Source organism: Triticum aestivum, chromosome 1A (genome assembly GCF_018294505.1).
Source record: "Triticum aestivum cultivar Chinese Spring chromosome 1A, IWGSC CS RefSeq v2.1, whole genome shotgun sequence".
Classification (NCBI taxonomy): Eukaryota; Viridiplantae; Streptophyta; class Magnoliopsida; order Poales; family Poaceae; genus Triticum; species Triticum aestivum.
This window is the reverse complement of record NC_057794.1, coordinates 467,692,206-467,764,294: the sequence shown is the minus strand read 5'-3', so window position 1 is coordinate 467,764,294 and position 72,089 is coordinate 467,692,206. Positions and strand designations below refer to the sequence as shown.

The 72,089-nt window shown below is 45.9% G+C and overlaps 1 protein-coding gene and 1 long non-coding RNA gene across 2 annotated transcripts; one reads left to right on the top strand and one right to left on the bottom strand.

Moving 5' to 3' along the window:
* Positions 1-38,405: 38,405 nt before the first annotated feature.
* Positions 38,406-40,738, top strand: LOC123149696 (uncharacterized). Its single transcript, XR_006474827.1, has 3 exons — positions 38,406-38,829; positions 39,362-39,439; positions 40,091-40,738. It is a non-coding gene; the product is annotated as an uncharacterized lncRNA (long non-coding RNA).
* A 1,633-nt stretch (positions 40,739-42,371) lies between these two features.
* On the bottom strand, positions 42,372-43,832 carry LOC123188659 (uncharacterized). Its single transcript, XM_044600889.1, has 4 exons — positions 43,784-43,832; positions 43,609-43,698; positions 43,171-43,479; positions 42,372-43,061 (listed from the first exon to the last, which is right to left on the bottom strand). The coding sequence occupies exons 3-4, from the start codon at positions 43,459-43,461 to the stop codon at positions 42,372-42,374; spliced, it is 981 nt and encodes a 326-aa protein (XP_044456824.1). The 5' UTR covers positions 43,462-43,479; positions 43,609-43,698; positions 43,784-43,832.
* Between the last annotated feature and the right edge of the window lie 28,257 nt (positions 43,833-72,089).

The window sequence follows — 72,089 nt, the reverse complement described above, 5'->3', positions numbered from 1 at the left end:
TATTGCTATTATACTATCTATCTTGTGTGATCATTCACTATTCTTGGTGATGAGTGCATGTATTTCATTCTTATCATTTTGAGCGCTCCACCAAGATGTATGTGACATGGAAGAGTAACCCATGACTCTAACTCTTTGTGCATTTGCATTCCAAAGCAAATTTTAAAATATGCACAAATTTAGGGGGAGCTCTTACTTATCACATACTTCTCAAAGCGACGATATATTTCATGCTTATTATCATTTGTCGAAGCTTTGATCTATATGTTGTCATCAATTACCAAAAAGGGGGAGATTGAAAGTGCAACTATCCCTAGGTGGTTTTGGTAATTCATAACAACATATAGCTCATTGAGCTAATGCTATTCCAAGATGATTATTTCAGGAAAGCTCAATGATTGGCATGGCATGGATGTGAAAGTGGAACCCTCAAAATACTAAGGACAAAGGATTGGCTCAAGCTCAAAAGTTCAAGACTCTTCATTTTATATTTTAGTGATCCAAGATCACATTGAGTCTTTAGGAAAAGCCAATACTATCAAGGAGGGATGAGGTGTTGCTTAATGAGCCTCTTGCTTCATGTGCTTAGTGATATGCTCCAAAACCCTCAACTACTTTCCCATATCCACATATGCCTAAACCCTAAGCCAAACTCGGTCCTACCGATTCTTCCTATCCGGCGCCACCGAGTTTCACTTGTCATTAGCCACTGCCAAACCCTAGCAATTCGGTCCTACCGATAAGGATCTCGGTCTCACTGAGATGGGATTGCAAACTCTCTCTTTCCCTTTCGTAACTTTTCGGTCTCATCGAAAGAGCGAATCAGTCCCACTGAGATTGCAATGTAAACTCAGTGTTTCCCCTTTGTAACTTTTCGGTCTCACCGAGTTCCACTCAGTCTCACCGAAAGAGCAAATCGGTCCCACCGAGTTTGCCTGACCAACTCTCTGGTTAGCTAAGTACCAAATTCGGTCTCACCGAGTTTGTGTAATCGGTCTCACCGAGATTACGTTATGCCCAAACCCTAACCACATCGGTCCTACCGAGTTGCATGTCAGTCCCACCGAAAATCTCTAACGGTCACTAGGTTTACATTTTCGGTCCGACCGAGTTTATTGATTCGGTCCCACCGAGATTGGAAAACTATGTAACGGTTGGATTTTGTGTGGAGGCTATATATACCCCTCCACCTTCTTCTCATTCGAGGAGAGAGCCATCAGAACACACACACCATTCCAACTCATATGTTCTGAGAGAGAACCACCTACTCATGTGTTGAGACCAAGATATTCCATTCCTACCATATGAATCTTGATCTCTAGCCTTCCCAAGTTGCTTTCCACTCAAATCTTCTTTCCACCAAATCCAAATCCTATGAGAGAGAGTTGAGTGTTGGGGAGACTATCATTTGAAGCACAAGAGCAAGGAGTTCATTACCTACACACCATTTGTTACTTCTTGGAGAGTGGTGTCTCCTAGATTAGCTAGGTGTCACTTGGGAGCCTCCGACAAGATTGTGTAGTTGAACCAAGGAGTTTGTAAGGGCAAGGAGATCGCCTACTTCGTGAAGATCTATCGCTAGTGAGGCAAGTCCTGTGTGGGCGATGGCCATGGTGGGATAGACAAGGTTGCTACTTTGTGGACCCTTTGTGGGTGGTTGCTTCTTCGTGGACCCTTTGTGGGTGGAGCCCTGTGTGGACTCGCGCAACCGTTACCCTTGGGTGGAGCCCTGTGTGGACTCGCGCAACCGTTACCCTTCGGGGGTTGCAGTCTCCATCAACGTGGATGTAGGATAGCACCACCTATCCGAACCACAGGAAAAACATCCGTGTCTCCAATTGCGTTTGAATTCTCCAAACCCTTCCCTTTACATTCTTGCAAGTTGTGTGCTTTACTTTCCGCTGCCTATATACTCTTTGCATGCTTGCTTGAATTATGTGATGATTGCTTGACTTGTCCTAAATTATCTAAAATCTGCCAAGAACTAAAATTGGGAAAAGGTTAAGTTTTTATTTGGTCAAGTAGTCTTATCACCCCCCTCTAGACATACTTTCGATCCTACAGGGAGGAAAGTAGAACTTGATGAGGTAACTATACCTGCTCCCTTATTGGAAAGTAGTTCCTCACAGAAATCGGTTCATGTGACACCTACACCAATTAGTGAGGACGTTAATGATGATGATCATGAAACGTCAGATCAACTTGTTACTGAACCTCGTAGATCAACCAGAGTAAGATACACACCAAAGTGGTATGCTAATCCTGTTCTGGAGGTTATGTTACTAGACCATGACGAACCTACGAACTATCAAGAAGCGATGGTGAGCCCAGATTCTGCAAAATGGATTGAGGCCATGAAATCTGGGATGGGATCCATGTATGAGAATAAAGTGTGGACTTTGGTTGACTTGCCCGATGATCGACAAGCCTTTGAGAATAAATGGATCTTCAAGAAGAAGACTGACGCTGACGGTAATGTTACTGTCTATAAAGCTTGGCTTGTTGCAAAAGGTTTTCGACAAGTTCAAAGGATTGACTACGATGAGAATTTCTCACCCATAGCGATGCTTAAGTCTGTCCGAATCAAGTTAGAAATTACCGCATTTTATGATTGTGAAATTTGGCAAATGGATGTCAAAACTGCATTCCTGAATGGATTTCTGGAAGAAGAGTTGTATATGATGCAACCAGAAGGTTTTGTCGATCCAAAGGGAGGTAACAAAGTGTGCAAGCTCCAGCGATCCATTTATGGACTGGTGCAATCCTCTCGGAGTTGGAATAAACGCTTTGATAGTGTAATCAAAGCATATGGTTTTATACAGACTTTTGGAGAAGCCTGTATTTACAAGAAAGTGAGTGGGAGCTCTGTAGCATTTCTGATATTATATGTGGATGACATATTGCTGATTGGAAATGATATAGAATTTCTGGATAGCATAAAAGGATACATGAATAAGAGTTTTTCAATGAAAAACCTCGGTGAAGGTGCTTATATATTGGGAATCAAGATCTATAGAGATAGATCAAGACGCTTAATTGGACTTTCACAAAGCTCATACCTTGACAAAGTTTTGAAGAAGTTCAAAATGGATCAAGCAAAGAAAGGGTTCTTTCCTCTATTATAAGGTGTGAAGTTGAGTAAGACTCAATGCCCGACCACTGCAGAAGATAGAGAGAAGATGAAAGATGTTCCCAATGCTTTAGACATAGGCTCTATCATGTATGCAATGTTGTGTACCAGACATGATGTGTGCCTTGCTATAAGTCTAGCAGGGAGGTACCAAAGTAATCCAGGAGTGGATCACTGGACAGCGGTCAAGAACATCCTGAAATACCTGAAAAGGACTAAGGGTATGTTTCTCGTTTATGGAGGTGACAAAGAGCTAGTCGTAAATGGTTACGTCGATGCAAGCTTTGACACTGATCCGGACGATTCTAAATCGCAAACCGGATACATGTTTATATTGAGAGCAGTTTAGCATGGTCCCTCTTACCCAATCTTTTCACATGAGAGGTAAGAGTATAAAATAGATCTTAGCCGTTGATATCATCAATGAATGGCTTGATTGACTCTTACCTTCTTACCTCACATGTAAAAAAGGAGGTAAGAGGGACCATGTTAAAATTTGCCTTAATGAACGGTGGAGCTGTCGGTTGGTGCAGTTCTAAACAAAGCGTTGTGGCGGGATCTACGTGTGAAGCGGAGTACATAGCTGCTTCGGAAGCAGCAAATTAAGGAGTCTGGATGAGGAGTTCATATCCGATCTACGTGTCATACCTAGTGCATCGGGTCCAATGAAAATCTTTTGTGACAATACTGGTGCAATTGCCTTGGCAAAGGAATCCAGATTTCACAAGAGAACCAAGCACATCAAGAGACGCTTCAACTCCATCCGGGATCAATTCCAGGTGGGAGACATAGAAATTTGCAAGATACACACAGATCTGAATGTTGCAGACCCGTTGACTAAGCCTCTTCCATGAGCAAAATATGATCAACACCAAGGCTCCATGGGTGTTAGAATCATTACTGTGTAATCTAGATTATTGGCTCTAGTGCAAGTGGGAGACTTAAGGAAATATGCCCTAGAGGCAATAATAAAGTAATTATTTATTTCCTTATATCATGATAAATGTTTATTATTCATGCTAGAATTGTATTAACCGGAAACATAATACTTGTGTGAATACATAGACAAATAGAGTGTCACTAGTATGCCTCTACTTGACTAGCTCGTTGATCAAAGATGGTTATGTTTCCTAGCCATAGACATGAGTTGTCATTTGATTAATGGGATCACATCATTAGGAGAATGATGTGATTGACTTGACCCATTCCATTAGCTTAGCACTTGATCGTTTAGTATTCTGCTATTGCTTTCTTCATGACTTATACATGTTCCTATGACTATGACATTATGCAACTCCCGTTTACTAGAGGAACACTTTGTGTGCTACCAAACGTCACAATGTAACTGGGTGATTATAAAGGTGCTCTACAGGTGTCTCCGAAGGTACTTGTTGGGTTAGCGTATTTTGAGATTAGGATTTGTCACTCCGATTGTCGGAGAGGTATCTCTGGGCCCACTCGGTAATGCACAGCACTATGAGCCTTGCAAGCATTGCAACTAATGAGTTAGTTGGGGGGTGATGTATTACAAAACGAGTAAAGAGTCTTGACGGTAACGAGATTGAACTAGGTATTGAGATACCGACAATCGAATCTCGGGCAAGTAACATACCGATGACAAAGGGAACAACGTATGTTTTTATGCGGTTTGACCGATAAAGATCTTCGTAGAATATGTGGGAGCCAATATGAGCATCCAGGTTCCGCTATTGGTTATTGACCGAAGACGTGTCTCGGTCATGTCTACATAGTTCTCGAACCCGTAGGGTCCGCACGCTTAAAGTTCGATGATGGTTATATTAAGAGTTTATGTGTTTTGATGTACTGTAGGTAGTTCAGAGTCCTAGATGTGATCACGGACATGACGAGGAGTCTCGAAATGGTCGAGACATAAAGATTGATATATTGGAATGTTATATTCAGACACTGGATGAGTTCCTGGGGTTATCGGATATAAACCGGAGAAACCAGGGGGTTACCGGAACCCCCGGGGGGTTATTGGGCCTCATGGGCCCAAGTGGTGGAAGAGGAGAGGCGGCAGGAGGTGGCGCGCGGCCCCCCTTGCCCCAATCCGAATTGGGAAAGGGAAGGGGGTGGCGGCCCCCCTTCTACACCTCCTCCTTCCCCCTTCTCCTAGTTGGAATAGGAAAGGGGGGCAAAACCTACTTGGAGTAGGATTGCCCCCCTTGGGCACGCCTCCTCCCCTTGGCCGACCCCCTCCTCCTCCCCCCTTTATCTATGGAGGAGGGGGGCACCCCATAGACACAATAATTGATCTCTTTGATCTCTTAGCCGTGTGGGGTGCCCCCCTCCACCATAATCCACCTCGATAATATCGTAGCGGAGCTTAGACGAAGCCCTGCATCGGTAGAACATCATCATTGTCACCACACCGTCGTGCTGGCGGAACTCTCCCTCAAAGCTCGGCTGGATTGGAGTTCGAGGGACGTCATCGAGTTGAACGTGTGTAGAACTCGGAGGTGTCGTGCATTCGGTACTTGATCGGTCGGATCGTGAAGACGTACGATTACATCAACCGCGTTGTGCTAACGCTTCCGCTTTCGGTCTACGAGGGTACATGGACACACTCTCCCCTCTCGTAGCTATGCATCACTATGATCTTGCATGTGCGTAGGATTTTTTTGAAATTACTATGTTCCCAAAAAATAAGATAAATATTTTTGGTATTTTTATGATATAGATTGAAAGTAAAGATTGCAAAGTAAAATAGATTGGAAACTTATATGATGGAAAATAGACCCGGGGGCCATAGGTTTCACTAGTGGCTTCTCTCAAAATAGCATAAGTATTATGGTGGGTAAACAAATTACTGTCGAGCAATTGATATAAAATTGCATAATTATGAGAATATCTAGGCATGATCATGTATATAGGCATCACGTCCACGACAAGTAGACCGAAATGATTCTGCATCTACTACTATCACTACAAAAAAAAGACACATCCGTGACATTTTGGGCCGGACGAAAAAAATTTCTGTCATACATATGATACTTCTATGACGATAATTGTGACAAAAGTCGGTATCATCATAGATGTGGTGGGCTCCTACTTCTATGACAAAAAATCATGACAGAAAATGGGCTTTTCGTCCTGGGCGGGCCGGAGATGCAGCTGCATGACATTCTTTGGGCCATCCATGACAGAAAAAACCGTGGTAGAAGCGAGGGCGAGGAAAACTTCGGGGAGTTCCTGGTTACGGTGGGAGGTCGGGGGCCGAGCGATGCGCGTTTCTCTCGTACCCATACACGCGTGTGTGCGAGGCGTTGGCTCTAACTGAACCCGAGCGAGCCGTTGGGCTCTAACTGAACCGAGTGATTGCACTGCAGGCTACGCGTTACTGAACCCGAGCAATCGATTGATGGCTATTAAGTGAACCCGATCGAGCGATTCCTTCGCTACTGCTGCTAACTGAAGCTGATCGATGCTGCCTCTGGATGAACATTGAGCATTGGGGGGGGGATTTGGATGAACAGTTCCCGGTGGGTGTGGATGAACAGGACCCCGTGGTATTGCCTCTGGATGAATAGGACCCCGATCGATCGAGCCGGTTGGGGCTGGATGAACAGGACCCGGTGGAGGGCTGGATGAACAGGACCACCCCATGGAGGGCTAGATGAACAGGACCACCCCGTGGAGGGCAGGATGAATAGTAGACGGTGGAGGGCAGGATGAACAGTAGCCCGTGGAGGGGTGGTTGAACAGGAGCCCGTGGAGAGGGCTGGTTGAATAGTAGCCGGTGGAGTAGCACGCGGTGGAGGCTGGATGAACAGCAGCCCGTGGATGAATAGTTGCAGGTGGAGGCTGGAGGAGGTCAACGGTGGATGAACAGTAGCTCGTGGAGGCTGGAGGGGGTCGGCGATGGAGATGAAAAGTATCCCGTGGAGTCCTGTTTTGCGGTACGCCACACCCCTCCCGATGAACAGGACCCCTATTTCGACCGTAAGCGCTCAACACAATCCGTTTTCATCCGTTTTGCGGTACGCCACACCCCTCCGATGAACAGGACCCGCGTTTCGACGTAGGCGGTCCGTTTCCTCCGTTTGGGCAGGTATCGCCATACCCTCCCGATGAACAGGACCCGCATTTTCGAACGTGGACTCGGTCCCATGAACACAAGGCTTTCCTCTGTTTGAACACGACGTCGCTGTTTTCCTCCCCCTTCACGAGCCCTGGGTAGCCATAGGCGTCGGACCGCCTCTGTACACAACGCCAGTAATCGTACTCATTACACGTACGGCGCCCTACTACGAACATGGGCAACACTACGTACATCGATAGTTGTACAACACGGCACTAGAATGGTCCCGACTAGGAGGCACTTCCTTGTGTGCAAAGATGTAGCTGTGGGTCCCAGCTGTCTAGGGGAAACGTTTTTTCACGGAAATACAGTGGCCCGTCCGGCTGGTCCTAGCTGTCAGGGAAGAATCATTATTTTTCGCATAATAAGGAGGCACTTTCCTTGCTGCGGTCGGTGGACCCAGCTGTCAGCCTCTCCACGTACAGTCCATGTCCGATGGAAGTCGTTCCTTGACCACGTTGACCACACCGCGCCAAGAGCACCAGGGCGGTGGACGACAGCGAGGCCTAGAAAGGGGATGACACGGAGGCAGGGAAGACTCGGCAGTTGTTTCCCATGCGGAGGGGAGTACGACTATACGAGGGTTTACTGGTTCGTCTGTCGTCGCCGGAGAATAACAGCAGGTGTGGGTGAGTACAGGGATGGCTAGGCCAGCGATGGGAGTACGGTCGGGCTGTGAGGCCTGCGCGGCAGCACAGCCGGCCGCGAGGAGGAGGGAGCAAGCAGTCTCGCTGGCGCTTGTTTGAGCGGCTGGAGCAGGAAGAGCAGAGATTGAAGAAGCACGATGGCCGTTGGATGGACATCCAACAGTCGGTGCTTGTGTGTCAACCTTTTTTTAGGAAATCCTCAAATCTGTGGAAAATAGCATACAGCCCATCTACCATTATTTCTAATAATTTACAGCCCATTTGCTAATTCTTAAGTTTTTTTTTGGAGCCCATATTATTTTTGTTAGCATTACAGCCCATATTGTGGCAACGGTTAAAAAATTATACGAAATTTTGCATATTTCGGTGCGGTCCGAACTGTTTTTAATCCCGAAATTTCGATTCACATTCAAACTGATTTTAAAAAGAAATGTATATCAATATAAAATCCAACAAATTCTCCATGCATAAAAATTCATGTAATTTAAAATCTTGAAATGAAAAAAAGATATTTGAAACTAATTGCCGGTTTGATGTGTTTTAAAAATGTACAACCCATTTCTCATTACTGATGGGCCATTTTCTCGGCCAGCCGAATGAAAGCTCTCCTTGTCTTGAAAGATTTGCAGCCCAATAGGCCTGACAAAGCGACTTACTTGGAAAATCACAAAAAAACTGGGCTGTGGCCGTGGACCCAGCTGTCAGCCTCTCCACGTACAGTACTCTTCCGATGGAAGTCGTTCCCTGACCATGTTGACCACGCCGCGCGGAGAGCACCACGGCGGTAGACGACGGCGAGGCCTAGGAAGGGGACGACGCGGTAGTGGAAGCCCGCGCAGAGAGGACTACGAGGGTTCACTAGTTCGGCTATGGTGTGAGGCTGCCGTCGCCGCACGGCCTGGCCAGCGATGGGAATAGTAGGGGGCGGTGAGGCCTCTGCGGCAGCACAACCGGCCACGGGAGGCAGGAGCATGCGGCATGACCGGCGCTGCTTTGGGCGGCTGGAGCAAGAAGACCAGAGGTTGAAGAAGCCCTACGGCCATTGGAGGGACATCGTATGGTCACTGGAGCTAGAATCATTCATATTGACTAAGTTGACAAAGCCCTTCGTCCCCGTCAACTTAGTAGGCCCACAAGTCAGCCCCCCAGCAAGGTGGGTCCCAGCTAGCCAGGGGAGTATTCATTTTTTTGTGCGTAATAAGGAGGCACTTCCGGTGGGTCCGAGCTAACAGCGAGGGGAACATTTTTTTCGCGAAATACGGTGGCCCATCCGGTGGGTCTCAGCAGTCAGGGGGAAACAATTTTTTTGCAAAATACTGGTGGCCCGTCCGGTGGGTCCCTACTGTTAGGTGGAGAAATCATTATTTTTCACATAATAAGAGGCACTTCCTTGTTGCCGCCATGGACCCAGCTGTTAGCCTCTCCATGTACAGTCCACGTTCGATGGAAGTCGTTCCTTGACCACGTTGACCATGCCACGCCAAGAGCACCAGGGCGGTGGACGACGGCGAGTCCTAGGAAGGGGACGACGCGGAGCCCGTGAAGACGCGGTAGTGGATGCCCACACGAAGAGGAGTATGAGGGTTCACTCGTTCAGCTGTGGTGTGAGGCTGCCGTCGTCGCAGGGCCTGGCCAGCTATGGGAATAGTAGGGGCGGTGAGGCCTCCGCGGCAGCACAGCCGGCCACGGGAGGCAGGAGCAGGCGGCACGACCGGCGCTGCTTTGGGCTGCTAGAGCAAGAAGACCAGAGGTTGAAGAAGCACTACGACCGTTGGATGGACATCGTACGGTCACTGCAGCTAGAATCGTTTATATTGATTAAGTTGACAAAGCCCTTGGTACATCAACTTAGTAGGCCCACAGGTCAGCTTTTGAAATGGTGCACCCCAGATGTCAGGGGGAGGAATCATTTTTTGGGCGGGTGAAGCTAGAATATCCAAGATTGAAGAAGAAGCACGGCATCCGTTGGATGGACATCCAACGGCCACTGCTGCTAGAACCGTGTGTTGACTATAAGTTGATAAAGCCTTGCATACGCGTCAACTCTGTTTTTTTAGGGGACGCGTCAACTTAGTAAGACCAGAAGTGTGTGGCAGAGAACTTATAGCCCATTTGAGATTTGTAAGAATGTGTAGCCCATTTTTGAATTCTAATGGAATTTACTACATCCCATTTACAGTTTGTTAAAAGTACATCCCATTTCAACCAACCGTTCAAAACAGAATTCAATAAAATTTCCCACATTTTGATGGGATCCGAAATATTTTTATCCCGAAATTTCTAGTCAGATTAAATACAATTTCAATATAAATTTATATTACGTAAAAATCCAACGAAACATTGCGCTCGCAATAATTAATGAAATTAAAATTTTCAATATCCAAAAATAATATTTTATAAAGTAATCACGTGTTTGGTGCATTTTTTTATAGTTATTGCCCAATTTTTATAATTACATCCCATTTATTATTTCTTAAAGCCCATTTTCTTGTTAAGCCTAATGCATCCCTCCTAGGAAAGATTTGCAGCCCAGCGGGGCGGAGAATAACAACTTGACCTTACCTGGGTATTCCTAAAAAAAAGTATAGCTGGGCTAGCCATTTTCAGCTTGAAAAAATTAATATCTGGGCAGGATATCTGGCCTGGGCTAGACGGGCCACAGCCTGCCCAGTTAATACCTGCAGCGATGTTTTCGTTGTTGTTCAGAGGTGAAAAATTGATATTTGGGCTAAACATCGAAAAACTCTCGGTGCTCACACCTCAAAAACACAAATACTGCTCAAGCTGCTTGGTCCCAGCTGTCGGCCGCTTCTTATGCAATTCTCTCGTTTATTGACTACTACATAGGTTGACAATGGTGTGGGACCGTGGTGTCAGGAAACCAGAGGGAAGCAAAATAAATTACTCCAGCAAGCACTTCCACCTCTGCCTCGTTGTCTCCCGTGGAAACCCCTTTCCTCCCTTTTTTTTGCTCGGGCAAGGACCAATGCATGCAGCACGTCCATGCGGTTATTAGGCAAGAAATAAAAGCGCTTTGCATGCTATGAATTATGATGGCCTGAGTGGGTAGCTAATAAGGCATCCTCTTAACAGCTGTGATTAAATGTTGTGTTTAGAAGAGAGAAATATTCTTCTTTTCCACCAATCTGCTTGCACCTAGGTCGTGATGCACCTTCTAATACGACTTATTGACCTAGATGGAGGGAGTATAGTTTTATACATATATATATATAATAAGGAGGCACTTGCATATGTGAGGCTATGGACCTGGTGGGTCCCCATTGTCATCCTCTCCAAGTAAAGTCATCTCCTCGCCCGCGTGTGCTTTCCGCCCGAAACAGTCAGCGCCGCCCGCCCCGCTTCCCGGTGCAGGCGATTGCTCCGCCTTCAAACAACACAAGTGTCGTCCATCCATCCATCTGCCGCCCACATTAATGATACACGGTTTGTGAGGCGACTACTCCGGCGCCACACGTCCGCCCCTCCGCCCGCCCACCATTGCTATATAAACTGCTGGGCCAGCCATAGCTGCAATCATCTGCATCCGTTCCCTTTCTCCTATCCACACCACTATTGCCCACCATGGCTTCCTCGCGCTCCAGCGCTCTTCAGGATGGGCGGACGACGGACCACAAGGAGATGGCAGCCATTGCGGCTGACCGGCTGGCCGGCAGGCAGCCGGAGGACGACGACGTCCCAATGGAGAACATGGTAGTCGATGATCCGGCGCCAACCCCCTCCTCCGCACCATCCTCGTTGGTGCATTGCACCATGACCATCGGCGAGGCCCGTGCCCGATATATGGACAGTGTGAGGCAGATGCATCAGGAGCAGTTCCGGGAGGCGCAGGCCAACGCCGCCTACAACCACCATCTCATCCAGGAGCACCTGCAGGAGGAGGAGCAGATCGCCGCGGAGCGGGCAGAGCAGGAGGCACTGCTCGACTCGTACCGCTCCGCCCGCAAGGGCCGCCTCGAGCGCTGGCGGTACCGCATGCGGGTGGCGGAGGCTGCGGCCGCCTACAAAGAGGCTAGCAAAGAGGGCGATGGAGCGGGCGAGGCGCTGTTTGGCGAGACCGAGGACGAGGCAGAGGACAATGTCGGCTCCAACGAGTCCTCGCTCCGCTGGCGTCGACGAGGCCCTGCTCCGCTGAGGCCCCACGGCACCAACAATGAGGCAGAGGACACCGCCGACTCCGCCGAGGCCCCGCCCTGCCAACAACTAGGCAGAGGACATCGCCGGCTCAGCCGGGGCCCCACCCTGCTGGCAACGCGGGGGAGGATTTCCACCGCTCCGCTGAGGCGCCGCCCGCCGGCAACGAGACAGAGGACATCGTCGGCCTCGCCAAGGCCCCGCCCCGCTGCCAACGAGGCCGCGCCACATAGAAAACGAGGAAGAGTAGAACACGGTAGGTTGCCGCCGCTCGGGTCCAAGTAAGGCCACCGCTGCTACCCTCCTGTTGAAGCCAAGCTAGGCGGGTTGACCATTGACGGTCGGTTAGCTTCTTGGCAGCGACGTGGAGTCGGGGAGTTCTGCTGGAACGCTGCTTCTACTTAACTGCTGGTGTAGTTGGCTGACTGACACGTGGGCCCAATAGGCCACATGTCAGTTACACAATTGCACCTGCAGTTAAGTCACTGAAGCTTCTGTTCGGCTCAGCGGGACACAGGTGGGTAGCTTCGGTTAATTAATTATACCTCCAGTGCACCCCTTTTTAGTTGAAGAATGTATGAAATGTAATGAAATCCGGCATGTTTATATGAAATCCGACCGTGTATGAATGAATTTATTTCGATTAGTTCGAATTCCTGTATCACTGGCATTGGATGAACATGCAAAACAATACATACTAGCATTATTCCCAGGGTGATCACCTCGTTTGCAGCAGTTTCACATGTACTCCCTCCGGTCCTTTCTAGTCTGCATACAAGTTTTGTCTGCGGTCAAAGTATCTCTACTTTGACCAATCTTATACAAAAAAATATGCACTTTCACAATGTGCGAAGTAAAAAGGAACAGAAGGAGTACAAAGAGTTTGAGCAGCTTTTTAGCGTTTCTGTACATTGCAATCAAACACACAGGCCTGGCAATTCATAGAGAACATTCAAAACAATCGATGATTATGCATCTCAGTGACTCACATGTCAGAGGCAATATTTACTTCACAACTAAAGAATAAGGAAAAAATTGATCGACGCTGCTGACAGCAAAGGGCGTCCCATTCGAAAATATCAAACGCATGTCTTGCTAAAATCAATGAGCAAAATTTGACAAGGTTGTCCCATTCCAAAATATCAAATGCCTACGATTGTGGAATGGGCAGGGTTTGCCATCAGTTCGGACATTTGTCACAGCAAAAAATGGAGATTTTGTCAGTCCTTCTGAGCTGAAGTTAGTTTGGTCTTGTGGGGAGTAATGTAACCATCCTTCAACTGCTCCTTCTGATGATAAGATAGACAGGGCTTCTTCATCCTGGCATAATCGGAACTAGTCACTTCACGTACTCCATATTCTTCTTCAGAGGAAGATGATCCTGTTGTGCAAACACAAGAGGACTACTAAATGCTAGCATTACTGTTTGCTCGAAAAAAGGAAAGGAAATATTTAAAACAGCACAGATGAAGCACTTCTCAAGGACAATACCACTTTTTCATGACAGTATCTAAACGGTAGCACAACACCAATAGAGATGACAAAGCTCAATCATATGGATGAAATCAGTGGGCGAGTACCAACCTTTGTCAGGAGGCTTATTGTGTAGAGCATACAGATGAAGCAATTCTCCGGAACCATCTGTTGCTATCTACGGTGGTGGCCATGCTTACTATATACTCCTCGATTAGTTTAATGTTTCCAACATCTTCTTGTGCAGTTCCACTAAAATATATGGTATCTTCAAAGAAGATCCCTGTTTGCACAAGTAGAGATAATTACATATTACATTAAGAGTGGCATCAAATCAGTGGCAAAACAATTGCTCGTTCCAGCCATAGCAATAAATTAAGATGCAAAACTATATCATTACTTGTGTCATCACAGTTCCAGTGCTTCATTACAGCACCGGGAGTTGATTTTTGTTTTTCTTCCCCTTGTTCTTCCCCTTCATCACTTGGTTCAATAACAAACAAGCTTCGCCTTCAATGTAAGATTTGGCATGTCAATTAGGGAGCACAAGTATAGTACTAAACTTAATTTTCTGATGAAAGTGGCAAAATACAGGCCAGCAGTTGTGAAATATCCTTATCTTACCTCAATGGGATATTACGGTGCACATACAGATTGGAAGTCTTGTCTCCATTTGTGCAGTTCACTAAAATCAAGCAACATTATCGTACAAGTAGCACAACATATGAATGCACACTGCAGAATCATGTGAAAGAAGGCTAGTACTGACCTCTCATGATGCGGAATTCAAACAACTCACAAGAAGAAGATCTGAACCAAATTCGCCTTAACGGATAGGAAGTAAGATCTCCTCTTGTGCAGTTCCACTAAGATCAAGCAATCAAGCAACGTTGTCGGTGTGACATTTTGGTTGAACTGCACAAAACACTCTTAAAACAAAAGTGTTTTGTGCAGTGCAACAAAAGGTCACAATGGCAACAAGGTGAAGCAGATAACCCTGTTTACACAGAGGTGCAAAGGAAACAATTAGTGGTCAATAACGGTGGATGACACAGAAGCCAACAAAAAGAAGCATCTACCTTATCTAAATGGGAAAGAAAGCAAGACAGTAGCATTTCTCAAACGGTGGCATTGATTAATATTAACATAGAGATTATATTAACAATAAAATTCGTTAAACATGTAATTTGCTTTTAACTGTGGCATTGCATCAATTTTCCAGTGGCATTATTAGAGGGTGTTTGTTTACAGGGACATTTTGGTGTAGGGACTAAAAAAACTCCGTGTCAGTCCCATCTAAACCAAAGAGGAGGGACTTTTAGGGACTAAAAGTGGGCATTTGGGACTAAAGAAAGAAGACCCCGAGGGAGTCTTTTTGGGACTTTTTCCAACAGTTGCCCCTGCCACGCATCGCACCTTGTCTCTATTAGTTCATTACTAGGGGTAACATGGTCTTTTAGCATGTCATTTAATAACCTCTAGTCCATGTTTAGTCCCTGGAACCCAACAGGTAGGGACTAGGGAGTTTTTTAACCAAATAGGGCCTTAGATTAACAACAGCTAATGAGTTGCACGGGACAGTGGACGCACCAGCACCATGTGCATCTACCGATGTACTATGGTCATGCACAGTCTGTTGCAACAAAGAACAAACAACCAAGGAGCATATTTGTGTTGGTCCCAGTTTTGTTATCTTTAGACGCCTTTCCCTATGTGAGCGCAGCAAATCTAGTCCTGCTCAAACTCTACAGCCTTGTCCCTTCCTTTCCTTTTTGAACTAGTACTTTCGCCCCTTCCTGTCCTCTTTGAACCACATCCTAGATTTATGCGATACAACTTTCCCCACTACTTTCCCCCATTCCTTTCCTCTTTGAACCACGTCCTAGATTAATGCTATACAACTTTCCCCCTTCATTTCCTCTTTGAACCACGTCCTAGATTCATGCTATATACAACTTTTCCCACTACTTTCCCCCACTCCTTTCCTCTTTGAACCACGTCCTAGATTCATGGTATACATGCAGCTAGAGCAATGCATGTGGAGTAAGTAAATTATACCTTAAGGTTCTTGGGGCGTGGTTCGATGGGCGACGGGACGGCGGCGAAGAAGAAGGGGTCAGAGACCCTCCCGCGCCGCCGCTGGGTGGAAAGTGAACAGCTGCGCCGGTAGTCCCTCGCCGACGGCGACAGCGTTAAGCCTCCTTCCCTTCCCGGCGGACGGATCCTGCCGGCTCTTTGAGCAGCAGTGAGGGGAGAGAGAGGCCAACGAAGTCTTGTTTAGATCTGGAGAGGGCGAGAGAGTGTGAAGAGAGAAACTACAAGCGCTGAGGCTCCAGCGGGAGAGGGCGGGAGAGTGTGAAGAGAGCAACTACAAGCGCTGAGGCTCTAGCGTGTGTATATATACTGGAGAGAGAGTGTGAAGCGTGCAAACCCTAGAAAACATTTTGACCAGTCAAAGAATCCTCCTGGCACAAATTATGCTCAAGTGTAGTTATCGAACCCGAGACCTCAAGTTTGATGAGCGAACAGGCTAACCAGCTACACAACCCTCCCGTTATGTTCAGCGAGAGGGAAATAACCTTTTATACATTCCTTCATTCGTGTGACAAGCATGCCGTGTTTTTTTTGTGTGGGAGTCATTGGGATTTCAATCATAATCGTGTCATGTGGCTTTGGTGGTAAGACTATCCACAGTGGTGCAGAAATAATTCGGCCTTAGTCACCTTACCTCTCTCCACGTAATACATTGGGTCCCACCAGTCAGAGGGTGAAACAAACAAATTAATAAGAAAAATTAAAAGCGCCAGCGGTGTATCTTACCTCACACATCTCGCTACTTCTCGGTAACACTGTCCAATTGATCCCTCTGTTCACTCACGTACTATTTGAAGTGAATCCTTATTATAACATGCACACAAATTTTGGGCACTTGTATTCGACTTAAGTCAGTGTGCCACCGTATCTCGTATTCTACTCCCTCCATCTAGGTGTAATAAGCCACGTTAGAAGGTACAACGGGACCAAGGTGCGTGCGTGTGCATGTGTGTGTGTGTGTGTGTGTTTAACACCATGTGTCTGTTAGAGAGAGCGACAGATCGACCTACTCCTACAGAGAGATGTTGTGTAGTGTACGATTTTAGCCGCAAGAGTCGGTGCATCCTCTCGTTTCCGGGCGTGTCCAGTAGGGACATGCGGACATCTGCCACGCCCGCTCCTGACCAGCCTGGCCCACCCAAAGCCCCTCCATCGCCCGCGCGCGCTTCCCGCCTGAAACGGTCAGCGCCGCTCCAAAGAATCGATGCCACATTCATGCCCGGGCAGAGCGGACGCGACCTCTCACTCGCGCAAGAGTGATGGTTGCTTTGTCCGTCCAACTTACTGCTGGGTCTATGTGATTTGACGGCTCATTGGTCTTTATTACTGAGGTGGTAGGACTGCTGGATGTCCCACACTTTCGGCGAAAGGAGGTATACTACTACTAGATTACAATTTTCTCCGTTCTTACAGCGGAGGCGTGCAAGAGCAGTGAAAACACGCAGGCTCAGTGATTACATGGCCCACCTCACACTATCACCGTGCGACACCTAACTCTTTACATAGTACTCCCTCCGTTCCTAAATATTACTAGATGAGTCCCCGCGCGTTGGCGAGGAACAGTAGTATATCTCTCTGCACAAAATTATCGATTTCATAGAACAAAAAAACTCTATAACCACATGAAAAATGTGGTAGCCAAACTAAATAAACTCCCATCATCATTTAGATCATGCCACGTAAGGAAAAAAGATCAGCCAACTCCTACTGCATAATGGGATTATATTTTTCTTTTTGACATGTTAATGGGACTTAAAAGCTCACTTAATTACATGCATGCTACCGGTGCATGCTTGCATGCAAACATGTTGATGTGATTTAAAACCCACTCACATGCATGTGGCATGGTATTTCTACATGCTTGCATGTGGCTTAGTGTGGAGCCTCTCAACGTCAAGATCAGACGGCTATTATGGACTGATTTACTTCATCTAACGGCTACATCAATTTTGATGACGTGGCTCAAGGAGAGGATAGAGAATTCCTAGTAGTGGGGGCTAGCTATTACTAGTAGATATAAGTCTTTGTAGAGATTCCACTACATACGGAAAAAAATGAATGAATCTACACTTAAAATGCATCTATATACATCCGCATGTGGTTCATGGTGAAATCTCTACAAAGACTTATATTTAGGAACGGATGAAGTACTAGTATAGTACGTACTGTAATTTATCAGCGAGATAAATTTGTACAATGCTATGAAGCTTCCAACTTCTGTTACATGTATCTTGCGTCCAAGGTTGCTCGTTGCAACATTTCATCAAATACAAAGGAGACTAACATGCATGCTATTGCATCTCAATAATTGACAGATCATAGCAAATATGTACTCCCTCCGTTCTAAAATAAGTTTCTCAACTTTGTGCGAACTTTAGTACAAAGTTGTACTACTACTAAAGTTGACACTTATTTTGGAACAGAGGCAGCTAAAAAAATGATCCATGCAGTCCCTAGCCCTTGAACCGTGAACCCTGACCAGGCTTCAATTTGCTGGCAACGTTCGAGCTTCCTAATAAATGAAGTTTGCAACCTTTTGACCATCGGATCATTTTGTGCAGTTTCACCAAAATCGAGATGAGCATCCCTATGGAAAAGAAATTGAACAAGCGTGATTAGAATAAGATTACTAGGACTAGTCGATGAGACATAAACTCATCACAAATACAGTACGTAGAAGCCAGTAGAGGTATGTGCGGGGCAAAGAAGTAGAGAAATATCCACAGGGAGTGATGTGGGCAGCTGGAGCAGTGGTGCAAGCCGGCTATAAAGGGAGTTGTACCTGAGGGACGTAGCTCAACCTTGAGGAGGGCGGCGGGAGACGGCAACTGCCCACGTCGCAGCAGTGAGCAAGGGACGAAGGCAACCTCACCGGCTTTGTGAGAGAGAACGACGGGGACCCCTGAACGGGACGTGCCGACAGTGGGTTTTCGCCGTCGGCGGCGGCCACCGCATCTACACTAAGCATCCACCCCTTCCCCAAGCGGACGTGATCCACCGGGATGTTAGAGATGTGGCCACAGTCGTTTTGTGCAAGAGAGTGTGAAGAGAGCAACCCCAGCAAGCAACCGTGTAGGCTGGCCCGTCCTAACTATGTATATAGTGGAGCGGTTTCCTTTTCTCTCCATATGAACCTATCATATTGCGTACGTGCCACTGAAGAAAAAAAACTTTATTTATAAATGACGCGGCACCTACTACTCGTTCTCCTATAACCTTGCGCTTGGCATCTCCAAAATATTAACCTTGCGATTGGCTCTTCGCCTCTTCGGGAAGTCGAGAAATAATGGTAGTGCAGTATATATCGTTCTGGCTATATGAGACCGAATGAATTGCTGCACGTCCACCACGTGGGCGAGGGTCGAGGGCGAGGGAGAGTGCTACATACGGAGCAAAATGAGTGAATCTACACTCTAAAATACGTCTATATACACCAGTGTTTGGAGTATGTACTAGTAGTTCATATTGAAATCTACTAAAGGACATATATATTCCAAACAATATGATATAATCTCTATAACCAAGGTAGTAGGGACGAGGAGTAAACGGAGGGAGTAGTAAATTTTTCTCCTTGTACTGCGAGCCACCGCGCGCATGGGCGAGGGAGCGGGCGTAAGGCGTAGTAAGCAAGCTTCACCTCATCCTGCGAGCCACCGCGCCCGTGGGCGGGGGAGATGGCGTACTAAGCAAGCTTCTCCCCGTTCTGCGAGTTGACGGGACACATCAAAAGTACTCCAGTGTATAGAGCCTTGCCTCTAAGGTAGGCCCCACATGGTGTGCCTCTTTTTTTAACATAACACGTCAAGTCGCAATTTGTTTGTTCACCCGTGGTAGACGATCCTCCCTCCACCAAGTGGACAACCAGTACATGTGCCAAATTACCACGTGGGCTGCCTTTTTCGTACAGAAATGAGCTCCGCCGTGTACCCGCGCGGGTGTGGTTGGGAAAGAGATGGGAGTACGTGCGCCGTGCATGCACCTCTTCTCTTCGTGCATGTCACCCACCTATGTGGGTGTGTGTGAGAGATACAAACCGCGTTCGTGAGTGTTTTTTGTTTTGGGGTGAGGTGGGGTGGGGGGTTGATTTCGTGAATTATTTGTGGGAAACACCTTCAGCCCACGTAATAATGGCCGTCATCGCCCCATGGACAGAACCATTCCTGGCCTACCTAACTAGGCAGGAACTTCCCAAGGACCAAAATGAGGCACGCTGCATAGTGCCGCGATCTAAAGCCTACAGGGTCCACGAGGGAGAGCTGTATAAGAAAAGCACTACCAGAGTCCTTCAAAGGTGCATCTCCAAAGAGGAAGGGCGGAAGCTTTTGGCAGAAATTCATGCCGGACTTGGCGGCCACCACGACGCAGCCCGGGCCCTTGTAAGCAAGGCCTTCCGTACAGGTTTTTATTGGCCGACGGCCCGGTCAGACGCGCAGGACTTGGTCCAACGCTGCGCCGATTGCCAGCTTTTTGCAAATCAAAGCCATATGCCACCCACCGCCCTCCAAACAATCCCCATTACCTGGCCTTTCGCGGTCTGGGGGCTTGACATGGTTGGACCCCTTAAAGGGGGAACCCATAACAAAAAATACTTATTGGTCATAGTAGATAAATTCACCAAACGGATAGAAGCCAAACCTGTTAAAATAGCTGAATCCGGACCGGTGATAGACTTCATATCCGGGGTTGTACACCGTTACGGCGTCCCCCACAGCATCATCACTGACAACGGCACGAACTTTACGGCCGACGAGGTAAAACTCTGGTGCAGCAACATGGGCATCAAGCTCGATTATGCTTCCCTCTATCACCCACAAACCAACGGCCAAGTTGAGCGAGCAAATGGTCTTATCATGAGCGGCATTAAACCCAGATTAGTGCGGTCCTTAAAGGAGTCTAACAAGCACTGGGTAGAGGAGCTCGACTCCGTACTCTGGGGGCTGCGGAGCATGCCAAATCGCACTACCGGATATACACCCTTCTTTATGGTGTACGGGCAGAGGCAGTTTTGCCCTACGACATAATTCATGACTCACCTTGAGTGCGCATGTGCGAAGAAAGAGAAACCGAGCTCGATCGGCAGGATAGTCTGGACACCCTGGAGGAGGAGCGCGACGTGGCAAAAGCCCGTTCCGCGTTTTATCAGCAACAAGCTCGCAGATACCAAAGTAGAGAAGTATGGGCCAAAACTTATAACGTTGGCGAGTTAGTTCTACGCCTGCCGGAGAAGAAAAAGTTCAAGCTCGAGCCCAAATGGGAAGGTCCCTTCATTATTGACCAAGTTCTGACCGGCGGAGCGTACCGTCTGCGGGATGCATCGAATAATCGACTTGAGTTGAACCCATGGAACGCAGCCAGGCTCCGAAGATTCTACGCCTAGCGTCGGACTCTATGTTCGTCTCCTTCCTCTGTCCATTTTTTGCATATACATTGTCTGTCTTTTTTCTCTTTCTTTCTTTTACTCTTTCTCTAGGCCTTCAAGGGCCACCTTGTGCCTCGCTTGCACATTATAGATGTGCTAACCGCGCTCATTATACCTGGGGGCTTCTTACACAAAAGCTTAATTATCTATCTGGGTTTCACGCCCCGCACATGTGTGATTCTTCCGCATGTACCTTTTCTCCGCCACTATATGCATCAATATGACTTAAGTTTTGGCCAAGCTGGGTTGCCTGGCTCTTGTATTTATGCCCTACGTTCCCGTTAATTCGGCTAGGGCATAAGGGGAGCACCTCTGCGATTGTTACTGCCGGGTCAGCCGGATGTGTACCTCAGACTGGGTGAAGCTGAAAGCTAGCGTTCTTAAGGGAATATTCGGTTGGCGAACAAAATATGATTTTATTTATTTATTTTCCATATGTGCCCCCAGATGTTTTTCCTGCGTTTCCTCTCGCAGTCCGGACATGCACTTTAGGGCATGCGTACCTAGGGAAAGGAACCCTTAACAGAACTATTCTCCCTGGAAGATGGTTCTTACTACCCATGTAATATAACATAACTAGTTGGGCACATGTCTGTTCAAGCACTAATGACCCCTACGCCTGGTCTCCACGCATACCCCGGTTCTTATATAATTGAGCGGGTATTCGGATACACTCCAGACTATCGGGTCCCGAGGTTGAAGCGAAAACGTCCGCCATGACAAATGATCTACAATCCGGGTAGAAGGCATTATACATGTCACTTTAATTACATAGTCATGTAGACTGACTAAATTCCTCTTCTATACCATCCAACAGGCGGTCTAGCCTACAATCCTATTGGGAATACTTTGCGGCTAATTCTACTTGCCCATAGACTAAGCTAACAGGGATCTCTTTCCCGTCAGGCCCCACAGGTCCGACCTCGGCCATGTGATTTGGGTCAGCCTTGGTATACCGCGTCTTCACCATGGCCCAGGCTTCCCTGGCACCTTGACGGAAGGCAGATATCTCCCTTGAGCTTCTCCACAAGCTCTCCAACGCCTTCTGCCAGGGAGGCGGATGGCCACAAGGCCTGGGCAATACCTTGCATCACCTGCCGAACTTGTTTGTGCAGTTGTGAGAGCTCAGATAGAAGATCACCCGCAAACCCGGGCATCTCCTCCGCGGGATGACCCGTCAGCATACCTGCAGACATAACTCTGTTAGTCGGCTTCTCCGCCGTCCCCTTTATTAAGGGTTCGTTCAAGCACTTACTAAATATTCCGCGTCGAAGCCGCTTATTCTCCTTCTCGGAGTCCGCAAGCTGGATCGAACATCTTTCAGTTCCACGCTCAGCTTGGTATTGGCGTCTTGGAGATTGTTTTTCTCCTGCCTGACCTCAGTCAGCACGCGTTCGCCAGCCTTTAGCTTTCGTACGGCGTGCTGCTCCTCCGGATTCTCTCCGGATTCATCTGCAACATCTATTATTAGATCTGCAGCCATTATTTGAAAGAAATGTTACCAGCTGGGGACTTTTTAGGATCCTTCAATGCGGCAACAGCGGCCCGAAGTTGGGTCTTGCATTCCTCCAGCTCCTGTGACAGTCGACTATTCTTCTCTGTAAGAACCTGCACAATAAGATGATCCTTAAATCACTTCTTCTAACTGTTTCAAGTCTCAGGGGCTACTGATACATATAATCGTCAGATTTTCTTACCCGTACATCCTTTACATACTAGTCCGTGGCTCTGGCTAGACCATTTTGAGCAGCACGGAGGTACGCCTCTCCAGAATTGAAGGCATCAAATGCCTCTGGTGAGAAGCAAGCGTCGCGGAGTACGGCCCGGCGATGCCTATGATTCATGGCACTCTCCACTTCTGAATGTGTAGCGGATAGCCTATCCGCATCCTCTATAGGGGGACTATCCGGTGTCCGCCCCATGTCAGCTTCCGCCTCTATGTCCGGTCCTGGAGCCCGACTGGTGGAAGCATGATCGGCAGCCTCACCGGACATATTCCGGCGAGCGTTTTTTTTGTTAAAGAAACATGGACGTCATTACATTTCAAGAAAGATGACAGCCACGGAGCAGGGTTTCTGTCATACCTCTGCGCCGGCGTCTCCGTCCTGATCTCCTTCCTTTTTGGCCTGCCCGGCCCCGGTGCCTCTTGTTGGCGAGTTGCTGCGGGTTCGGCATGGCGTCCCGAATGCCTTCCCTGTAAAAACACCATATGTATATGGTAGGTGAAGTGTCTAAAAGGGGATCCTAGTTTTTGGAGTTGGGATTTTTGGTTTTTCTTACGTGCGACGCAGGAAGTAGTCCAGGATAATCGGCCGTAATGGCCAACATGGCGTCATCACAACTTAATTGATAGAACTGCCGGTCTATCAGCTCCATGAATATGTCCGGATCTTCTTCGAGTCCGGCACCGAGGGCCCGGTCAGGGTCCTCTGGTTGTGGAGATGGGCTGTTGACCTCCCTTATGGCTTTTCGCAGTTCCTGCCGCAAAATGGCAAGGTGAGTACCTACGACAAAGAATGCGGGAAGAACGGGAGTATGGAGATATAACTCACCCAGCTTGGAGGGTTGTACATGGAGAATCCATCCCGTGGCTTGATGCGGATGAACTCCTCTTCCTCTCCCTTGAACAATTCGAATAGAATTTTTGCTAAAGCGACAGCGTTGTCCGGACCCTTACGCCCGCAACGGGTGGCGTCATCTTCCCCGTTAAAACACCACAAGGGGTGCTCTCAATATTGAAGTGGTTGCACTCCTCGCATTATGCATATTGACATAACCTCGATTACTGTCAATCCTGATTGAGCCAGCGCTTTAATCCGGTTCATCGGGTAAAGGACTTCTCCGTTGTCTTCCTCCTGGGGGCTCCGTGGGCGCCAACTTCGGCGTTTCTTCAGAGGAGCATTGCTGAACTCACGAAGACCCCACCGAACAGGGTCCGGAAGGGGGACGTCCTCCATATAAAACCATTCCAAAGGCCAGTCTTCGGACGTCTTCTTTGGAGTACCGGACAGGTATCCAGTTTCGGCGATGCGCCATATTTCGGCTCCGCCCACTTGATAAAGTGACCCCTTATGTGTGCGAGGGACGAGGCAAAATAACCTTTTCCACATCTCGAAATGAGCCTCGCAGCCCAGGAATAACTCGCAAAGGGCAACATAGCCAGCGATGTGTAAAATGGAAGCAGGGGTGAAATTATGCAGTTGGAGGCCGTAAAACTCCAGGAGCCCGCAGAGGAACGGATGAATCGGAAATCCGAGTCCCCTCAATAAATAAGGGACAAGGCATACCCGCTCCCCCGTAGAGGGGCTGGGGAAGCTCTCCGCTTGCTCCCCGCCATTGTAGGTGGCGAGCCCGACTCGGACGAGCACCATATACGCCGGAGGGAGAAATCCCTTAGTCTGCAGTTCGACTAATCGACTGTGTGGGACTGAACACCTCTCCCAATCACCGGACTTAGGGCTATGGGGTGGGAGGAGGAGTTGCGGAGATCGGCCATGCTGGAGTGGATCTTTCTGAAGCATGCTCCAATGGATTCTCACTGGGGGATGATGGTATAGATTGGATCTAAGAATCCCCATCCCTTTAATAGACAATTTATTTATCTGGCTAGGGGGCGAATGTAAAAATACCCTGGCGCCTCGCATTCATTCGACGCGTGGAAGATAGCCCTTATTGGGCGCAGAAGCCAAGAGTTTCAACATTTATGGGACCGGACACTGCTTAACAAACGTTCAAAATTTGGAGAAGAACCCGCCTTGCAATGCCGAAGACAACACTGCACGCCGGACTCATCATCATTGAAGCCTGGTTCGGGGGCTACTGAGGGAGCCCTGGATTAGGGGGTATCCGAACATCCGGATTATATCCTTTGGCCAGACTGTTGGACCATGAAGATACAACATTGAAGACTTCGTCCCATGTCCGGATGGGACTCTACTTGGCGTAGAAGGCAAGCTAGGCAATACAGATATGTATATCTCCTCCTTTGAAACCGACCTTGTGTAACCCTAGCCCCTCCGGTGTCTATATAAACCGGAGGGTTTTAGTTCGTAGGATAACATACAATCATACCATAGGCTAGCTTCTAGGGTTTAGCCTCTCCGATCTCGTGGTAGATCAACTCTTGTACTACTCATATTATCAAGAATAATCAAGCAGGACGTAGGGTTTTACCTCCATCAAGAGGGCCCGAACCTGGGTAAAACATTGTGTCCCCTGCCTCCTGTTACCATCCGCCTTAGACGCACAGTTCGGGACTCCCTACCCGAGATCTACCGGTTTTGACACCGACACTTGCCCTTTGACGCCACAGTATTTCCTCCCGGTGATATAACTCCACAAGATTTTCTGTGATTTTTAATTCCAAATGGTTGGGCCCCGATCTTCCTGGGAGGCCGCGTGACTCCTGTAGATGCTTCTGTATTGTGCGATCTGGAGTCTGACATTCCCGAAGTGCATGCGGTCCCACGTGGACAGATCACCTGCCACCTGCTGCAGCTTTTGTCGGACACGTTCCACTGGTCGGCTAGGGTCTAGATTCTGCTGTGAGGTCCACCCTTCACCAATCACATTTGCATGCATGGGGTCTCTCTCCCAGCACAATTCGTATCTAAATCGCCTCGGTCCGCATGCACATGCATGCAACATATTTAGCTGGAGGAAGATCGAAATGTGATCGTATGATGTTTCATGCTTGTGCTCCAGAGATGCCATTGGAAAAGCCAAGGACCAAGCTAGGTTCGCAACACATCTGTAAAAACGCACTCTGGTATAACTTCCCCCCGTAACCTTTTTTTCAAAAGTCTAACCGATGCCATTATTGTTGGGGAACGCAGTAATTTCAAAAAAATTCCTACGCACACGCAAGATCATGGTGATGCATAGCAACGAGAGGGGAGAGTGTCGTCCATGTACCCTCGTAGACCGTAAGCAGAAGCATTATGACAACGCGGTTGATGTAGTCATACGTCTTCACGATCGACCGATCCTAGTACCGAACGTACGACACCTCCGTGATCTTCACATGTTCAACTCGATGACGTCCCACGAACTCACGATCCAGTAGAGCTTTGAGAGAGGGTTCCGTCAGCACGATGGCGTGATGACGGTGTTGATGAAGCTACCGACGCAGGGCTTCTCCTAAGCACCTCTACGATATGACCGAGGTGGATTATGGTGGAGGGGGCACCGCACACGGCTAAAAGATCAATGATCAACTTGTGTGTCTTTGGGGTGCATCCCTGGCCACGTATATAAAGGAGTGGAGGAGGGGGAGGTCCGACCCTCTATGGCGCACCCTGGAGGAGTCCTACTCCCACCAGGAGTAGGATCCCCCCCTTCCCTAGTTGGACTAGGAGAGAATGAAGGGGGAGAGAGGGAGGAAGGAAAGGGGGCGCCCCCCTCCTAATCCAATTTGGACCAGAGGGAGAGGTGGGGCGCGGCGTGCCCTGGTCCCCTCTCTCTCTCCACTATGGCCCAATAAGGCCCATACACTTACCGGGGGTTCCGGTAACCTCCCAGTACTCCGGTAAAATCCTGATTTCACCCGGAACTATTCTAATGTCCAAATATAGGCTTCCAATATATCGATCTTTATGTCTCGACCATTTCGAGACTCCTCGTCATGTTCGTGATCATATCCGGGCTCTGAACTACCTTCGGTACATCAAAACACATAAACTCATAATACCGATTGTCACCGAACGTTAAGCGTGCGGAACCTACAGGTTAGAGAACTATGTAGACTTTACCGAGACACGTCTCCAGTCAATAACCAATAGCGGAACCTGGATGCTCATATTGGCTCCTACATATTCTACGAAGATCTTTATCGGTCAAACCGCATAACAACATACATTGTTCCCTTTGTCATCGGTATGTTACTTGCCCGAGATTCGATCGTCGGTATCTCAATACCTAGTTCAATCTCATTACCGGCAAGTCCCTTTACTCGTTTCATAATGCATCATCCCGCAACTAACTCATTAATTACATTGCTTGCAAGGCTTATAGTGATGTGCATTACCAAGAGGGCCCAGAGATACCTCTCTGACAATCGGAGTGACAAATCCTAATCTCGATCTATGCCAACTCAACAAGTACCATCAGGGACCTGTAGAGCACCTTTATAATCACCCGGTTACGTTGTGACGTTTGGTAGCAAACAAAGTGTTCCTCCGGTACTCGGGAGTTGCATAATCTCATAGTCATAGGAACATGTATAAGTCATGAAGAAAGCAATAGCAATATACTAAACGATCAAATGCTAAGCTAACGGAATGGGTCAAGTTAATCACATCATTATCTAATGATGTGATCCCGTTAATCAAATGACAACTCATGTCTATGGCTAGGAAACTTAACCATCTTTGATTCAACGAGCTAGTCAGGTAGAGGCATACTAGTGACACTTTGTTTGTCTATGTATTCACACATGTACTAAGTTTCCGGTTAATACAATTCTAGCATGAATAATAAACATTTATCATGATATAAGGAAATATAAATAACAACTTTATTATTGCCTCTAGGGCGTATTTTCTTCAATTATATTCTATATCTGATAATCCATATGTATCCAAAGCATCTCTGAATGCGTCCATCTGCGCCTGGCTATTGTTTGCCACTCCATCATGCTCGTGAGAATATAACACCTCATTGAAGTCTCCCATGACTACCCATGGAAGATTATTTGCACCAAGAATACCACGCAACATGTCCCAAGTTTTATACCTTTCAGACACCTGGGCCTCTCCATAGACGAAGGTGACCCTTGTTTTTGAAGGAAATATGCCCTAGAGGCAATAATAAAGTTATTATCTATTTCCTTATATCATGATGAACGTTTATTATTCATGCTAGAATTGTATTAACCGGAAACATAATACTTGTATGAATACATAGACAAACTAAACATCACTAGTATGCCTCTACTTGACTAGCTCGTTAATCGAAGATGGTTATGTTTCCTAACCATAGACATGTGTTGTCATTTGATTAACGGGATCACATCATTAGAAGAATGTTGTGATTGACATGACCCATTCCATTAGCTTAGCACCCGATCGTTTAGTATGTTGCTATTGCTTTCTTCATGACTTATACATGTTCCTATGACTATGAGATTATGCAACTCCCGTTTGCCGGAGGAACACTTTGTGTGCTACCAAACATCACAACGTAACTGGGTGATTATAAAGGTGCTCTACAGGTGTCTCCAAAGGTACATGTTGGGTTGGCGTATTTCGAGATTAGAATTTGTCATTCCAATTGTCAGAGAGGTATCTCTGGGCCCTCTCGGTAATGCACATCACCTGAGCCTTGCAAGCAATGCAACTAATGAGTTAGTTGCGAGATGATGTATTACAGAACGAGTAAAGAGACTTGCTGGCAACGAGATTGAACATGTGTGAATACATAGACAAACAGAGTATCACTAGTATGCCTCTACTTGACTAGCTCATTAATCAAAGATGGTTAAGTTTCCTAGCCATTGACATGGGTTGTAATTGGATTAACGGGATCACATCATTAGGAGAATGATGTGATTGACTTGACCCATTCCGTTAGCTTAGCACCCGATCGTTTAGTATGTTGCAAATGCTTTCTTGATGACTTATACATGTTCCTATGACTATGAGATTATGCAACTCCCGTTTACCGGAGGAACACTTTGTGTGCTACCAAACATCACAACGTAACTGGGTGATTATAAAGGTGCTCTACAGGTGTCTCCGAAGGTACTTGTTAGGTTGGCGTATTTCGAGATTAGGATTTGTCACTCCGATTGTCGGAGAGGTATCTCTGGGCCCTCTCGGTAATGCACATCACTTAAGCCTTGCAAGCATGGCAACTAATGAGTTAGTTGCGAGATGATGCATTACGGAACGAGTAAAGAGACTTGTAGGTAACGAGATTGAACTTGGTATTGAGAAACCAACGATCGATAATATTGTAGCGGTGCTTAGGCGAAGCCCTGCGACGGTAGAACATCAAGATCATCACCACGCTGTCATGCTGACGGAACTCTTCCCCGACATTTTGCTGGATCGGAGTACGGGGATCGTCATCGAGCTGAACGTGTGCTAGAACTCGGAGGTGCCGTAGTTTCGGTGCTTGGATCGGTCGGATCGTGAAGACGTACAACTACATCAACCGCGTTGATATAACGCTTCCGCTTTCGGTCTACGAGGGTACGTGGACAACACTCTCCCCTCTCGTTGCTATGCATCAACATGATCTTGCGTGTGCATGGGAATTTTTTTTGAAATTACTACGTTCCCCTTCAGTGGCATCCGAGCCTAGGTTTTATGTGTTGATGTTATATGCACGAGTAGAACACAAGTGAGTTGTGGGCGATATAAGTCATACTGCTTACCAGCATGTCATACTTTGGTTCGGCGGTATTGTTGGATGAAGCGGCCCGGACCGACATTACGTGTACGCTTACGCGAGATTGGTTCTACCAACGTGCTTTGCACACAGGTGGCTGGCGGGTGTCAGTTTCTCCAACTTTAGTTGAACCGAGTGTGGCTACGCCCGGTCCTTGTGAAGGTTAAAACAGCACCAACTTGACAAACTATCGTTGTGGTTTTGATGCGTAGGTAAGATTGGTTCTTGCTTAAGCCCGTAGCAGCCACATAAAACTTGCAACAAACAAAGTAGAGGACGTCTAACTTGTTTTTGCAGGGCATGTTGTGATGTGATATGGTCAAGACATGATGCTAAATTTTATTGTATGAGATGATCATGTTTTGTAACCGAGTTATCGGCAACTGGCAGGAGCCATATGGTTGTCGCTTTATTGTATGCAATGCAATCGCCCTGTAATGCTTTACTTTATCACTAAGCGGTAGCGATAGTCGTAGAAGCATAAGATTGGCGAGACGACAACGATGCTACGATGGAGATCAAGGTGTCGCGCTGGTGACGATGGTGATCATGACGATGCTTCGGAGATGGAGATCACAAGCACAAGATGATGATGGCCATATCATATCACTTATATTGATTGCATGTGATGTTTATCTTTTATGCATCTTATCTTGCTTTGATTGATGGTAGCATTATAAGATGATCTCTCACTAAATTTCAAGATAAAAGTGTTCTCCCTGAGTATGCACCGTTGCCAAAGTTTGTCGTGCCCAGACACCACGTGATGATCGGGTGTGATAAGCTCTACGTCCATCTACAACGGGTGCAAGCCAGTTTTGCACACGTAGAATACTCAGGTTAAACTTGACGAGCCTAGCATATGCAGATATGGCCTCGGAACACTGAGACCGAAAGGTCGGGCGTGAATCATATAGTAAATATGATCAACATAGCGATGTTCACCATTGAAAACTACTCCATTTCACGTCATGATCGGTTATGGTTTAGTTGATTTGGATCACGTAATCACTTAGAAGATTAGAGGGATGTCTTTCTAAGTGGGAGTTCTTAAGTAATATGATTAATTGAACTTAAATTTATCATGAACTTAGTACCTGATAGTATCTTGATTGTTTATGTTTGATTGTAGATAGATGGCCCGTGCTGTTGTTCCATTCAATTTTAATGCGTTCCTTGAGAAAGAAAAGTTGAAAGATGATGGTAGCAATTACACGGATTGGGTCCGTAACTTGAGGATTATCCTCATTGCTGCACAGAAAAGTTACGTCCTGGAAGCACCGCTGGGTGTCAGGCCTGCTGCTGATGCAACTGACAATGTTAAGAATGTCTGGCAGAGCAAAGCTGATGACTACTCGATAGTTCAATGTGCCATGCTTTACGGCTTAGAATCGGGACTTCAACGATGTTTTGAACGTCATGGAGCATATGAGATGTTCCAGGAGTTGAAGTTAATATTTCAAGCAAATGCCCGAATTGAGAGATATGAAGTCTCCAATAAATTCTATAGCTGCAAGATGGAGGAGAACAGTTCTGTCAGTGAGCATATACTCAAAATGTCTGGGTATAGTAATCACTTGATTCAACTACGAGTTAATCTTCCGGATGATTGCGTCATTGACAGAATTCTCCAATCACTTCCACCTAGCTACAAGAGCTTCGTGATGAACTATAATATGCAAGGGATGGATAAGACAATTCTCGAGCTCTTCGCAATGCTAAAAGCTGCGGAGCTAGAAATCAAAAAGGAGCATCAAGTGTTGATGGTCAACAAGACCATTGGTTTCAAGAAAAGGGGCAAAGGGAAGAAGAAGGAGAACTTTAAGAAGAACAACAAGCAAGTTGCTTCTCAAGAGAAGAAACCCAAATCTGGACCTAAGCCTGAAACTGAGTGCTTCTACTGCAAGCAGACTGGTCACTGGAAGCAGAACTGCCCGAAGTATTTGGCGGATAAGAAGGATGGCAAGGTGAACAAAGGTATATGTGATACACATGTTATTGATGTGCACCTTACTAGCGCTCGCAGTAGCACCTGGGTATTTGATACTAGTTCTGTTGCTAATATTTGCAACTCGAAACAGGGACAACGGATTAAGCGAACACTAGCGAAGGACGAGGTGACGATGCGCGTGGGAAATGGTTCCAAAGTCGATGTGATCGCGGTCGGCACTCTACCTCTACATCTACCATCGGGATTAGTATTAGACCTAAATAATGGTTATTTGGTGCCAGCGTTGAGCATGAACATTATATCTGGATCTTGTTTGATGCGAGACGGTTATTCATTTAAATTAGAGAATAATGGTTGTTCTATTTATATGAGTAATATCTTTTATGGTCATGCACCCTTGAAGAGTGGTCTATTTTTGATGAATCTCGATAGTAGTGATACACATATTCATAATGTTGAAGCCAAAAGATGCAGAGTTGATAATGATAGTGCAACTTATTTGTGGCACTGCCGTTTAGGTCATATTGGTGTAAAACGCATGAAGAAACTCCATACTGATGGACTTTTGGAACCACTTGATTATGAATCACTTGGTACTTGCAAACCGTGCCTCATGGGCAAGATGACTAAAACACCGTTCTCCGGTACTATGGAGAGAGCAACAGATTTGATGGAAATCATACATACAGATGTATGTGGTCCAATGAGTGTTGAAGCTCATGGCGGATATCGTTATTTTCTCACCTTCACAGATGATTTAAGCAGATATGGGTATATCTACTTAATGAAACATAAGTCTGAAACATTTGAAAAGTTCAAAGAATTTCAGAGTGAAGTTGAAAATCATCAACAAGAAAATAAAGTTTCTACAATCTAATCGTGGAGGAGAATATTTGAGTTACGAGTTTGGTCTACATTTGAAACAATGCAGAATAGTTTCGCAACTCACGCCACCCGGAACACCACATCGTAATGGTGTGTCCGAACGTCGTAATCGTACTTTACTTGATATGGTGCGATCTATGATATCTCTTACAGATTTACCGCTATCGTTTTGGGGTTATGCTTTAGAGACGGCCGCATTCACGTTAAATAGGGCACCATCAAAATCCGTTGAGACGACGCCTTATGAACTGTGTTTTGGCAAGAAACCAAAGTTGTCGTTTCTGAAAATTTGGGGTTGCGATGCTTATGTGAAAAAACTTCAACCTGATAAGCTCGAACCCAAATCGGAGAAATGTGTCTTCATAGGATACCAAAAGGAGACTGTTGGGTACAACCTCTATCACAGATCCGAAGGCAAGACATTTGTCGCTAAGAATGGATCCTTTCTAGAGAAGGAGTTTCTCTCGAAAGAAGTGAGTGGGAGGAAAGTAGAACTTGATGAGGTAACTGTACCTGCTCCCTTATTGGAAAGTAGTACATCGCAGAAACCGGTTTCTGTGACACCTACACCAATTAGTGAGGAAGCTAATGATAATGATCATGAAACTTCAAAACAAGTTACTACTAAACCTCGTAGATCAACCAGAGTAAGATCCGCACCAGAGTGGTACGGTAATCCTGTTCTGGAAGTCATGCTACTAGATCATGATGAACCTACGAACTATAAAGAAGCGATGGTGAGCCCAGATTCCGCAAAATGGCTTGAAGCCATGAAATCTGAGATGGGATCCATGTATGAGAACAAAGTATGGACTTTGGTTGACTTGCCCAATGATCAGCAAGCAATTGAGAATAAATGGATCTTCAAGAAGAAGACTGACGCTGACGGTAATATTACTATCTACAAAGCTCGACTTGTCGCAAAAGGTTTTCGACAAGTTCAAGGGATTGACTACGATGAGACCTTCTCACCCATAGCGATGCTTAAGTCTGTCCGAATCATGTTAGCAATTGTCGCATTTTATGATTATGAAATTTGGCAGATGGATGTCAAAACTGCATTCCTGAATGGATTTCTGGAAGAAGAGTTGTATATAATGCAGCCGGAAGGTTTTGTTGATCCAAAGGGAGCTAACAAAGTGTGCAAGCTCCAGTGATCCATTTATGGACTGGTGCACGCCTCTCGGAGTTGGAATAAACGCTTTGATAGTGTGATCAAAGCTTTTGGGTTTGTACAGACTTTTGGAGAAGCCTGTATTTACAAGAAAGTGAGTGGGAGCTCTGTAGCATTTCTGATATTATATGTGGATGACATATTACTAATCGGAAATGATATAGAATTTCTGGATAGCATAAAGGGATACTTGAATAAGAGTTTTTCAATGAAAGACCTCGGTGAAGCTGCTTACATATTGGGCATTAAGATCTATAGAGATAGATCAAGACACTTAATTGGACTTTCACAAAGCACATACCTTGACAAAGTTTTGAAGAAGTTCAAAATGGATCAGGCTAAGAAAGGATTCTTGCCTGTATTACAAGGTGTGAAGTTGAGTAAGAATCAATGCCCGACCACTTCAGAAGATAGAGAGAAAATGAAAGATGTTCCCTATGCTTCAGCCATAGGCTCTATCATGTATGCAATGCTGTGTACGAGACCTGATGTGTGTCTTGCTATAAGCCTAGCAGGGAGGTACCAAAGTAATCCAGGAGTGGATCACTGGACAACGGTCAAGAACATCCTGAAATACCTGAAAAGGACTAAGGATATGTTTCTCGTATATGGAGGTGACAAAGAGCTCATAGTAAATGGTTACGTTAATGCAAGCTTTGACACTGATCCGGACGATTCTAAATCGCAAACCGGATACGTGTTTACATTAAACGGTGGAGCTGTCAGTTGGTGCAGTTCTAAACAAAGCGTTGTGGCGGGATCTACATGTGAAGCGGAGTACATAGCTGCTTCAGAAGCAGCAAACGAAGGAGTCTGGATGAAGGAGTTCATATCTGATCTAGGTGTCATACCTAGTGCATCGGGTCCAATGAAAATCTTTTGTGACAATACTGGTGCAATTGCCGTGGCAAAGGAATCCAGATTTCACAAGAGAACCAAGCACATCAAGAGACGCTTCAATTCCATCCGGGATCTAGTCCAGGTGGGAGACATAGAGATTTGCAAGATACATACGGATCTAAATGTAGCAGACCCGTTGACTAAGCCTCTTCCACGAGCAAAACATGATCAGCACCAAAGCTCCATGGGTGTTAGAATCATTATTGTGTAATCTAGATTATTGACTCTAGTGCAAGTGGGAGACTGAAGGAAATATGCCCTAGAGGCAATAATAAAGTTATTATCTATTTCCTTATATCATGATAAATGTTTATTATTCATGCTAGAATTGTATTAACCGGAAACATAATACTTGTGTGAATACATAGACAAACTAAACGTCACTAGTATGCCTCTACTTGACTAGCTCGTTAATCGAAGATGGTTATGTTTCCTAACCATAGACATGTGTTGTCATTTGATTAACGGGATCACATCATTAGAAGAATGTTGTGATTGACATGACCCATTCCATTAGCTTAGCACCCGATCGTTTAGTATGTTGCTATTGCTTTCTTCATGACTTATACATGTTCCTATGACTATGAGATTATGCAACTCCCGTTTGCTAGAGGAACACTTTGTGTGCTACCAAACGTCACAACGTAACTGGGTGATTATAAAGGTGCTCTATAGGTGTCTCCAAAGGTACATGTTGGGTTGGCGTATTTCGAGATTAGGATTTGTCACTCCGGTTGTCGGAGAGGTATCTCTGGGCCCTCTCGGTAATGCACATCACCTGAGCCTTGCAACCAATGCAACTAATGAGTTAGTTGCGAGATGATGTATTACGAAACGAGTAAAGAGACTTGCCGGCAACGAGATTGAACTAGGTATTGAGATACCGACGATCGAATCTCGGGCAAGTAACATACCGGTGACAAAGGGAACAACGTATGTTGTTATGCGGTCTGGCCGATAAAAGATCTTCGTAGAATATGTAGGAGCCAATATGAGCATCCAGGTTCCGCTATTGGTTATTGACCGGAGACGTGTCTTGGTCATGTTTACATTGTTCTCGAACCCGTAGGGTCCGCACGCTTAACGTTACGATGACAGTTTCATTATGAGTTTATATATTTTGATGTACCGAATGTTGTTCGGAGTCCTGGATTTGATCACGGACATGACGAGGAGTCTCGAAATGGTCGAGACATAAAGATTGATATATTGGACGACTATATTCGGACACCGGAAGTGTTCCGGAGAAGTTTCGGATAAAACCGGAGTACCGGGGGGTTACCGGAATCCTCCCGGGGGTTAATGGGCCTCATGGGCCTAAAGTGGAGAAGAGGAGGGGCGGCCAGGGCAGGCCGCGCGCCCCTTCCCCCTCTAGTCCGAATTGGACAAGGAGGGGGGGGGGCGGTGCCCCCCCTTTCCTTCCTCTCCTCTCTCCCTTCCTTCCCCCTCTCCTACTTGGACAAGGAAAAGGAGGGAGTCCTACTCCCGGTAGGAGTAGGACTCCTCCCTGGCGCGCCTCCTCCTAGTCGGCCGCCCCTCCCCCTTGCTCCTTTATATACGGGGGCAGGGGGCACCTCTAGACACACAAGTTGATCTTCGTGATCGTTCTCTTAGCCGTGTGCGGTGCCCCCCTCCACCATACTCCTCAATAATATTGTAGCGGTTCTTAGGCGAAGCCCTGCGACGGTAGAACATCAAGATCGTCACCACGCCGTCGTGCTGACGGAACTCTTCCCCGACACTTTGCTGGATCGGAGTCCGGGGATCGTCATCGAGCTGAACGTGTGCTAGAACTCGGAGGTGCCGTAGTTTCGGTGCTTGGATCGGTCGGGTCGTGAAGACGTACGACTACATCAACCGCGTTGATATAACACTTCCGCTTTCTGTCTACGAGGGTACGTGGACAACACTCTCCCCTCTCGTTGCTATGCATCAACATGATCTTGCGTGTGCGTGGGAATTTTTTTGAAATTACTACGTTCCCCTTCAGTTTTGATATGTGCCAAATCATCAACCACTACATTAATATGATATTTAGAGTAACCATCAGCCACAAGCTTTATTTCATTGTTCCAAAAAATACCAAGTCCACCACTTCTCCCAGAACTACTAACTGCAAAACTATTAGTGAAACCTAAAGTGCATGCTAGATTCTCTACTCGAGAGCCCTCTATTTGAGTTTCGACAATACATAAGATAGAGGGGGCAAATTGCCTCGTGAGATCATGAAGCTCACGAACTGTCGCGGGTTTGCCAGCCCCACGAAAGCTCCAGCAGAGGAGACTCATTGCGCATGGTGCAACTCCCCTTGGGAGCCCGCCAAACGCGCGTCATTGTTTATAGTCTGAACTATGTTCTTCACCATTGCATTGTCCGGAGCAGGTAGGGACGGCTTGGTCCTCTTTGGTTCCTTCTTAGAGGGGGAGCTCGTCGGTGCATCTGGGTGCTGGGGCAAAAGCAAAGGATTACTGGACTGGATCCTCGGTGTTGAACTAGCTGAAACCTTCGGGTCCATCACCATCAAAGAGCCCCTCTTCCTGTTGTTCTCAGCATCATCCATAGCAACATCACCCCTGGGGTTCTTTGAAACCTCGTACTCTGCCACTCATCCTGGTTCCTCTGGGAAGATCCATGGCCTCGACCGCAGCCGCGTCCCGACCTACCACGTCCTCTTCCTTCTCCTGGTCCCCTTTCCGGGCCCCTGAACCACGATGCCCTTAGGTTTTTAAAAACCGGGGCTTGGGGGGTGCACACCGTCCCCATGTTCCTTGAACTGATGTCCGAAATGGCCGCACACAGTACACCAGTCGGGTAAACGTTCATATTTCACCAGAAAAATCTTTCTCTTGCCCTCCTTCACCAGAGAAACTGCGTTCTTCAGTGGATGATGGACGTTGATCTTGACCCTGACCCGAACGAAATTTCCTTCAAAGTCTTGTCATTTTGGTTCCGCATATATGTACTAACCTATCTTCCCTGCCATCGCTTTAACCATTAAAAAGTAACCATCAAGAATATCATGTATCTGAGCCCAGATGTCCAGCATGTCCAGGTTGACCTCTGACGACTTCGTGAACCCATCGTACTCAGCTAGCACGACTGCGTTACCTTCGAAGGTCCACCGCCCATCCGCCATGACGTGCTCCCAGTCACCAAGGCACGAGAACTGCATTGTATATAGATTTTGCTTCAAGCGGATGGATCTTTACCTCCTGCGCCAGGTCCCACGCCGCCCTCATGTTACAGAAGAACCAATACTGACTATAGTTCTTCGGGGTATGAACTCTCGCTATGGCCATCCACCTGACGGCCGAGTCCGCCGGTGCTTGTTTCTCTTCGAAAACGACGTCATCCAAGTCGTCCTCGGTGATGCCCAAGTTTTTCATCATCTCCTCAACATCCTTGGCCTCCACGCCCGATCCTGAAGCCGGGCTTGCCATACCACAAAAACCCTAACCCGAAGAAAAGTGATCACCGGGTGGAGAGACCCTATCTACCTCCCTGCCTCCAAAAACCCTAGCCGGACCGAGACCGGGAAGCGATTCTAGAATGCCCGCTTAGTCATTCCAAGTCTAGCCGGGGATCGGAGAGAGATCGGCGAGGGGATAGGCTGGTCTCAACGGCGGCTCCAGGAGTCGCCGAGAGGAGAGAAAACCCTAACAGGAGGGGGAAAACGACGACGGTCACATATAAGATACCCATATCACCAGTGGCGGAGACCGGGGGGGCCAGCAGGAGCCCTGGCCCTCCCTAACAACAGGAATTACATGCTAATTTGCTTATAAACAGTACATGATTACTGCTTATTTGCTGCAAAAAGCTCATCTTCTTTCTAAGGTTTGGCCCTCACCAACATGTTTTAGCATGGCTCGGCCCCCTTGATCATACTTTCCTGGCTCCGCCACTGCATATCACCACGCCCTGGAAACCCACTTTGCGATCCACTCCCAAGGGAGGAGCTAGCAGAAAATTAGGCCGGGAGCTACAGTTTGAATTGGTAAACAGAGTAAAAACGTTTCGTTATTGGGCCCTCGGCTTGGCCTTCAGGGGAAAAATAGCACAACAACACGGGGTCCTCTCCCTGCACGGCACGGCACAGCACCGCCGCCATGAATCCCGCCACCACGCGCGACCGATCTTCCTTTCCAGCTACCCCCGAGATGCGCCTTCGTTGCCCTGTTCTTCTTCGCCTCCTCACCCGCCCCAACTCCTCACCCCCAGCCTTCTCCACCTCGAGGCGGACGTCTCCGATTTGGATAGGAGTTGATGGCGTGTTCACGCAGGAAAACTGCTCCAGCATGTAGCCATGGGGCCGACCCAAATTTCAGATCAATCTCTCTGCCATAAGAAGAAACCCTAGAGTGGAAGCACAAGTAAATCGCATTGCAAGTTCGTAAGACGAGATTGCGGGAACTGTCCAATGTCGCCTCCACCTACTTCGCCAGAAGACCATCTGCAATCCGACGTTACTCTACACATCGCCGGAACTCCGACTGCCGGTTCTCCATGAGGTATTGCATACTGAAGCCACAAGGAGAATTGGAATCGTGCTATTTGTTTTTCTAGAAACCTACAGTTAATGAAGCAAACACAAACTGAACCTTAATGGGCTACTTCCTGTTCTTTAATTAATTTTTCATTGTTGTGCTTAGTTAGTCTGTCCACAAGCTAGAGAGACTGGGTTAATTAAGAAGAAGAAAAAGAACACTGTGTAAGGTAATGATTCACGATGTACAGGTTGCCACCATGTCATATTTGGTTGGGTTAGAGTCACAAGTGTATTTCAAGGGTAATCAAGTTGATAAGCATGAGTTTAAATTCAACCAAATTTTTTTATGGTGTCATCTCAAATCTGTGAGCACATGATTTTCTGAGACCACATTACACAATATAAACCACGGAACTACAGCCAGCCATTGTGAATTTTTTAATTGAGAGCCAACTAATTTCTCATTGTTTGATTCGTCATGCTTACACGCCCTGTCCTAGAGAGACTAACATTGTTCTTCAATCTGGTTGATTAACTTCAGTTAAATTTTCCAGTAGGCTCAGCTCTGTACATTGGCATGAAAAGGTGCTTGCTCTTTAGACGAATTAACTGTTGGATACTCCATGAAAGAGGTAGGCGCATCGCTTGATTTGGAAGAATAAGGTGTATGCTATACTTGAATAGATTCCGTTTGGGAGACCATTTAGCATGGTCTTCTGGTTATAGCCTTCTGTCTTGAACTGTACGCAGAAGTGCGATAGAATTTGCTGCTTTGTGCTCTCAGGCAGCTGATTTCATGTCGTGAACTCTAAAGTTGCATATATTTAGTCCCTCTACACAAGTAGGCACAAACGTCCTTTTGATGTTTTTTTAGTTAGGCCACATAAGTAGCAGGCAGCAGTTACAATCAATGGTGATGCAGATTGAAGTACAGGCAAGATTGCACCTTTAGTAACATCAGTGTCAACTATCAAGTATGTTTAATCTCATTTATCCGTAAGCTTAATATGTTGTATGGTGATGCAGAGTTGAAGTACACTGCAATCTACACTGGGTTGTCCACAATCAAAAAAGTTTAATATCTTACAAATATCGCAATTTTATTTCCAATAATTGTTGGATTGATTTTCACAAAATTTGCTGTACACACGGCCTAACACGGCAAGATTGCACCTTTAGTAATTAGTACCATATAAGTATCATGTGCAGTTTGTTTAAAAAAAGTATCAAGTGTAGTTAATCTTACTTATTTGGATGCTTAATATATTGTAATGGTGATGCAGATTGAAGGAGGTCGTCCTTGTGAACACTGGAAACATGTTTGCGATTGAGGCACACAACAATATGGCTCACACTCACCACAATTACTGGAAAGACCATCTCCATAAAGGAGTTGCTTTACCTGAAAGCAGACTTCTGAAGATATTTTTTTTTCTTACTTGTTTTATATTTTTTTGGACAACTGGTTGTTTATATTGGTGGAGATCCAGTGCTTTATAGAGCCCGCGTATAAAGGTAATATGTATCGCTATTTTTCTTACTTAGTAGCATTAGAATCTCCCCATCTCTTTATACGGAGGTGATGGCGAAGGAGGAAGAGTTGTGTCAGGCCCAGCTCGAGGTAGATGAAGAAGAGGAGGCCAGAAAGAGAGAATCAGCAAGGCAGAAGCCTTTTGATCTCAAGGCATGGTTCTGCAGGTTGGACGAGCTACTAACAAAGGCAAACCTCTATTCTAAATTTCTACTTGAAAAAGATGGACCATCAGCTAGGGAATATGTTCGTTGTTCACATTGGTGGTGGTGTCTTTTGGTTCAACATGAAGTTGTTTAAGTGAAAAATGCAGTGGAACATGTGGAACAAAGGACGTGGTATGGAAAGCAAAGCAAAGCCTAAACAGTACAATGATGCATGTTCAGATTCCGTATGTTGTCTTCCCTGCCTCAGGAATATGCTAGCATGGTTGTCTTCTAGATTATGAATATGTCTTTATGTGTCATATGTTCTCGACACACTGTGTAGTCTGTACTAATTCTACGGAGACTGCTTGATCTCGTATCGTTCACACTTCAGAAATTTTCTAATTATCTTATTATTAGTAGTATGATCCTTCCAACGTACTAATTCACAAATCTTAGTTAATTAGGAAGGAACTACATGTTTATCCATTATTTTTTAGATATGGTGCTGTTGTAGGCCAAGTAGATGCATCATTCTTTTGGAAGGAAGGGTAGGCACACTAGATAAATGATGTATTATGTTTCTGGCCCAGAAGAGGCAGCCCCCATCATCCACAACCTTGATTCCACAATATACCCCGCTGATATGATCCAGAGGAGCGAGGAGCTGGGCAAGGAGTCACTGCCGGTTCACATGATCGAGAAGGGGTACGGGATTTTGGTTAGAGATGCAGGAAGACTGGAAGAAGATTGACTTCAGCCGCTTCGGCATCGCCAACGGGATCCTGCTTTATTCCGAAAACTGGTTTTATATGATTCTGAACCAAGCCGTCCAACATCATATCTGTCCATCTATACAAGCTTGTATTCAACCAAGTTAGTTGGTTTATTATGGATTCAACAAGGAAGAGCACTACCACTTTTTCAGAATTGGATTTTGTGAACTTTCATGTTGCATTATCACATATTGCACATGAGTTGATTCAGGTTTTCAGAGTTTAGACCACAACAGTCAATCAGTCTGAAGGTGTTGTTGTTTTATATCAGAATCGTGGGGAAAGGGGGCCCTTTTCGGATATTTGACTACTATATTTGCCCGGAGTTCGCCGCTGTCTGCCCGTGCTGTGATTTTTGGTTGTGATGCTAGATTACGTGGTTACATAGTTCCTTCTTTTTCTTCTTCAAACTCAATGTTCTTGGGTCATGGCGTGCTCACGTTGATTTGCAGCCCAGATGATAGTCCGCGGGAGGGAGGTTAGTTGATCTAGCTTTATTTAGTAGCTATTTCAATAATGTTATAGAATCTTTGCTAAACACATTTGGTGTTGATTGTTCTTGAACTGAAGAAATTTACAACAAAAGTACTTCACACACGATGCTTCGGTGAACGATACTGGAACGATGCCCAATCCAACCGGCTGAAGCTGTTTAGCCTTGGCTTTGGATGGGATTTGACATGTCGTCTGTATTTCGTGTGGAAAGTGTCGTGTGTGAAGCAGTGCTCAATTTACAATGTAGAATTGGCATAATTCACTTCCTGGATGAAAAAAGAAGTTGCATGTCTTATACTCAGCAAAAGATGTTGAGCGTTGGAGCATGTTGGGGAATAATCGCAGGTACGTCCTGCACTGCACTCATGTGAGGCGAATGGTTTTTCTAGATGCCATTGTCTTCCGGTGCATGGTGTTTATCAGTACTGCTATTTTGTTCTTGTCTTGATTGAGTCTCATGCAAACTGATAAGTGGATGGTAAACACCAATCTCTTATGTTGAAATGATGTGTTGATTAATTTTTACACAGTTTGTGGTATTATCATATAAATAGGCACATGCCTTCCTTCACTTATTTCGCTTCTAGCTCCTTTCTTAGACGAATTTTTCTAGGATCTAGAAGAATTTTTCTAGGACCCAGATGACCTTCACTTCAACTTGATCACCATCGAATTCTCTTTTTTGAGTCCTAATTCTACGGGGTAACTCTAGACTTTCTTCACTCCTAATTCTACGGCTGCAGTCTAGACAGAATTTCAAATTCTTGTCCTCTTCTTGGCTGTCACAGGTTGTGATTACTCTTAGGTCCACCTCTATGTGGAGTTTGTACTTGCTATCATAAGGCAATGCAATCATGTGTGGTCCCAGTGGAAGAATGCACGTGGAACCACAGGGCAGGGACAAGCTACTGCCTCGTTCAAAACTGAAGAGATTGACACTTTTGCTCCCATAGTCAATGGCAATTGCCTTGACGCTACCATACACAGAGCGGCTTCTCGAACCGAAGTCTTTGAGGTTCAACCTGACCTCAACATAGGTCTCAACTGCTTCCGGAATCACCAAGTATGTGATCTCCAACTTGCGGCCAAGGCCTCCATAGATGGTTTGTGTGAATTCCTCAACTTCATCAGGCTCAGTAACATCCCAGCCTCGGCGGAAATGACCGCCCCAAGACCCCTCATCATCAGTAGAAGACCCCTCATCGTCTTCTGTGAAAACCAGGTCTTCTGTGAAAACCTCCAAGCAAAAGGCACCGTAAGCCTGTAGTATCCCACATGGTCCAGCGAGTACCAAATCCTTTCCTTCCTACACATGAAAGCATGAATGTGAAGGATTTTAATTTATTACAATATATAATGCATGTAAAGAGGCATAAAGCATGTAGTAGATATAACATACGGTAGCTGGTGTATACCTCTTGTACTTCCCCCTCGAGCGCCACATAGATGACAAAACTTTGGTACCAGTCATGGGCGTCCATACGGCTAATACGAAAGTTTGCACGAATGGCCAACACTTGCACCGCACGTAAAATTGACACCTCCGTCAAATCTTCATCATCGGAATGCTCCGAGGCAAATGAAGCATCATCCTCACCTCCGTCACCATCCTCACCTCCGTCACCATCCTCATTGGCAGTGTTAATAAACCATCCATGAAACTTCAGTTTGGTTCCATACATGTTCCAATCCCACACTTCACTCATCGGCTGATTGTTGTCACCCTCAAGCGAGGGGAAAAAAGAGATATTAGCAAATAGGATATGTCACTACAGAATGTCATCAACCACCACACAATTGGGACTGGCAATAGGCATATCTATAGTACAAACAACAATATGGACCGACCTTACCTGTTTTACTTCTACATTCCACAAACAGTGAACAGCAACAAAACTAATCACGCCACAAGCAACGTATTGTAGAGCAGGCTGCCCCCCACCCTGAAAAAAAGATGAGATGAGCATATATAACAGGGCATTTTATTTTCAAGATAATATCAGGTGCAACTCAAGTAGCATAACTCACCTGTGTGGATTGAAACCAGTTAAGTATGATGATAATTACAGTGTATCGCAAAAATGAGTAATTAAAGAAACGGTTCTTGCTAGCTCTTGGCACAGCGATACAGAGGGCAAGTGCAACACATATACCTGGAACCAAAAAGCAGAAATCCATATTATGTGCTGAGTGATGCAGCAACTGCTCCAATATGCAGAATTTAATACAATAGTTAATCCAAGAGGAAGTTCAAACTTCAAAATAATTTGTTTTTCTTTGTGCATACTGTCTCGGCCCCTTGGGCCACAATTTTTTTTAATCATACCGGCAACAGCAAAAGAGTGGCATGGATCCCATATAGAGCAACCGAGCAAGTAAAACAGCCAAGCAAGCAGGGCGCATCTGAACAAGAATTGGAAACGTTCTAGTTTCAAATCTGCACTTTTCCCTAGTACTAATACTAAAGAATAAACAAAAGATAGAATGTTCTCTTAGATCAACAAGAATAAGAAAATGCTGATAAATACTATTTCGTCATCGTAGACTAACAAGAGAAAGAGCTGCAATGATGCAAAAAATTTACTGAGGTCTCACTATAAATACAGGTGATTATGCCAAATGAAGTTGACACGCACAAGTCATAGTGAAGCTGATGTTACTTTTATTCTGTTACTATTTACTAACCACATATCTATAACCATTGCAAGTTTCAGAAGAACAAACCACAAATGTAATTTGGCACAAACAAAAGAACTTCTATTCTATTACTAACCAGATATTGCAGTGTCGCCAATGAAAAGCATGGAGGCAGCATCTGCGGGTGGGAACACGTGCTGTGCATAACAATGCATATCAGAATAGTTGAACTATTAAACTAAAGCAAACCCACTGACAATATTATCACCAAAAGTTCACTAAAAAGATCTATGACATTTATTGGAGCATAAAAAATTTAGCTACCCTGACCATAACTGAAGTGAACACCACCAGAAAGTGCTCATAATTCTTAGAAATACATAATATAACTAATAAAAACAAACCTCGATACGGGAAGAAATTCCCAAAACATTGTTTGCTAAACAATGCTTCATAGCAGCACAGCACATGCAAACAAAAAATCCAGGGATTGAAGCCACAGCCCATGACTTGATGACGCCTACTGAAACTCATAAAATCAGATATGCATGAACTTAAACCATATTAAAAATTATTGGTAAATGTAGGCAGCTGGCATCAAACTAGTGTAAGTATGAACCCTTCATGTCTTTGTCCTGCTGAGCTAAGATAAATCCAAAGACACCATAACATGAATAGTAATCAAGATCTAGTAAGTAATATCTCAACTTAACAAGGAAAATCTGTCCACAATGAAACAAGTCAACAACAAAGTATGGTTTCAGTTCCATGCCACTTAACTGTACACAATGAATAGTAATCAAAGGAAAGAAGTCAACAAGAAACTATTTCCATGCCACGTAACTGTTGATAAAATATTGAAATCTGCTTTAGCATTGATACTTCATATGCTACTTGCTGTGCAAACTTTTGAGAATTACTACAACATTCCACAATGAGGTGGACAAGACAGCAGTGAGGAGCCTACCCAAAAAAAATCAATGCTAAAAGATCATTATGGAGTGCACAAGAGGTCAATCTAATAATTTTTAGTCACCACGTTTTTGTTCAAGCCATAGTATCCTGAAGATAAAATCTGGCCTAGAATAGTACTGAAAAAAGACAGATGCATAATAACTTGGAGCCATCAAAATGAGTAGGAACATACTGTGGATACGTGGAGCATCCAAACGAAACTTGAACAGAGAGAACACTGGCAAAAGCATATCATGCATTTTGGATATCATCATCTCCTGCATAATAATAGATAAAATAAACAAATTTCATTTAATAGAAACGAATGAATTCAGGTGGCTAACCCCCAAGCGTAGTTTGCTTAATAAAAAGACAAAATAAATCGTTCTGTTAGCGTCTAATAAGATATGCCAAAGGAGACGTCGATGGGCCTGCCTAATCCGATTCCGACCTCGCGGGGGGCGGAGACGAGGAAAAGCGAAGGTGAGGAGAGGGGGGTCTGAGACGGCGAAGGGCCTAACCCGACCTGGCGGCGGGCGGAAAGACTATGGGGGCGGAGACAAGGAGGAAAAGCGAATGTGAGGAGAGGGGGATCTGAGACGGCGACGGGCCTAACCCGATTTGGCGGCGGCGGGCGGCAAGACTATGGGGGCGGAGACAAGGAGGAAAAGCTAAGGTGAGGAGAGGGGGATCTGAGACGGCGAAGGGCCTAACCCGACCTGGCGGCGGCGGGCGGAAAGACTATGGGGATCGGCGGAGTTGATACGGCAGGACGCCGACTTCGAGTTTCCCTGCTCGAGGTACCGATGAGGACCGGAGGGCGAAACAGCAGAGACAAAAAAAAGTACGAGGAGAAGCACTTACCAGACGGCGACGAGCCCGACGCCGGAAGGTAAACAGCTGCGGGCGGCAGAGAGGAGAGCAAACCCTAGCGGCCGCGGAGAGGACTAGAGGAGAGCAAACCCTAGCGGCCGTGGATGGATGGGACCGATGAGAACGAGATCGTCTAACTTTTATATCGCCACAACTATAATAAATTTAGGACCTTGATTAGCTTTCCGTGGGCACGGTTTTAATAGGACCTCGATAAGGACCGAACATTAAGGTCTGGACAGGTGGCAACTTTAAGTTTAATTTTCCATGGCAACAATTACTCTATTTCTGCCATCGCAAAAATACTTTTATTCACATGCCAAAATTTACTCTATTTTTGCATTTTCCATGGCAAAATAATACTTTTATTCACATGGCAAAAATAGCAAAGAAATACTTTTATTCACATGGAAAAAATAGCAAAGAAATACTTTTATTCACATGGCAAATTTTAGTTAAATTTGCCATGGCAAAATTTACTCTATTTTTCCCTGGCAAAAAAATACTTTTGTTCACATGGCAAATTTTAGTTTAATTTTCCCTGGAAAAATATACTCTATTTTTTCCATGGCAAAAAAATACTTTTATTCACATGGCTTGTTTTAGTTTAATTTGCCATGCCAAAATTTACTATATTCTTCCATGGGAAAAATACTTTTATGCACATGGCAAATTTTACTTTGGATTTGCCATGACAATATTCACTGTATTTTTTGCCATGGTGAAACTATTTAATAAGCACAGATGGTATCATAAAAGAATGTGAATTCATGCAAGTATATTGAGCACAGCCAACTTGTTTGGTTGAAGAAGCTCCTGTCATGCATACAAGCACAAGAAAAATGATGAGCTTTATCTAAAAAAAATAGATGAGCTGATTGGAAAGCTACTGACATACACTCTTTCCATGTTGTAGAACAAAGTTGTTTTCCAAATTGTGATTGCTAAAACAATACAAAAAACACAAAAATCAAACAGGCTGCATGTTCTAGCTAACACAAATTTCAGAAAATTGCCATGTCAAATTTATAAAAATTGCCATGGCATTTTTACAAAAGATTTTCCAAGGTTAATTGAAAACAATATCTATAAATTGCCATGGAAAAACAGTACTGGCGGCTTCAGAAATATGGCAAAACATATTATGTTTTCATGCCATGGCAATGAAAACATGATTTTGACATGGCAACATACTTTGTGTTTCCATGGCAATATATTATGATGTCTTGGTCTTGCCATGGCAAGAAATAATTTAGATCTTGGATGGCTGCAAAAGTTGAGGCGACATGGCAACATATTTTGTGTTTACATGGCAAAAACATATTTTGACTTGCCATCAACTATAATTTCAAAAAACTGCCATGGAAAATTGGTCAATTAGCATCACATCAAAGTAAAAAAGTTTCTGCAATCCATGAATGACAAAAAAATGAATCATACAAAACATGCATCATACGGATTGAGCTAAACAAGGTGAATCATCATCGGTGCTGAGCTAGTGACATTAAAATGGAACCTGCCCTTCAACTGATAGGTCATGTGCAGCAGGCAAGTTCCTGGGCGCGTGAGCGGCCGGACAAGACGATGAGGATGGTCCCGTCACCCATTTGGCACCGTCGCCTCCGGGAGAACACGAAGCGTCCGAGTTCCCCGGTGTTCGATAAGCCGGAGAAGACGAGGAAGAGGGTCCCGTAGCCCATGGACGTCGTGCTCGGAGAAGACGCGACCGTGGTCGGCGCCGAGGTGAGGGACGACGCCATCGCCTGAAAAGGGCAGCGCCGTCGTGACGGGTGCGAAGGTGCCTGGCGAAGGAGACGCGGCTCAGCTACGGCGGACTCCATTGCCATCGAGTACGGTCAGCTCGGCGACGGAAGCCTCGGATGGCGGCGACGACGGTTAGCTCGGCGATGGCGAGGATCGCGTGGATGGAGGCATGGCCATGAAGGCCGCTGCAGCCCTCGGCCTGCGCCCATGACGGCAGCTCAAGCCGTCCCGCGGGACCCGGAGCACACCGGGTTATGCTTCTCGCCGACGAGCATCTACGGCAGTCGTCCTTTGGTTGGGTGCGATGTGTTGCAGAGGAATGGATAAGGAGGGGAAGAGAGAAGTGCGGTCGGGGGATTCGTTCGGGACGAGAAAACTTTGGGCGCGTCTAGTGGGCGGCCGGCTGCCCACTAGCGTGATGGAGCGGCCTGCCATAAAAAGCAACTTTCCATCCCCTTGGTCCCAGGAAGGAAAGTTCCTTCTGATCCGACTGCCCATGCTCCGAACAAACAAAAAATCTGCCCCATCGCTGTCACGTGATAACCACTACATCCCCACACCTCGCCCACACTTCCTCCCCCCACGGGTCGCCCTTCTTCTCCATGAAAGAAGGGGATCCCAAGCCTAGATCCAAACCCTACAAAGCTGCCATGGCAGAGAAAAACTAGGTGAACAAATTGGCCAGAAAAGCTTCAATTCTAAGAAGAGGGACTACAAAGCCATGGCAAGCAGCAGCATCAGGTAACTTCCCTCTAGCCTCCAGATCATCCTTCTTCACTTTCCCCTTCCCTTTCCCTCTGGATCTTCCACAAAACAAGAAGGAAGAAGGAACATGAAGCAGCAAATAGAGTTGAATCTGATCTCTGCACAATAAAACACTTTCCTGTGCAACTAAACATGGATCCAAGCCAACTTTTGCCTGGATGCATGCAAATAAACCAACCCATATGCAAAAATAGACAGGGTGAAGTTCCTGTGCAAAAAACCATCTATCTGCGCAACTAAACATGAATCCAAGCCAACTTTTGCCTAGATGTCTGCATATAAACAAAAAAGGAGTAGCTGCATATGCCAAAATAGACAAGATGTAGTGCTTGTGCAAAAAAACCGTCTATTTGTGTAACTAAACATGAATGCAAGCCAACTTTTCCTGCATATGTGCAAATAAACACAATGAGTAGTTGCAGACAACACAATAAAACTACATGTTGTGTCTGTGCAAAAAATCGTTAATATTTGTGCAACCACACATGGATCCAGGCCAACTTTTGCTGCAATGTGCGCAACAAAAACAAAGCAGACTAATAAAGCACAAAACATAGTAAGATCAAACATACATAGTCTTGTCACACAGAAAATGCAATAGGGAAAATATGTTCAATATACTAAAGAAAAAATAGAAAAAGATGAAAACTATTTTCTCCCATCAGAATCTTCTTTCTTTGTCCAAATAGTAGTGTATAAGAATTGCAAATTAGTAAACGGATTGTGAAAATTAGTAAGTTAAAAGAAGTAAAAAAAGGTGTGTCAAATACATTATGAAAACTAGTGTGCAACTACTTAGAGTTCTGTGTTGCAAAACATCTTGTTTGTAACACATTTTGAGAATTTAGAAAAAAATAACGTGTTTGCAACTCATCCAAAAAATACACTTGTGCTACTACAAAAGTCTCTATATTGTGGAACTACAAACACTATTGCATGCAAAACATAATGCACCTTTGTTTGCAGCACATGTTTGTTCTCTCTGTCGGTTACAAAGTTCAGTTTTTCTATAGGCGCATTAGTGTGAAACTACTATGGCACTTATGTGCAACTAAAGTGCCTTCAGTGTGCAAGTAAAAAAGGTCCTGTGTGCAACTCCATATGTTGCACACCAGGTTGCTGTACATGTAGATTTGTGTGCAACTGCTATGATACTTGTGTGCAACTAAAATGCCTTCAATGTGCAACTAAAAAATGTACTATCTGCAACTTCACATGTTTTAAGGATGCAGTTAGTTGTCCATTTGTGCCAACACATGTCCCTTTACTGTGCAACTAGTGTGTGCATCCATGCAACTAAAAAAATAATAAAAATCCCTTATTGTTGTCTTTTGTATTATGTAGAAGGTATGATGTATAATGGCAGAATTCTATGGCTCCGAGTTGATGGTGTTGTTTGGACTAAAAGCAATAACAAATCTTTTTACAAGTTTCCGTAGAGATGCCACAAATGAGTATAGCAGACATAAAAAAGGGGGAGGGCAACTGTGTTGATCAACTTATATAAACAGAAAAAGGATGGTACCAATTAGTATGATGTTATTGTGCAACTATATAACCTGATCATGCCAACTACAGACTGGTACTGTGTAAGATTTCAAAAAAAGGAGACTTAAGTCTGACAACTACTGCCTAGTTTTTGTGCAACTATAGAAGATAAGTAGTGCCAAAATAGCAACCTAAAACAAAATTGCAAACCTGTTCAATAGCTCATAACCCAAGGTCATAAAACTCATACCTTAGCAGCTGTTGTAGAAGATGAGGCAGCTCACCCAGCACCTGCTGCCTGCACATGGTGGTAAAAATACATTATAAACAAAGAAAGGATGATACCAACTAATATGATGTTATTGTGCAACTATAAAAGCTGGGCATGCCAACCGATGACAGGTTCTTATGGAAAAAATATTTTAAAAAAAGAGAGCACATGTCAATTTAAAGCTGGTTCTTGTGCAACTACAACAGTTGGTGATGCCAACAGCTACCTAATTGAACTGCACCTATTGAGAAAAAAAATCATATTTCCAGGGTCTATGCATATAGATAAAATGATGAGAAAACAAAATTCCAAAAATGTTACCTTAGTAGCTACTGTGTTAGATGATACACCTCCCCTGCACCTGATGCACGTCTCCTCCACTTTGCAACACGAACTTGAGCACCACCTTGAAAAGTGCATGGAAAAACCAGATTAAGTAATTAAAAATTAATTTGACCCATATGTAAAAAAGGTGATTGTGCTTGAGCATGACACTTACCTCATCTTCCTCTGCCTCCACATCACTACGGGCAGGGCGTGGCTGACGATCAGCAGGACATTTCGAGTTCCGGCGAGAAGGACGATTTGCAGAACCCTTAATTAAGCAAGCCAACGCACATAAAAAAGCATATAAGTTTTACTCCCCCCTCATCCCCAAATCACATTGGATAGCCAATTAGATCACCGAGGCAGCCAACTGAGTATGATAACTTGTTCAACTGGACAAAAAAGACTATCTAACTGAGTAAGATAACTTGTGCAACTAGACAAAATGTGGATAGCCAAGTAATTCAATGAGGCAGCCAACTCATTAGAAAAGAAAACTTGTGCAATTGGACAAAATTTAGGTAGTCAACTAGTACAACCAGATATCCAACTGAGTAGGGTAACTTGCAGCTGGACAGCCAACTAGTATAACCAGGCAGCCAACTGAGCAGGATAATTTGTGCAAATGCACAACATATGGACAACCAACTACTATAATTATGCAGCCAACTGAGTACAGAATTTGTGCAACTAAACAAAAATGAACAAATCTGGAACCTGCGGCTGAGCAACAACAAAATGGACATCAAAATTGCTCAATAGGCGCTATCGTCATGCATCCTGTGCTACCAATCATACACTGGCGCAAAGCGCTGACCCACCACACATTCTCGTGCCCCTGCACAACTTCCCCGCTGTGCCATGAATCTCGAACACCGCCGTGCTGTGCTACCGCTATAGCAAAATCAACCGAATGAGATGTGCAAAATGCTACAGCAAAATCGCCCATGTGAGGGGATTTGGCGCAGTTCGAACCCTAGGAATCCTTCCCTCACAGTCCGCCACCACCCGTGCAAAACACAAACGACCTTGTCCCCCGCCGAGATAGAGAGAGGGAGGAGAAGTAGTAGGGTACCTGCCATGCCGATGAGGACCAATGATTCCTCGCGGAGAGGCACCCACAGTCCCGCCCCCGATTTGAGAACTCCGTCGCGCCTCCCTGCATCACGGCCAACACGGTGAGCGGTCGGTTCCCCAACGAGACAGAGAGAGGGAGGAGAAGCAGTGGAGTACCTGCGACGCGGACCCGCCGCCGATTTAGGAACTCTGCTGCACCGCCCCTCTATCGCGGCCCGTTCGGTGGAGATGAATCGAGAAGGAGAGGGAAGAAATGGGGGGAGAGGAACAACAAGGAGAGATTTCAGGCTGCAGTTTCGAAAGAGCCACCCACGAATGAGGATAGAACCACCTACGACCCGCGGCAGAACTAATCCCGACCAGGCGGCACCTGGCGCACGAGCGAGACGATCGCTGCCCGATCGTGCGGCCAGGAAGCGGCCGCTCGGTTCGCCCAGAAAGTGCGCGTGCACTTTTTAGATTTCAGGGAAAACTTTTTACCGAACGGTTTCAGTCGCACGTGACTGTGGACTTCCACTTTAAGATCTATGCTCAGATCCGACAATGAAATAGTCGTTGGACGCGGGACGTCAAAAATCTGACGTTCGGCCGTTATCAATTCCATTTTAACATGGTAACCTAGCAATAGATGCATGCATGCGAGTATTTAACAAAAAATTACCACATTTTATTGAAACGTGTCTAGAAACTATCACTTTACAAATTTGTGCCAAAAATTACTATTTTTTTACTAATCCGTGGCAAATAACAATCACTTTCGAAAAATGACCAGTTTAGAAGATTTAAACATGTTTATGACAAGTGGGGCCCACCCGTCAGGGCTGACATGGCAGGAAAATCAACACCGTTTATTTTGACTGTTAAGTTGACCATTATGATAAATGGGCCCCACACATCAGTACCTATCTTCTTTTTCCTCCTCCTCCTACTATATTCTCTTGCCCATTTCAACGAATACCTTGTCTTCATGCCCCACGGCGAGCACTTGTGTCATCCATGTCGCTCACCTAGAGGCTGCCGGGTCGAGGATGATGAAGGCAGCGCCGGAGCAGGCGTGAGACGGCGGCCGCGAGGGTGCTCGTGCAGCCGTCGAGCCGCGCGCAGGCTGCGAGCACGTGCTGGTTGCGTTGACCGGTCGTCGTCGCGTGCGGGAGCGCGGGAGGGCGGGCTGGCCGCTGTTGCAGTCGCGTGCGGGCCGGCATCCGAGCTCGCCGTCGTAGCTGTCACGTGCAGAAGTGTGGGCGGGCCGCCACAGCCGTCCCATGTGTGCTCGTGTAGCCGTCGAGCTGCGCGCAGGCCGCGAGAACGCGCTGGTCGCCAAGCCACATGCTTGCGCTAGCCGGCCGCCAAGCCGTGCGTACGTGCTCGCGCTGGTTGCGCAGCCGCATGCATGCGTGCTCGCACTGGCTGGTCGGCAAGCCATGCATACTTGCTCGTTGGTGCTAGCAAGCTAGCGCTGGGTGGCCGCGTGCGGCAAGCAGCGTGCGTCCGTCGGAGTGCCTGATCTGTGTCACTACACAAAAACTACACTTCCGTGATGATACGTGTTTGTCACAGTAGGTCACGTTTTCTGTCATGCATGTACATCCATAACAAATTTATGACAGAATCAAGATAGTCATACCTGTGTTGTCATAGAAGTGTTCTATGACATTACCAAAATTATCATCACGGAAGTGTCCACTTCCATGACGATAAATCGCGCGTCCCAGAAGTGCTTTCATCAAGGGTGACCGACACGTGGCATCCACCGTAGCGGAATGCCGTTATGCTATCGGGGCCGGTTTTGGATCCGATAACCCGTTAACAGCCCTGACCAATGGGGATTTTCCACGTGTAAAATCATCATTGGCTGGAGGAAACACGTGTTGTCTCACCGTTGGGACAGATGTCATCCACTCATTGGAGCCAAAGCGCCTATGATACGTCAACACATGGCATGGCCCAACAAAGGCCCATATAGGTTAAAAAGGCCGGCCCAGTCAAAGGCCCGTAGTACTTACTCAGGTACTAGTGGGCCAGCCCAATAATGGCCTACTTAATAAAGGCCCATTTACGGCCTGAAGCCAGATCTGGCCCGTTAATTGTTTGCTAAATATTTGGGCCACTTTACGGCCCGAAGCTAGATCTGGCCTGTTAATTCTTCGCCGAATATTTGGGCCCAATTACAGCCCAGTGACTTTCGGCCTGTTAGAGGCCCGATGTAGACAGGGGCCCATTTCAGCCTGGTGTGACTTTCATCCTGGGAATGGCCCGTGCTGCCCATGGCCCATATATGGTCCAACATGACATCGGGCCCACTAACGGCCTGTGATAAAGGTGGCAACAGTTAAGCCCAACGTGACTTTGGGCCTGTTAAAGGCCTGTTGCATAATTCGGCCCGTTGATGTCTGTACTAAGCTTTCGGCCTCTTAAAGGCCCATGATATCAGTGGGCCAACTAAGGCCCGAGATATGTTTCGGCCTGGTAACTGCCCCTGATATAACTGGGCCCAAAAAGGCCCGGTCTACATTTTAGTCTGCTGAAGGCCCATCGACGACTAGTGAAAATTGAGGCCCAATATGCATTTCGACCTACTAAAGGCCCATGGTTTCATCTGGGCCGTAACAGGCCAGTACAATATTCAGCCTGTTAATGGCCCAACGCTACCTGGGCCAAACTAAGCGCTGGGTCCACAAAAGGCCCAACTAAAATATAGGTTAGTGTAAGTTGTGGGCCTCGCGCAAAGTGTGAAGACCCCAATGATTCGGGACCATGAAAGATGCAGGCCGGCCCAATTGTGGCCCGCTAAATAGCAGGCCCGTTAGAGGCGAATGTTTCGGCCCGGTCGACTACATCTGATTTTTTTAGATAGCGAATGATGGCAGTAACTAGTAGGAATTAAGAACAAATCTACTCTATACAATAAAGAAATTACAACATAGTAACTAAGAATAAACATACACTATACAATAAAGAATTTATGGTATATTACATCCACTGGGCATCGAAGTTCGCCACCAGTGATCATAACGCGCAACGAAGAAGCAGATTACAAAAACTGGGCACCATTGCAGTGTAACGAAATAATACTGAACCGAGACCACTTTCAAGACAGTTCAAGAAAGGTTAGCCTTGCACGGGAACTGTTGCGCAAGCTGCTGAGCAAGGCTGTGAGACCGGCCTAGCATGTCGGTCATAGTTTCCAGGTGTAGCTGTTTAGCGATGAGGTTCTCATTGGTGTTCTCCGCAATCTTTCTTAGAGATAGGACTCCAAGTCGAAGTTGAGTTGCATAATGCCTTTCTGCTAGAACTTGGGACTGAAGAAGTCGAACTGATTCAGACAACGAATTTTGTGAGCTTGTCTGACTGCTAGTCTCAAATAACTTGAACACTACATCAAGACAAGACTTTGGGGTTGTCTCGCTATCTTCAAGATGTTTTACCTTCTTTGCTGCAATATATGTTGGGTTTGTCTCACAGCCTTCAGTAGACTTGTGCATGCCATCAGGCATATCACCCTGAAACAAAGCAGAGAGATGACAGGTTTTGCATGTGTATAAACAAACATGATAACTGTGCTGTCAATTCCATCCAATTTCAAATTAGAAAATAAAGAGTAAGTTCAAAATATCAATAGCATAATTTGGCATTGTTCATAATGCGGGGAGCTTCACCACACTACTGGATTACCATGTCAACATAACAAGCATAGATGAAGGGCAAAGAAAATCATTGTATCTATTTTGGTTAATGTGCATGGCATGTTGTTCATATCATCAGCCACATCAGTGAGATAAAACAGGAGATGACAAGGTGCAAACGTGGGCTGCTTCACCATACACTGGATTATTGATCCACAAAAACAAGCATACATATAGGGAGTATTGAGTAATGTGCATGGTATGAATAAGGAATTTGGTTTTACAAGTGAAACTTAGAACTTACGGTTCTTGCGAACATGCATTTTGGTAGAAACAACAAACTAAACAACAGTAAATGATAGGGAGTATGAGCAAATTAAATAGCAGTTGAGGATAAAGGCTTTAGAAGGACTGACTTACATTAACAGTTACCCCCGGCTTTATAATGCCCTTCTCCATGTCAAGGGAAGGATAACTCAAGAATTTCAACACATAATCTTCTTCATAAGCATTATGTGTACTCTACATTTTGTAGAGAGTAATTATAGATATCATAATACTTGAAGGGATAGAGGATAATGAAGATAAGATGAAGATTGATGCTACATAATCAACTACCAATCCCTGGAAGTACAAGCATTACAGGACAAAATGTACTGACAAGAGCAATGGGCTACATTTCTGCACTGGCATTGTCTGTGTATTCTACTTTTTGGTAAGATTAAATATAGACCTGGTCTTTTTTAGTAAATGGTGGGCGAGGGAGATAAGATGCAGAATGCTACACAATGAACCAATCCCTCTTCCCATAATACAAGAGTGTTTTGAACACTGGTGTACTGTACAAAACGTTCTTATATTATGGGACGGAGGGAGTAGCCGTTAATGTAAGTACAATGATAGACGACGTTCAGTCCTTACAAGAGGACTGTAGAGCTAAACCTCTTCAAAAGCATTGGTTGATTCTAAATTTATGTAAGAGTCCATACGGATCTTATAATGTCCACCAAATGGACGATAACGAGGCTAACATGTGCAGTGATGCTACATAATCAAACAACTATGAAAGTAAGTATGGTCATACAGGGCAAGAGGTACTCACAAGAGCAATGCACTGTGCAGTATAGTTGCGAGATTCTGTGGTCCCTTGAGAATGAATGTTCTTCTGCTAACAGTTTTCGCACAAGTGATACGTTAAGGCAAATGCAGAAATATAGTTCAAATTGTGATGCGATATCATAGATAGTACCTTACGCTGCAGCCGAGACCAATGTGTAACAAGATTATTCCAGTCACCATCGGATAAATGTAGCACCGGAGACTTTACATAAATTTTGTTTAGAGGCTTGCCATCGAAGTGCGCTTGCCTCAGGTAAGAACGATACTTCATCAACGAGTGCTTGAAAAGCGCAACCAACCCTTGCTCGTCTTCACAATCCAGTTTGGTCCTCACCTATTAAAAAGAATGAAATCTTGTGTCTTCTATCAGTAGAAACATATGCAGCAATGACCATCAATAACATTAGTACATTACTTACGCGTAAGTTGCGGAGGAAGACTGGAAATTGTTCTGTGTCTGCGGTATAATCTTTCCATGAAGGAAAGATGCACACAAAGTTCCTCACAACAATATAAGCTTTGTCTTCTAAACTGGGAAGAAATGGAACAGGGGTCCTATTTGCTGCAATTGGGGCTCTCTCTTGTTCAAAAAGGGATTTGGCAACTGGATTTGGTGTACTCTTTGCTGGAATGGGGGTTTTACGTCGTAGAGCTGGTGCTATGTCAACTGGCATAATCATAATGTTTGCTGCAGTTGGGGTCTGCTGAGTTGGGGCATCCGAAATGACCAATGTAGTATGGCTAGAGTCTGCTAGAGTTGGGTGTTTTGTGTGTTAGGTGATATTGCAACTACACCTAATGGGCTATTTGATTTATCAGGTGCCACTACCTTTTCCAAATACTTTGCTTGTGCTCCTCCACGATTAGCAATCACCTTCTTCCTTTTGAACGTCTGATACACAAGAACATCATTTGAATGGATAAATATGGTATGATGACAGATGGAATATATACTGAAAATGGATAGGCAGAGCGTATTCACATACACGATGTGTAAACTAAGCTAATGGCAGTTCAACAAAGTAGAAGCAATGCAAAGCATCAGTTGCAAGATATGTGCGACAAATATAACCTTGGAAAGTTAGAGCAAGCACCTTGATGGGTGAATAAGATAGGGCATCTTCCTCTGACTCCTCCACTAGGGAGCTAAATTGACTTAGGTCTCCCTCTAGCTCAGAATCACTATTAGGATCATATTCTGAGCATGAATCTGTAGGTGGAGAGCGTTTGCATTGCATTGTATCTAGACTTGATTTCAGTCCCTTAATGCCAAGTTTGACAGCCATGGCATTGTTCTGCTTTATTCTTTTCATGCGCACAAGCTCATAATCATTATGATGCTGTTAAGAATCTGAGATTCATGAAAACATAAAAAGTAGTCAGATTATCTATGGAATGCATTGCGGATTCAACTCAAAGAGTGGCTCCCTATAAACCCCTGCATATGCAAAGTTCACCCCCAACCGTGCTGACCAGACCACACACAAAAATACAAACCCCTTATGTCTCTATAACAGGCAGACACACATTTCAAAACTGAAGTAGGAACATTAGAATCATATGAAATTCGTATTTGAACAAATAAACTAAGGAATTATGACTGGCATAATGTTTAGCTTCAAGGGTGGAGTGTTGGTAGTGCGACACAAAGCAAGTAGGAAAATTGTATTCCATGTAAAAGATTGAAGCCTATGTAAAAGCTGGAAATGACACTTTCTTTCTACACAATGCAGTGTTCATTGCCCACACATGATGGAAGAGATCACATAGAGAAATACTATTCACTCATGTCTATGGTTGCAGTATTCAGAAACAGGGTGCTCCACCCTAAAAGAATATTGACAAAAAATATGACAAGGCAAGCATAGATGTAGTGAATCAATCATTTACTTGTGATCTTACTAGGACAAGTATGCAGAATTGTAACTGCAGTAAGAGACTGTCCAAAATCTGAATCAAGAAGTTTGTCTAGCACTTATTGTTTGCAACTAGTCGACATGAAAAACTGGATATTATATCGAATGAGTAAGAAAGACAAGTAAAATTGTCAACAAACCTGGCTTGCAGTAGTAATCTGGGTCAATGTCACTACGACCAACAATCCAAAATGAATAGTGTCTGTTCCTAGGGCCGAAATTTTGAAAACCCTGTGAACTTTACAGGTACTAAAGATTACTGAAATACATCTGAACCATTAAGTGTGGGTAGCACTAAGCACACAACAAACCCTAATGACAGTCCTGCCTAATGAGTAATGAATCAATTATAAATTGGGTGATGAGGAGTGGCTGCTGAGTGTTGAGGACTTATCTTAAGATAAATCGGGTTGGCTTAGTGGGTGATACACGTCTGAGCCCTGAACGGACTGGGAAGGTAGGCACGGCGGCGCGCCCGGGCAGCGGTGACGCTGTTGGGCGAGCGGCTCCTGACCTCCTGTTAGTCCGGCGTCTCCTCCTAGAGTCATGCCGTCCGGGGACGGCAAGTCACCGGCGAGGCAGGAGGCTGGGGGCGAGTAGAGATCGGAAGCGTGCAGCAGAACAGAGGGGAATCGGGGCCTGGGACGACCCAAAATCCCAGGGTGGGCCGGCCCACCGTGGGCACCCTGTAGAGATACACACCAGAGCGGCGAACATGCATTTTCGAAACTAATTTAGGAACATTTAGCTGACCAATTAAACGAATCTGTTTTAATAATATCAGATTCGTATTTGAAGAACTAAGCTTGTTTAGCTTGATGGGTCGAGCAATGCTATTATGACACGAAGCACATATTCTAATCGTATAGTGATCATAAAAGGGGGAAACCGGAGAAATGATATTTAGCAGCCATTGTTTGCTTCGAACAAAGAACTAAATTCTAAGAGCTAAAAAGAAAGTAGAGTAACCAAGTTAAGATCTATTTTCTGGTTGAGATCAAAAAGTTGAGGAGATATGAAGTACCACCTCTCTTGCGGTGCCGTGTAGGCATCAGGGGTGCGATGGCTGTCGATGGTGTTGAAGCAGATCTGCGACGGTAGACGGGTGCATCGGGGGATAAGTCCCGTTGCGGTGGAAGAGAAGGTCGTGTGAGCGGCCCCGGCAAAGAGGACGACGGCGCCGATGAAGCGAGAGGACGTGATGCAGGGCTCTTGGTCCATTGCCATGGATGAGAAACGTCCATCTCTAGTAGTGGACGATGCGGTCTTGGTAGGCGCTCCAGCATGGTGGAGGACGGTGGCAATGGATGTGGTGGAGGACGGCAGCGATGGACGTGATGGAGGACGGCGACGATGGATGGGGTGGCGGACGGAGGCTGGTGTTCTAGCGCGGACGGTATATGAATGGGAAAATGGAGGGAGAGGTACGGGGAACCATGTTTTTGGGACGCGCCTGTCTGAAATATGGGAAAGTTACGAACTTAGCCCCCGTTTAAAATTTGGACGTCTCGTCGGTTGGGGATACGACGGTAATCTCGCATCTCGCCAATATTTGCCCAGAGCAATTTCGGGCGAGGAGAGGGTGGTTGGCGCCCATGGTTGGTGCCCACGGTGTATGAACTGGGCTGACAGGTAAGGCGGTTGTGTCATGTCTGAGTGAAGTTACAAACCTGCCCCTATTGAAAATATTTGCCTACATCGATTTCAGCCGAGTCGAGTTTGTTTTGCCGCCTGTCGATGTCAAAACCGGTGGATCTCACGTAGGGGGTCCCGAACTGTGCGTCTAAGGTGGATGGTAACATGAGGCAGGGGACACGAGATGTTTTACCCAGGTTCAGGCCCTCTTGATGGAGGTAAAACCCTACGTCCTGCTTGATTTATTCTTGATGATATGAGTATTACAAGAGTTGATCTACCACGAGATCGGAGAGGCTAAACCCTAGAAGCTAGCCTATGGTATGATTGTATGTTGTCCTACGGACTAAAACCCTCCGGTTTATATAGACATCGGAGGGGGCTAGGGTTACACAAGGTCGGTTACAAAGGAGGAGATATACATATCCGTATTGCCTAGCTTGCCTTCCACGCCAAGTAGAGTCCCATCCGGACACGAGACGAAGTCTTCAATCTTGTATCTTCATAGTCCAACAGTCTGGCCAAAGGATATAGTCCGGCTATCCGGAGACCCCCTAATCCAGGACTCCCTCAGTAGCCCCTGAACCAGGCTTCAATGACGATGAGTCCGGCGCGCAGTATTGTCTTCGGCATTGCAAGGCGGGTTCCTCCTCCGAATACACCACAAAAGAATTTGAATACAAGGATAGTGTCCGACCCTGCAAAATAAGTTCCACATAGCACCGTAGAGAGAATAATATTTCCACAAATCTAAGCTACTGAAACGTTTTGGCAACATGACATCACGCCATGACTCGGTGATTATTCGAACTGTTTTTCTTTAACTAGCCCCGCACATAACGCGAGGCAGTTTCTTGACACGTCTTGTCAAAGCAGAGATCGTGTCCCCCTTATTACGGGATTCTCATCAATACGGTCGTGGGTAACCCAAGCACGCCTAGGACTCCTAGATTTTAGGCAAGTCCCAAACGGCCACGAGGAGGACACTTGATATTCACCCTCTTTATAAAGGGTCAAGGCTTTTACTTTTTTCCTCCCGTGCTCAATCGAATCCTTCCCCTACCTCAAGTTCTATCACCCAAAGCCTAGGTCAGGTGCTTCGGACCTTCAATCATGTCCGGATCCAGCCTCCAGGGCCGGTCGATACCTTCCTCCATCACGGAAGAGGATATCAATAAGTTGAGGGAGGCAAGATACCTGACCGCCGAAGTCTCACATCGGCTGCCCGCCCGAGGGCAGGTCGTCCCTACTCCTGAACCCAATGAAGACATCATGTTCATCTCCCACTTCATCCGAGGACTAGGCCTCACTCTGGATCCCTTCGTAAGGGGTTTGATGTTCTATTACGGGCTTGATTTCCACGATCTAGCCCCGTATTCCTTTCTCCACATCTTGGCATTTATGGTCGTATGTGAGGCCTTCCTCCGCATTACCCCTCACTTCGGCCTATGGCTCAAGACCTTTGATGTGAAGCCGAAGACGGTCGAAGGGCAGTATGCAGCTGTAACGCCCTCGATGCGGCTATATCTCCTACGTGTCGAAGCACGAATTAGAGGCATAACCGCATTCAAAGCAATGTCGCAAGTGAGGTAATCTTCGCAACAACCCATGTAAATAAATAAAGGGGGCAAGTACATAGTTGTCTTACACTCGCCACGTCACACAAATACATAAATAAGTCATTACATTCATCCAATACACTCAGGGTCCGACTACGGTACCAAAATAAAGATCAACCCCAAATGCGAGAAAGTCCCCGATCACCCCAACTGGGCACCACTACTGATCATCTGGGAAAGACACATAGTAACGATGAGAGTCTTCATTGAACTCCCACTTGAGCTCGGTCATATCATCTGGAACGGTATCATCGGTCCCTGCATCTGGTTTTGGAAGGAAATTTGTGAGTCACGGGGACTCAGCAATCTCGCACCCTTGCGATCAAGACTATTTAAGCTTATAGGTAAGGCAAAGGTATGAGGTGGAGCTGCAGCAAGCGACTAGCATATATGGTGGCTAACATATTCGCAAAAGAGAGCGAGAAGAGAAGGCAAAAGCACGGTCGAACAACTATGATCAAGAAGTGATCCTAGAACAACCTACGTCAAGCATTACTCCAACACCGTGTTCACTTCCCGGACTCCGCCGAGAAGAGACCATCATGGTTACACACGCGGTTGGTGCATTTTAATTAAGTTAAGTTTCAGGTTATCTACAACCGGACATTAACAAATTCCCATCTGCCCATAACCGCGGGCACGACTTTCGAAAGTTCAAATCCCTGCAGGGGAGTCCCAACTTAGCCCATCACAAGCTCTCACGGTCAACGAAGGATATTCCTTCTCCCAAGACAATCCGATCAGACTCGGCATCCCGGTTACAAGACATCCTCGACAATGGTAAAACAAGTCCAGCAACACCGCCCGAATGTGCCGACAAATCCCGATAGGAGCTGCACATATCTCGTTCTCAGGGCACACTCAGATAAGCAATCCGTACAACTAAAACCAGCCCTCGAGTTTCCCCGAGGTGGCGCTGCAAGGGGCTCTAGTTTGGACCAACACTCAGAGGAGCACTGGCCCGGGGGGGGGGGGTTTAAATAAAGATGACCCTTGGGCTCCGGAAACCCAAGGGAAAAAGAGGCTAGGTGGCAAATGGTAAAACCAAGGTTGGGCATTGCTGGAGGAGTTTTATTCAAGGCGAACTGTCAAGGGGTTCCCATTATAACCCAACCGTGTAAGGAACGCAAAATTCGGGAACATAACACCAATATGACGGAAACTAGGGCGGCAAGAGTGGAACAAAACACTAGGCATAAAGCTGAGCCTTCCACCCTTTACCAAGTATATAGGTGCATTAAGATAAACAAGATAATAATGTGATATCCCAAAAATAAACAATGTTTCAACAAGGAACAATCTCCAATCTTCACCTGCAACTAGCAACGCTATAAGAGGGGCTGAGCAAAGCGGTAACATAGCCAAACAACGGTTTGCTAGGACATGGTGGGATAGAGGTTTGACATGGCAATTTGGGAGGCATGATAAGCAAGTGGTAGGTATCATAGCACATGCATAGCAAAAGAGCGAGCATCTAGCAAGCAAAGATAGAAGTGATTTTGAGGGTATGGTCATCTTGCCTACAAAGTTTTCAGAGTTGCCTTGATCCTCGTAAATGAACTCAACGGGCTCCTTGTTCACGAACTCGTCTCCCGGCTGTACCAAAGCAAGAATGACAAGCAAATGGAACACAATCAACCACGTGCAATGCTCAAGCAACATGATGCTAACATGGTATGATATGCGGGATGCGATATGTGATGCATATGCAAGATTTGCAAAGAATGATTGAACCTGGCCTCAACTTGGAAATCCAAGAGTGCCACTGGAAAGGGGAGTTGATTCGGTCGAAATCGATATAAAGATCACCGGAATCGGATGCACGGTTTGGAAATGGCAAGCAAAACAAATATGGCACCGGTCTGCGATAATCAGCAAGTGACCATCTAAATGCATCAAGATAAATATGCTACACACTCAAACATGGCAACAAAATACATGGCAGGGATCCACTCATGAAGCTTGACAAAAGATGAACACTGAGCTACGGCTAATTCACTCATTAACAGGTTCAAACAAGCATGGCAAAAGTGCAAATGATAACAGGTTTCAGACTTAGTGAAATTAACACAATCTAGGAATTTATCATCAGGAAGCAATCTTTAGAGCATGAAAACTACATGCTACAGGAACATATCATGGCAAAGCAAGGCATGGCATGAAGCTACTCAAAGCACATAACAAAAGTCCCTTAGTGACCTTGAGCCAAAAGGGATCAGAAAATACAATTGCAAGCATGTGAACATAGCAAAAACATAAACAGATTCAGACTTAGTGAAAAACTGGAGCATGCAAAATAGATTAACAAGTAGGCATGTTTACGAGCTCGATGCACTCACTACAGAGCATGGCATGACAAACTAAGCATACACCCATCAAGAAGACATGGCATAGAAGCTAGACATGGCAAGAACAACAACATAGCATGCACGGATCAATAGCAACATCCTCGGCAAAATCGCTAAACATGTCAACAATCTGCCAGGATCATTTTATAGCAAAAGTAGAGCTCGATTGACTCAAGCTAGGGTGCTCCATAATTGCAAACAAAGAAATGGATGGATAGAGCACACAATATTAACAAAACATCCTTACTGATCATCCTCAAAAGAGGCACGGATCACTAGGAAACAACATGAACATATGGCATAAAAACAAAATCAGGACAAGGACTTAGTGAAATTCTAAGTGCCTGAAATCAGCATCATTGAGTAAGCTACTTTGCATGCTTGTGCTAGTCACCACAAAGATCACAAAAATACATGGCATACACCCCTGTAAAGATGGCATGGCATTCTAACAAAACACATGTAGAGCTCAGGATCATAGCATGCACACATTAATCATGGAAAAAATGACAAAAGGCCATTTGCTGAAACAGATCTGACATATTCCTCACATAGCCCACTTCCAACAGAATTTCGGGCATCAAGATGAGCTCAAATGAAAATGATGCAATGAGATGAAATGATGTACTCGTCGAGACGAACATGTTGATATGCTACATGCACGAATCGGAGTTATGGGTGCAGAGTTATGTCATGTCAAAAATTGCAAAAAAAACTAGGGTTTCAGGGAGGAAAAAGTCAACCGAGTGATGCTCCAGATCCAGATCCGGCCAGAGTTACAGTAGCAGGGCGCGGTCTCCGAGGATGGCCGTCACCGGAGTTTGTGCTCGCCGGCGGAGGAGGTAGTCGGAGTGGAGGGGCTCGGCTCGGACGACGAGGAGGCGCGACGGAGGGCGGCTGGGTCGCCGGAGCGGCAGGTGCGGCGAGGAGCCGAGGTGCGGCCGGGTGGTGCCGGTGTTGGGGCCGCCGCTTGCCGGAGCGGAGGGGCTCGGCGATGGCACACGGCGGCATCGGGCGATGGTGGCGGAGGCGACGAGGCGGTCGGGCGGCGCGGGCTCCCAGGCGGCGGGGTGGAGCCGATGGGCTTCGGGGGCCCCGTCTGGGCCGAGCAGGTCGGCGGGACTGAGGCGGCAATGTGGGGCGCGCGGGGACACGTGGCGCGCCCTGGTTGGCGGCGGCGGTCTCGTCCGGCACGGGCGGACGTGTCCGCGCGCGGAGAGGGATTTTCTAGGGTTTTGGAAGGAGGGGATGATCCGATAAATTCGGGGGATGCTTTTATATAGAGGTAGAGGGAGCTAGGAAGCTCCAAATGGAGTGTGGTTTGCGGCCACGCGATCGTGATCGAATGCTCTATATGATGCGAGAGGTTTAAGTGGGTTTGGGCCAGTTTGGAGGGGTGTTGGGCTGCAACACACACGAGGCCTTTTCGGTCTCTCGGTTAACAGTTGGAGTATCAAACAAAGTCCAAATGGCATGAAACTTGACAGGCAGTCTACCGGTAGTAAATCAAGGCCGCATGACTAGTCTCGGTCCAATCCGGAAATGTTTAACGCCCGCACATGAAAAGAGGTAGAAAGGACCACCGGAGGACATAGGAGCGCCAGAATGCAAAACGGACAACGGGGAAAATGCTCGAATGCATGAGAAGAACACGTATGCAAATGCAATGCACGTGATGACATGATATGAGATGCATGACAAAGACAAAACACACAGAGACAAAAACCCGACAACGATGAAATAAAATAACTTAGTGCCGGAAACGACAAGAGTTGGAATACAATTAAGTTAAATTACATCCGGGGTGTTACAACACTCCACCACTACGAAAGGATCTCTTCCCGAGATCTAGGACTAGAAAAACTCCGGGTACTCAGAACGGAGGTGATCCTCGCGTTCCCAGGTGGCTTCACGGTCGAAATGATGTGACCACTTGACTTTGAGGAATTTGATTGACTTGTTGCGAGTCTTGCGCTCAGTTTCTTCAAGAATAGCAATGGGGTGCTCACGATAAGAAAGGTCTTCTTGGAGATCAATGTCTTCGAAGTTGACGGTGCGGTCAGGGGTCTTGAAGCACTTGCGGAGCTGAGAGACATGAAACACGTCGTGCATGTTTGCAAAGTTGGAGGGAAGCTCAAGTTGATAGGCGAGATCGCCTCTCTTGCTGACGATCTTGAAAGGACCCACGTATCTAGGGGCAAGCTTCCCTTTGATACCGAAGCGACGAGTACCTTTCATTGGAGAGACGCGGAGGTAAACATGGTCTCCGATCTCGAAAGCCAAATCACGATGCTTACTATCATAGTAGCTCTTCTGGCGCGATTGCGCTGCTTTGAGGTTATCACGAATGACTTTGCACATCTCTTCTGCCTCTGTGATCAAGTCATTTCCAAGAAGTTGACGTTCACCAGTCTCTGACCAGTTAAGAGGAGTACGACACTTCCTGCCATAGAGAATTTCAAATGGGGCCTTGCCCGAACTCGCTTGGAAGCTGTTGTTGTAGGAGAACTCGGCATATGGAAGACAATCTTCCCACTTCATACCGAAAGAGATAACGCAAGCCCTGAGCATATCTTCAAGAATCTGATTGACTTGCTCGACTTGGCCACTAGTTTGGGGATGAAAAGCTGTGCTGAAACGGATGTTGGTGCCCATGGCCTTCTGAAAAGAATCCCAAAACTTGGAGGTGAAGATGCTGCCACGATCTGAAGAAATCAACTGCGGAATGCCGTGCAGAGAGACAATCCGAGAGGTATATAGCTCTGCCAATTGAGCTGCTGTGATGGATTCTTTGATAGGAAGGAAATGAGCCACTTTAGTGAGTTTGTCGATGACAACGAAGATAGCATCATTGCCACGCTTGGACTTTGGAAATCCAGTCACGAAGTCCATCTCAATGTGGTCAAACTTCCATTCTGGAATGGCAAGAGGTTGGAGGAGACCAGCTGGTCGTTGGTGTTCTGCCTTCACTCTTCTGCAGACATCACATTCATTCACGAACTGAGCAATCTCGCGCTTCATTCGAGTCCACCAATACGACTGCTTGAGGTCATGGTACATCTTTGTACTTCCAGGGTGGATAGAGAGGAGTGAATTGTGAGCCTCGTTCATAATGACTTTACGAAGGTCACCTTTAGGCACAACAATGCGATCCTCGAAGAATAGAGTATCCTTGTCATCAAGGCGATAGCACTTGTACTTGGGTTGACTCTTGGCAATCCCAATCTTCACCTTCTTCACCATAGCATCAAGAAGTTGAGCCTCGCGAATCTGATCTTCCAAAGTAGGAGAGACTTGGAGGTTGGCGAGGAAACCTTGAGGAACAACTTGCAGATTGAGTTTGCGGAAAGCTTCACAAAGCTCGGGTTGGTAAGGCTTGAGAATCAAACTGTTGCAGTAAGCCTTCCTGCTCAATGCGTCAGCAATTACATTGGCCTTGCCTGGAGTATATTCGATACTCGGATTATACTCTTGAATCATTTCGACCCAACGAGTCTGCCTGAGGTTGAGATTAGGCTGAGTGAAGATGTACTTGAGACTCTTGTGGTCAGTGAAGATGTCCACTTTTCTTCCCAATAAGAGATGTCTCCAAGTCAAAAGAGCATGCACAACTGCCGCCAACTCGAGGTCGTGAGTGGGGTAGTTCTTTTCATTGGGCTTCAACTGGCGAGAGGTATAAGCCACAACTTTCTTCTCTTGCATCAACACTGCACCAAGACCTTGAAGAGAGGCATCACAGAAGACCTCGAACGGTTTGGATTCATCAGGAGGAGTCAGAACTGGAGCAGTGACTAATTTCTCTTTCAGGGTGTTGAAAGCGATGTCACATTCAGGAGACCAAACGTACTTCACGTGCTTCTGGAGAAGGTTGGAAAGAGGCTTCGCGATCTTTGAGAAGTTCTCAACGAACCTTCGACAATAGCTTGCGAGACCAAGGAAGCTGCGGAGTTGCTTCACGTTCTGAGGTGGTTCCCAATTCACAATTGCAGACACCTTCTCAGGATTCACCGCTATGCCCTTGGCAGAGATGATATGCCCAAGGTAGAGAACCTCATCGAGCCAAAACTCGCACTTTGAAAACTTGGCATAGAACTGATGTTCTCTGAGCTTATCCAGCACCAAACGCAAGTGCTTGGCATGATCTTCCTTGTTTTTGGAAAAGACCAAAATGTCATCGAGGTAGACCAAGACGAAGTCATTTGTGTAGGGGTTGAAGATGAAGTTCATCATGCGAGAGAATGTCGGAGGAGCGTTGACGAGGCCGAAAGACATGACAGTGTATTCATATGAACCATAGCTTGTTCTGAATGCTGTCTTGGGGATATCTTGCTCACGAATGCGAATCTGATGATAGCCCATACGGAGATCAAGTTTGGAGAATACTTGAGCACCTTTGAGTTGTTCAAACAGCTCGTTGATGTTGGGAAGTGGGTACTTGTTCTTTATAGTCTTCTTGTTCAATGGACGGTATTCGACACAGAGTCAGTCCATTCCATCCTTCTTCTTCTCAAAAAGAACTCCACAACCCCACGGAGAAGAACTAGGTCGGATGAGACCCATTCGCTCTTGTTATCGAGTTGCTTCTTCAACTCCTTCAACTCTTTAGGTCCAAGCTTGTAAGGACGTTTGCAAACAGGTTCCGTGCCAGGCTCAAGATCGATGAAGAATTCAACTGGCCGGTGCGGAGGCATTCCTAAAAGCTCTTCTGGAAAGACGTCTTGATATTCGCAAATGACTGGAATTTGAGAGATGCATCCAGTTCACCCTTCTCATTGAGAGAAAACAGACGGATGGTATCGTCATTAGCGGCAAAGACAATTAAATCCTCAGACGAATGAGTCAATTGAATCTGACTGGCAGCACAATCAAGCTGAGCCTTGTTCTTATAAAGCCAGTCCATTCCAAGAATAAGATCAATTTCCGAATCACCAAGAACATTAGGAGAAGACAAGAACTTATAGTCACCCAATGTGATTGAAACATCTGGAATGCATACTCGAGAAGTCATTTGACGGGCCGGAGAGACAATAGCCAAAGGTTTCGGCAACACTTGAGTAACAAAATCATGCTTAGATGCAAAAGGTCTCGAGATGAAACAATGCGATACACCAGTGTCAAAAAGAACTCTTGCAGGAATATTGTTAACAGGAAGGTTACCCATGATGACATCTGACGATTCCTCTGCCTGAGCTACATTCAACATGTTAACTTTGGCGTGCTTGGGGTTATGCTTAACCACTGCGGTGCTGGCAGACCTCACAGGAGGAGGAGGAGGAGCAAGACGCCTCTGATTGAAGCATTTGTTGGCATAGTGACCCTTTTGTTGGCACTTGTTGCACGTGACCTCCGAGAGCGGACGGTGATACGGAGCACTTGATCTTGGAGCTTGAGACGAAGTCTTGTTCTGAAAGCCTGGGTTGGGTGGGTGGGAAGATCCATTGCCACCTTTGCTCTTCTGCTAATAAGGCTGACGGAACGGAGGAGGAGGCAGCCAATACTTTTGCTGCTTAGCCACTTGAGTTGAGGAAGAAGGAGTTGCATCTCTGACTCGCTTCTTGGAAGCATCGCACTTCAGTTGGGCAGCCTCTTGCTTCATTGCCATGTTGTAAAACTCATCGTACTTCTTGGGCTCAAAAGGACGAGAGCTAGCTGGAGTTCTTCTCTGAGACCACCCCTGAACTGGTATATCATGCTCTTCTCGTCAGGGACGTCTTGCTTAGCGAAACAGGCGAGCTTCTGAAACATGATGTTGTATTGGTAAATAGACATAGTGCCTTGCTTCAGGTTGCGGAATTCCTCACGCTTGCTTTCAACAACACTCTTAGGAATGTGATGCGCTTTGAAGTCTTGACGGAATTCATCCCAGGTAATCACACGGCCTCCTCTGGAATCTTTGTATTGCTGAAACCATTCTGCAGCTTGGTCTTTGAGTTGGAAGGAGGCAAACCTGACAAAGTCCTCAGGCCTGACGTTGCTGCACTCGAAATGCTTGCATATGTCCATGAGCCAATCATCAGCGTCTGAGGCCTCGACACAGTTGCTGAAGGTCTTTGGGTGATTAGCGAGGAACTGGTTGAGTGTAGCAAACTGATTCTGATTGTTGCCATGGCCATGATTCCCTTGGTTGCGCTCTTGAAGAATTTGCATGATCAGCTGCGTGTTTGCATTGGTAGCGGCCATCACAGCTTGCCATGCCTCCGGAGGTGGAGGTGGTGGTGGCGGATTCCTGATTCTGATTGTTGCCCTTAGCAGGAGCCATCCTGAAGAGGGTGACATCCGTTAGCATCATTGACAGACAAATATTCAAGCTGAATCAAACGGATTGAAATTGCAACATAAAGTCTTCACATCCGAACAAAATGAACGAATGCATTCCAATTGAAATGGTCACATTTCCATAAATTGAGAAGCCACTTAGATAGAGGTAGAAGAATAAAACAACAAGGTAAGGACAAGAACAAATACTTGGTGAGGATTACCCAATCCCAAACCAAATATCCGCGGAAGAAGAACTAGAGCTACAAGAATTCCCACCTATGAAACTCCCGAACCTTTCCGGTTATGCAATCAGGTGTTGGGGATACAGGGGAAGCATAATATCTCACCCAAATCTAGCAAATCCTACATCCAGTTGTATCCATCCTTCAACACATAACCAAGAAACCTTCGGAAATCATTTACCTCAACCTTCGAAAAGCATCCGTTATACAAGTTATGGCAATACTCCCGAACTCCCGCCCCAGTACTGGGTGGTGTCGAGGTTATCTCACCAACAACTGCATAAAAGAGATTTTCGATGTCGGCGAAACTCAGGTATTCCAGAATCTCAACGATAAAATTGTGACGACAACACCTCGGAGCTCAACTCCCCGGGACACTGCCACAACCCCTAAATGTCAGGAGGCACCAAGAACAATGTTCTCGTCACAAAACCATCGGAACGATTCCAAGATACCCGCGTGATCCTAAATTTTTTTAGTGAAATTTGAGAAGAGAAGAGTCAAAACTCTACGTCAGGATGCCTCACCAGAGCGACGAAGGGACTGAGGAGTAAAAAGAATTCCTAACTCTCCGATATATATAATCCTAAATGACTCAAAACATTTTTCTAGACTCAACAACGCCAACGATTCGATCAAGCAGGGGGCTCCTAAGGTCGGGGAAGGCTCTGATTACCAACTTGTAACGCCCTCGATGCGGCTATATCTCCTACGTGTCGAAGCACGACTTAGAGGCATAACCGCATTGAAAGCAATGTCGCAAGTGAGGTAATCTTCACAACAACCCATGTAAATAAATAAAGGGGAAAGTACATAGTTGGCTTACACTCGCCACGTCACACAAATACATAAATAAGTCATTACATTCATCCAATACACTCAGGGTCCGACTATGGTACCAAAATAAAGATCAACCCCAAATGCGACAAAGTCCCCGATCGCCCCAACTGGGCACCACTACTGATCATCTGGGAAAGACACGTAGTAACGGCGAGAGTCTTCATCGAACTCCCACTTGAGCTCAGTCATATCATCTGGAACGGTATCATCGGTCCCTGCATCTGGTTTTGGAAGGAAATCTGTGAGTCACGGGGACTCAGCAATCTCACACCCTCACGATCAAGACTATTTAAGCTTATAGGTAAGGCAAAGGTATGAGGTGGAGCTGCAGCAAGCAACTAGCATATATGGTGGCTAACATATTTGCAAAAGAGAGCGAGAAGAGAAGGCAAAAGCACGGTCGAACAACTATGATCAAGAAGTGATCCTAGAACAACCTACGTCAAGCATTACTCCAACACCGTGTTCACTTCCCGGACTCCGCCGAGAAGAGACCATCACGGTTACACACACGGTTGGTGCATTTTAACTAAGTTAAGTTTCAGGTTATCTACAACCGGACATTAACAAATTCCCAT

Coding starts and splice junctions, on each gene's coding strand:
- LOC123188659 (XM_044600889.1), bottom strand. CDS start 43,461: ATGAGTGAAGTGTGGGATTGGAACATGTATGGAACCAAACTGAAGTTT. Junction 43,062..43,170: donor TCGAGGGGGAAGTACAAGAG/GTATACACCAGC, acceptor TTTCATGTGTAG/GAAGGAAAGGATTTGGTACT.